We start from the raw sequence: 72,089 nt of genomic DNA on the forward strand, positions 1-72,089 counted from the left end.
TATTCATCGATCACCTGTAGGACATCCCCTCTTGGACTCCATCAAGTCACGCACTCTCATTGGATCAAATCCTACGGCCGGTTCTCTCAGCTTCTCTCTCTGAAAAAGACCTCGACCCACCTCTGTGTCCATCACAAAACATCTCCGCCCAGCATTCTCTAGAACCTTCTCCCAATTCCACTAACTGATCCAACATTCCTAAGCTGAACATCACAACCCCTCATCTTTAACGGTAGCCCAAACACTACCAGCAGAACACACTGCTTCTCCAGAAGGCCATTAAATGAAATTTCCCACCACATTAGCAGTAAAATCTTAACCAAGGCGTTACACTAGTTTCCACTGTGTGTGACACAGGACCAGACTGTGCCTCCACCGTCGCAGCTATGCTGTTTGTTCCAGATATGCAGTTCCAGCCAAGTACTCTCTCTTCTGCTGTGAAACTTCTGTGCTTCAGTTTCGGCACATCTCTCTGCTTGGGTTGACTGTTCATTTTGCACAATCTGTTTTGTGTTTTGGGGTCCAAGCAGGTAAATCCAGGCATGAAGCAGTCTAGTACAGTACTGTGGCTGAATCCATTTTGATGGTGGTATACAGCAGATTGTGATAAGTCAGCAACAAAAGTGCTATGATGCTGGTTGAGGGATCCGCTTCCCACTGAAGTCCTGAGGGCCTGTTTCATTGTCTGTACGAATCGTTCAGCCAGGCCACTAGTGACTGGATGATACGTTGCTGAATCTCCCAGCGGCCACACATTTTAATTCCACATCCCATTCCCATTCTGACATGTCTATCCACGGCCTCCTCTACTGTAAAGATGAAGCCACACTCAGGTTGGAGGAACAACACCTTATATTCCGTCTGGGTAGCCTCCAACCTGATGGCATGAACAGTGACTTCTCTAACTTCCGCTAATGCCCCACCTCCCCCTCGTACCCCATCCGTTATTTATTTTTATACACACATGCTTTCTCTCTCTCTCTCCTTTTTCTCCCTCTGTCCCTCTCACTATACCCCTTGCCCATCCTCTGTTCCCCCCCCCCTTGTCTTTCTCCCCGGACCTCCTGTCCCATGATCCTCTCATATCCCCTTTGCCAATCAACTGTCCAGCTCTTGGCTCCATCCCTCCCCCTCCTGTCCTCTCCTATCATTTTGGATCTCCCCCTCCTCCTCCCACTTTCAAATCTCTTACTAGCTCTTCCTTCAGTTAGTCCTGACGAAGGGTCTCGGCCTGAAACGTCGACTGTACCTCATCCTAGAGATGCTGCCTGGCCTGCTGTGTTCACCAGCAACTTTGATGTGTGTTGCTTGAATTTCCAGCATCTGCAGAATTCCTGTTGTTTGTTGCTGAATACTGTTAGTTTCCATAAATGCCTTGAACTCCTCAGACAAGGTTTGTGGGCCATTGTCACTGACAAGCTGTTGCAGAAGCCCAAAATGGCTAAAGGTTAAATGAAGCTCCTTAATGCACTTTTTCAGATGTAGTGCTCTTCATGATGGCAACCTCAGGCCATTAGTTGTGTGCATCCACTACGACCAGGAACACCTGTCTTTCTACAGGTCCTGCAAAATCTATGTGAGTCCTCTGCTGTGGTTCCTTAGGCCATTCCCATGGATGCAAAAGAGAAAGTTAGGGAACATTTCTCACTCGCTGACAATGTTGTCATGCTTTGGCCTTCTCATCCAGCCCTGGCCAAGAGAAGTAGCTGTGTGCAATTTCTTTCTTGCACGCTACGCCATGGTGACCTGCATGAAGCTCATCAAGCAGTTGTTTTCTTTATGGTGAACGAATGACAATATAGTAGCCCGATAGTAAACATCCTGTTTGGTCTGTGACTTCTTTCCACTGAGTTTCAATTCTATGGTTGGCTCTCCTTTTCGTTCATGAGTTACCATGTCAACCACTTTAGATAGAATAGGGTCAGTGCATGTGCGCTTCCAAACTTGAGCTGCAGTCTTCAGAGCTGTAGGTACTTCCTTAAAGTAAAGGATCTCCCTGGAGGATGGCTCTGGAGCTGTAACGGCTAAGGGAAGTGTGGATAGTCTGTGGATAGATAGTCATCCTTTAAGACGTCAACCATGTCCTCTTCAGGTTTATTGCCAGGCTTAGCAGACTGCACTAGGCTCTGTAAAAAATTAAATGTTTTTCACCCATCACAGTCAGAAAAATTAAAACACAAATATCATCTGAAATTTGATTTTTCAGTGCAAAAATTTAAATCTTTCCCTATATGAACTCCATTGTCTTTTCATCATACTTCTAAACATTGTTGCCATTTTCAAACACAATCACGTTTCAGAAAAGTTAACTCGTCTTATCCATCTCTCTCTCTCTCTCCCTCTCTTATTTGTTTTATTTAACCGTCCCATTCTTGTTCTCTCCCCTCGGATTCTTCACTCACTATGCTTGCTGCGGCCATTTTCTTGTGGCATGTGACGTCTTCTCTTCGCTCACTCACAATACACAACAGTGCACTGCCAGTGTTCCACATGGACTTTGCTTGCCAGAGGGTACAAAACAATAAATATCAAGTGAAGACTTGTCACCGCATCGCCATTTGTTATGTTTATAGTACTGGGGAAGCCGGGTGGCCGTGAATAACACACACGAGAGACGTTGGGCGAGGAACAAACGCTGCAGCTGTTAATTTTGCTTGTAGGTCATCTACCCAGAATGCCCTCTCACATTACGCTCAGTACATAACGTGCAGGGAAGCTTGACAAGCTGTGAGGTTTCTACCCCGGAATGTATTATCTCATTAGATGCTGAGAAAGCCTTTGACAGAGTTGAATGGCCTTATTTATTTAATGTTCTTGAGAAATTTAATTTTAATTTGACATTTATATCTTGGATTAAATTGTTATATTACTCCCCGGTAGCCTCGGTTTGTACAAATAGTATTCCTTAAAGTATAGTATTTATGTACATTTTATTCCATATCCATACTTTAATCTCTTATTTTTATGTAATTATTTATTTTTTATAATTGTTGAATGTTGTTTTTGTTGCATGTCGTGCCAACATACTTCAGCAACTTCCTAATATATGTAAATGTATATGGCAAATCAAGCTGATTTTTCAACCTTGATCTGGAACTTCTTGCCTAACTCCCCAAACTCATTCTGCAAAACCTCATCCTTCGTTCTGATTATGACATTTATATAAGCAAATACAATGTCTTCTGTTTATTCTCCCTTCCCCTTGAGAATATTCTGCAGTCTCTCAGAGACCTTCTCAGTCCTGGCACCCGGGAGGCAACACACTGTCCTGGTGACTCTTCTGTGGTCACGGTATCTTCTGTCCATCCCTCTCACTATCGAGTCTCATATGACTATCATCATAAACAACAGGAATTCTGCAGATGCTGGAAATTCAAGCAACATACATCAAAGTTGCTGGTGAACGCAGCAGGCCAAGCAGCATCTATAGGAAGAGGCGCAGTCGACGTTTCAGGCCGAGACCCTTCGTCAGGACTAACTGAAGGAAGAGTGAGTAAGGGATTTGAAAGCTGGAGGGGGAGGGGGAGATGCAAAATGATAGGAGAAGACAGGAGGGGGAGGGATAGAGCCGAGAGCTGGACAGGTGATAGGCAAAAGGGGATATGAGAGGATCATGGGACAGGAGACCTAGGGAGAAAGACGGGGGGGGGGGTGACCCAGAGGATGGGCAAGAGGTATATTCAGAGGGACAGAGGGAGAAAAAGGAGAGTGAGAGAAAGAATGTGTGCATAAAAAGGAGTAACAGCTGGGGTACGAGGGGGAGGTGGGGCCTAGCGGAAGTTAGAGAAGTCAATGTTCATGCCATCAGGTTGGAGGCTACCCAGACGGAATATAAGGTGTTGTTCCTCCAACCTGAGTGTGGCTTCATCTTTACAGTAGAGGAGGCCGTGGATAGACATGTCAGAATGGGAATGGGATGTGGAATTAAAATGTGTGGCCACTGGGAGATCCTGCTTTCTCTGGCGGACAGAGCGTAGATGTTCAGCAAAGCGGTCTCCCAGTCTGCGTCGGGTCTCACCAATATATAAAAGGCCACATCGGGAGCACCGGACGCAGTATATCACCCCAGTCGACTCACAGGTGAAGTGATGCCTCACCTGGAAGGACTGTTTGGGGCCCTGAATGGTGGTAAGGGAGGAAGTGTAAGGGCATGTGTAACACTTGTTCCGCTTACACGGATAAGTGCCAGGAGGGAGATCAGTGGGGAGGGATGGGGGGGACGAATGGACTGAACCTTTCCTTTGAGCCTCAGGAACAGTCACAGTGCCAGAGACATGACTGCTGCTGCTAGCCCCTGAACGATCATCCTTCCCAATAGTATACAAAGAGTTTGCCTCTTGGTGAGGGGAATGGCCACAGGGGGACCTTGCATTAACTGCCTACTCCTCTTACCTTTCCTGATGCTCACCCATCTACCTGAGGCCTGTACTTTGGGTGTAACCACCTCAATAAAAGTCTCATCTATGATGTTCTCAGCATCTCAGATGACCTTAGGTGCATCCAACTCCAGTTTCAGTTCATTGATCTGTTTTGCTAGGATCTGCACCCGGGTGCACATATAGTCATCAAGGAGTCTGTAAGTTTACCTGACTTACCACATCTTGCAGAAAGAGCATTTCACTGCCCTAATTACCATCACACAAGCACACACAAGATGCTTGAGGGCCTAAGCAAGTCAGACAGCATCCATGGAGTAGAATAAACTAGTCCTTATAAGGGTCTCGTCCTGAAATGTCAACTGTTCTTTCTCCTTCATGGATGCTGCCTGGTTTGCAGAGTTCCACCAATATATTGCATGCATTGCTGGGAGAAAGAAGCGTGGTTTTTAAAAAATTTTATTGGTAAGACTGTGAGTGTGCTTAGCATGTCACTGTGCACTGAAGAAGGAAGGATGTGGTCATGGCTGAGATACATCGTGTCACCATACTGTAAGTGGCTGAAACAGTTGTGGCCAAACAAGCGAGGACTACAACTGTGAAAAAAATTTCACTCTTCATTGAAACTTATTACTTGTGCTGCAGCAAGCCACCTGAACTATTAATTTCAACAGGATTTACAATATAATAAAAGTTAATAAAAACTAACAATATCAATCAGCTCATTGAAAAGAATTTTCAACCAAGTAAATGATCTTTACATCTCTCAGTCCAGTGACTGAATTCTTCACCCAATTTGCCAGTTCACTTTAAGTAACACTGCATTCATGTCTTCAGATAAGCGATCATGTAAAGGACTAAACCTTCCCTGACAGAGACTTGCAGGCTGAGGTAAAGAGGCTTTATTTAAGGGTGCACTAATATTTCTCATGAGGGTCTAAACATTAGTAAATCTCCAGCAACAATTAGATCATTGAATTGTATAGTTTGGGAAGCCTAACACCCACGCATATGCAGTATAAAGGTGCATTACATATGAAAAAAAACTGTAGAACTAGTTAAGGTAGATTTTGCTCTGTGCTACATCAAGAGGTAAAATTCTAACGAATAAAGAAACTGAAATTCCGCAACTGGTACTTGATTTTGCATATGTAACAATAAAATGCAGGTCTTGGTCAGGAAAGAACCCTTGACATGAATCTGTTCTTTCAATGGAATCTGATTGCCTGATATCAACTGCTAGAATTTCTTATCTATGTGATTTTGGATTGCTGGTTTACGGAAATTGTAATTAAGAATCTTTTCCCATCACATAATATGTGAAGGTTATCACTTCAGGAAACAAATGGATGAGTTCTCACCAACAGAAACCACTTCCTGTGTTATTTTGTAGTTCAAGTGTTCTGTAAGATAAATGTCTTAAGTGTTTACCATCGATGCAAGTTCATGTTTATCTTCCTCAAGGTTGCCACTGTGCTTTCTAGAAAACTATATAGGGCACCTTAAAGTTTCACAGATAATAGTTATTGTTTTAATATATGAATCACAAATTGAAAATTCTCACACAGTAAACATCCATTAACAGTATTTTAATAATAACCAGATATCTTACCTTGTGATGCTATGTGAGGCATCATTAACCAGGGAACTGGGAATAACTTCTCTAAAATTGTGCCATGGGCTTTTATATCCAGATTGAGAACTAGACTAAAAGATCAGATAAAATTTTATGTTGTGGTTATATTACTGGATTAGCATGCAGGTTTTTGTGCCTTTGATTGAGAGGCATAAGTTCAATTCCTTCCATAGCAGGCAGGTGTTCAATTTCAAGTAATTAAATAAATTGAAAATATTTTAAAAATGTAGTCTCAATAAAATTAACCAAGAAACGACTGAATTGTCATTAAATCTTCTCAGGTTAACTAATCCCCTTCAGGAAGCGAGATCTGTCGTTGGCAGCACACAGAATGCCAGAAGAACTCAGCAGGCCAGGCAGCATTTATGGAGGGGAATAAACAGTTAACATTTCAGACTGAGACCCTTCATTAAGAGGCTCTCCTCTCAGCATTAGATCATCTGGACAATCAGGCAGCATCTATGGAAAAGTATAAACGGTCAACATTTTGGGCCAAGACCCTTCAGAATCAGAATGAAGAGTCTCGGCCCAAAACGGTGACTGTTTACCCTTTTCCATAGATGGTGCCTAGCCTGCTGAGTACCTCTAGCATTTTGTGTGTGTCTCCCTGAAGATCTACCCTGGGCCCAACATATCGATGCGATTACAAAGAAGGCAGTGGCTGTATTTCATTAAGAGTTTGAGGAGATTTGCTATGTCACTAAAGACACTCAAAAATTTCTACAGATGTAACATGGAGAGCACTCTAACTGGTTGCATCACTGTCTGGTTTCGGGGAGCCACTACACAGGATCTGAAAAAGCTGCAGAAAGTTGTTAACTCCACCAGCTCCATCATGGACACCAGCTTCCCCAGCACCGACACATTTGAAAGGTGATACCTCAAAAAGGCAGCATCCATCGTTAAGGACTGCCATTACCGAGGACATGCCCTTTTCTCATTGGTACCATCAAGGAGGAGGTACGGGAGCCTGAAGGAATGTTCTCAAAATGTTAGGAGCAGCTTCTTCCCCTCTGCCATCAGATCTGAATGGGCATTAAACCCATGTACGCTACCTCACTCTTTCTTGTGCTCTCTTTCTGCACCACCTGTGTAATTTTTTTATATATATACTCTATTTTCTTATTGTAATTTATAGTTTATTATTATTATGTATTGCACTGCACTGCTGCCACAAAACAACAAATTTCATGACATATGCCACTGATATTAAACTTGATTGTGATTCTGATTCTGAAGGTCTTGGCCCAAACTATCAACTGTTTATTTCCCTCCATTGATGCTACCTGTCCTTCTAAACTCCTCCAGTATTTTGTGTTTTGCTCTGGATTTCCATCATCTGCAGAGTCTCGTGTGTTTAAAATCTGCCATCTGTTTCCAAATCCATCAACGCATTTGAGATTTAACTGCCTCTTCAGCTCAGGGAAAATTTGGAACGGATGATAGATGCTGGAATTTCCAGCAATGACAATGACTTGTTAATAGTTATAACTCCATAAAGTGTAATAACATTTAGATTAGATTAGATAGTGAGGACACGCAGTCCTCTTTTATTGTCATTTAGGAATGCATGCATTAAGAAATGATACAATTTGTTCCTCCAGAATGATATCACAGAAACACAAGACAAACCAAGACTAAAAAAAACTGACAAAAACCACATAATTATAACATACAGTTACAACAGTGCAAAGCAATACCGTAATTTGATGAAGAACAGATGATGGGCACGGTAAAAAAAAGTCTCAAAGTCTCCCGAAAGTTCCATCATCTCACGCAGACGGTTGATGGGAGAAACTCTCCCTGCCATGAGCTTCCAGCGACGCAAACTTGCCAAAGCAGCATCCTGGAAGCACCTGACCACAGTCCGACTCTGAGTCCGCCCGAAAACTTCGAGCCTCTGACCAGCCCTCCGACACCGAGCACCGAGCACCATCTCTGCCGAGCGCTTCGACCCCGGCCCCGGCAACAGGCAATAGGCAAAGCTGAGGATTTGGGGCCTTCCCCTCCGGAGATTCTCGATCGCACAGTAGCAGTGGCAGCAAAGCAGGCATTTCAGAAGTTCCTCCAGATGTTCCTCCGTGCTTCTCACATCCATCTCCATCAAATCAGGATTGTGCACGGCCCCATTTAACAAATATGGTATCAATTTGGAGCAGCCGCGTGCGCTGCGTCGTGCCGCCATCTTCTCCTCCCCTTTACAACATAATAAGTTAGCCAATATTCATATAATATGGCTTTGGAAACATAAGAAAATGAAGCAGAATTAAGCTATTCAGCCCTTCTTGAATGCATGCACTACCATTGAATAAGAATTAGCCGATCTTTTACACTAGTTGTCTACAAAACCCCATACCACTCAATTCTCCAAATCCCTAAAAGTCTCTGTCTTGAATATACTCAGAGATGGATCCTCTGCAGCCTGCTGGGTGCAAAATTCACTTTGCATCATGTCTTTGGAATGTGGGGGGAAGCTAGAGCACCCTGACAAAACCCACACATTCCACAGGGAGAATGTACAGATTTCTTACAGATGATGCTGGATTTGAACTCTGAACTCTGAGCTATAATAGTGTCATACTAAACTCTATGTGCCTCCCTCAAGCTTATTGATATCTATCCTGTAAGTAGATGACCAGAATTGCATTGAATTTGGCCTCACGATCGATTTATAAAACTTCAACATAACTTCCAACTCCTGTACTCAGTACTCTGACTTATGATAGCCAATGTACCTAAAACTTTCTTTATGACCCTACCTAACTGTAACATCACTTTCAAGGAATTATGGATCGGTATCCCTTGATCTCTTTGTTCTACCACTCTCCCCAGTTCCCTACTGTTCACTGTATAAATCCTACCCAAAGTTTGACCTCCCGAAGTGCAATGTCTCACGCCTGTCTGCATTAAGTTTCATCTGCTATTTACAGCCCTTTTTCCCCAGCTGGTGCAGATCCTGCTGCAAGTTTTGATAGCCTTCCTATGTCAGATAAACAATTTCAAACCCTTCCAATCTCACAATACTGATGACCTCTTCTTACTGCATTATATTTTATTGACCAGTTGTTGCCCATTCATTTATCCTGTTTATCACTTCCTGTTTCCGTTGTCAACCCAGTTTTGTATGATCAGCAAACCTGGATATGTTACACATGATTCTCTCGGTTAGACCATTCAGAGTGTGAACATCTAGTGACCCAGGAATAATCCCATCCTCTCAGCTGGATAATGACCTATTTATTTCTGTCTCTGTTTTTTTTTGCTGAATAGTCAATCCCCAATCCACGCCACTATGAAGCTTTGAGTATTGTGCACCATGATTTTAGAACATAAGATGTAGGAGCAGAATTAGCCCATTGAGCCTGCTCAGTCATTCTATCATGGTTGAATTATTACCCCCTTCAACCTCATTTTCTTACCTGCTCCTGATAACCTTTAACACCCTTACTAATCAAGAACCTAGCAACATCCACTTTAAATATATCTAAATGACTTGGCCTCTACAGCCTTCCATGGCAATGAATTCTACAGATTCACCACCCTCTGGTTAACGAATATCCTCTATAGGGTCATCTTTGTACTCTGAGGCTGTCCTAGACTCTCCCACTATAGGAAACATCCTCTCCGTGTCCACTCTATCAAGGCCTTTCAATATCCAATAGCACAGGTCCAGAGCCTTCAAGTACTCCTTATACATTATTCATTTCATTCTGGGGATCATTCTCCTGAGTCTTCTCTGCACCCTCTCCAACGTCAGAACATCCTTTCTTAGATAAGAAGCCCAAAACTGCTCACAATATTCTGTGCCGTCTGACCAATGCCTTATAAAGTCTCAGCATTACATTCTTGTTTTCACATTCTAGTCCTCTAGAAATGAATGGTAACATTGCAGTTGTCATTCTTACTACTGACTGATCCTGTAAGTTAACCTTCCGGGGGTCCTTCACTGGGGCTCCCAACTTCCTTTTTACCTCTGATTTCTGATTTGCTCCGCACTTACAAAATAGTCTGTGCCTTTATTTCTTCTACCAAAGTGCATGACCATATACTTCCCTACAACGTGTTTCACCTGACACTTCTTTGTCCATTCTCCTAATCTGTCCAACTCTTTCTGCAAACTCCCTGCTTTCTCAACACTAAATGACCCTCCACCTGTCTTTGTATTGTCCACAAACATGGCCATAAAGCCGTCAATGCTATCATACAGATTATTGACATATAACATGAAAAGGTGCAATCCCAACACCAACCCCTGCGGAACACCGCTAGTCACCGGCAGCCAAACAGATAAAGCCCCTTATTCCCATTCTTCGCCTCCTGCCAGTCAAACCATGCTAATATCATTCATGTAAAGCCAACCACAAACAAGAGAATGTCTACAGATGCTGGAAATCCCAGCAACACACACAAAAGCCTCAGTCGAAGCAAGTAGCTGAAGAAGTGAGCGGAAGAATTCGGGTCGAAAAAGTCGTTTTTTTTTAAACTGCTCGGGGAGAAGGGTCTGCACTGCACAGGCGCGTGACGTAGCGTGCCAAGGTTTAAAAAGCAGACCACCATATACAGTGGCCATCGTTGTAGCGGCCATTGTTGGAGTGGACTGAGTCAGAGTGGGGCGGCTTTGGCTCAACAGGCAGAGGCCAGGGTAGGTTCCGGTAAGTTTTTTGTTCAGATTGTCTAGCGCAGAGAGAATGCCAGGCAGGATGTTGGAATGCTCCTCTTGCAGGATGTGGGAAGTCAGGGAGCCCTCCGGTGTCCCTGACAACGACACCTGCAAGAAGTGCATCCAGCTGCAGCTCCTGACAAACCGCATTAGGGAACTGGAGCAGGAGCTGGATGACCTGCGGATCATTCGGGAGAATGAGGAGATTATAGATAGTAGCTACAGGGAGGTAGTTACGCCAAAGGAGCAGAGGACAGGAAATTGGGTCACTGTCAGGCGAGGGAAGAGGAAAGGGCAGGTAGAGCAGGGTTCCCCTGTGGCCATTCCCCTCAACAACAAGTATACCGCATTGGATACTGTTGGAGGGGATGACTTACCTGGGACTAGCTGCAGTAGCCGGATCTCTGGCACTGAGTCTGGCTGTGCAGTGCAGAAGGGAGGGAGGAAAAGAGGAGAGCGGTAGTGATAGGGGACTCGATAGTTAGAGGTGCAGATAGGAGGTTCTGTGGTCGTGACAGAGAATCCAGGATGGTTTGTTGCCTCCCAGGTGCCGGGGTCAAGGATGTCTCTGATCGATTGCATGACATTCTGAAGTGGGAGGGTGACCAGCCAGATGTCGTGGTGCACATTGGTACCAATGACATAGCAAGGAAGAGTGAAGAGGTCCTGGACAGTGAGTATAGAGAGCTTGGTAGGAAGTTGAAAAGCAGGACCTCAAGGGTGGTAATCTCAGGATTGCTACCTGTGCTAGGTGCCAGTGAGGGTAGGAATAGGATGCTCTGGAGGAGGAACAAGTGGCTAAGGAACTGGTGTAGGGGACAGGGTTTCAGATTTCAGGATCATTGGGACCTCTTCTGGGGCCGGTGGGACCTGTACAAGAGAGACGGGTTACACTTGAACCACAGGGGGACCAATATCCTCTCAGGGAGGTTTGTTAGTGCTATTGGGGAGGCTTTAAACTATATTTGCAGGGGGATGGGAACCAGAGTGCCAGAGCTGACAGTGTGACTGGGGTGAAAATAAATGATATTGAAAGTTTAAGCAAATCCGCTGATAGAAAGGTTGTGAGTGGTGGTAAAAATCTTCTGAGGTGTATATATTTCAATGCTAGGAGTATTGTGGGGAAGGCGGATGAGTTGAGGGCGTGGATTGACACGTGAAATTATGATGTTGTAGCAATTAGTGAAACTTGGCTACAGGAGGGGCAGGACTGGCAGCTTAATATTCCAGGGTTCTGATGTTTCAGATGTGATCGAGGCAGAGGAATGAAAGGTGGGGGAGTAGCGTTGCTTGTTAGGGAAAATATTACAGCAGTGCTCAGGCAGGACAGATTAGAGGGCTTGTCTACTGAGTCCTTATGGTTGGAGCTGAGAAACAGGAAAGGTATGGCCACATTAGTGAGATTGTATTACAGACCACCCAATAGTCAACGAGACTTGGAAGAGCAAATCTGCAGAGAGATAGCAGGCAACTGCAGGAAACATAAAGTTGTGGTGGTAGGGGATTTTAATTTTCCATACATTGATTGGGACTCCCATACTGTTAGGGGTCTAGATGGTTTAGAGTTTGTAAAATGAGTTCAGGAAAGTTTTCTAAATCAGTATATAGAGGGACCAACTAGAGGGGATGCAATATTGGATCTCCTGTTAGGAAACGAATTAGGGCAAGTGACAGAAGTCTGTGCAGGGAAGCACTTTGGTTCCAGTGATCATAACACCATTAGTTTCAATTTGATCATGGACAAGGATAGATCTGGTCCTAGGGTTGAGGTTCTGAACTGGAAGAAGGCCAAATTTGAAGAAATGAGAAAGGATCTAAAAAGCGTGGATTGGGACAGGTTGTTCTCTGGCAAAGATGTGATTGGTAGGTGGGAAGCCTTCAAAGGGGAAATTTTGAGAGTGCAGAGTTTGTATGTTCCTGTCAGGATTAAAGGCAAATTGAATAGGAATAAGGAACCTTGGTTCTCAAGCGATATTGCAACTCTGATAAAGAAGAAGAGGGAGTTGTATGAAATGTATAGGAAACAGGGGGTAAATCAGGTGCTTGAAGAGTATAAGAAGTGCAAGAAAATACTTAAGAAAGAAATCAGGAGGGCAAAAAGAAGACATGAGGTTGCCTTGGCAGTCAAAGTGAAGGATAATCCAAAGAGCTTTTACAAGTATATTAAGAGCAAAAGGATTGTAAGGGATAAAATTGGTCCTCTTGAAGATCAGAGTGGTCGGCTTTGTGCGGAACCAAAGGAAATGGGGGAGATCTTAAATAGGCTTTTTGCGTCTGTATTTGCTAAGGAAGCTGGAATGAAATCTATGGAATTGAGGGAATCAAGTAGTGAGACCATGGAAACTGTACAGATTGAAAAGGAGGAGGTGCTTGCTGTCTTGAGGAAAATTAAAGTGGATAAATCCCCGGGACCTGACAGAGTGTTCCCTCGGACCTTGAAGGAGACTAGTGTTGAAATTGCGGGGGCCCTGGCAGAAATCTTTAAAATGTCGCTGTCTACGGGTGAAGTGCTGGAGGATTGGAGAGTGGCTCATGTTGTTCCGTTGTCTAAAAAAGGATCGAAAAGTAATCCGGGAAATTATAGGCCAGTGAGTTTAACGTCAGTAGTAGGTAAGTTATTGGAGGGAGTACTAAGAGACAGAATCTACAAGCATTTGGATAGACAGGGGCTTATTAGGGAGAGTCAACATGGCTTTGTGCGTGGTAGGTCATGTTTGACCAAACTGTTGGAGTTTTTCAAGGAGGTTACCAGGAAAGTGGATGAAGGGAAGGCAGTGGATATTGTCTACATTGACTTCAGTAAGGCCTTTGACAAGGTCCCGCATGGGAGGTTAGTTAGGAAAATTCGGTCGCTAGGTATACATGGAGAGGTGGTAAATTGGATTAGACATTGGCTCGATGGAAGAAGCCAGAGAGTGGTGGTAGAGAATTGCTTCTCTGAGTGGAGGCCTGTGACTAGTGGTGTGCCACAGGGATCAGTGCTGGGCCCATTGTTATTTGTCATCTATATCAATGATCTGGATGATAATGTGGTAAATTGGATCAGCAAGTTTGCTGATGATACAAAAATTGGAGGTGTAGTAGACAGTGAGGAAGGTTTTCAGAGCCTGCAGAGGGACTTGGACCAGCTGGAAAAATGGGCTGAAAAATGGCAGATGGAGTTTAATACTGACAAGTGTGAGGTATTGCACGTTGGAAGGACAAACCAAGGTAGAACATATAGGGTTAATGGTAAGGCACTGAGGAGTGCAGTGGAACAGAGGGATCTGGGAATACAGATACAAAATTCCCTAAAAGTGTCGTCACAGGTAGATAGGGTCGTAAAGAGAGCTTTTGGTACATTGGCCTTTATTAATCGAAGTATTGAGTATAAGAGCTGGAATGTTATGATGAGGTTGTATAAGGCATTGGTGAGGCCGAATCTGGAGTATTGTGTTCAGTTTTGGTCACCAAATTACAGGAAGGATATAAATAAGGTTGAAAGAGTGCAGAGAAGGTTTACAAGGATGTTGCCGGGACTTGAGAAACTCAGTTACAGAGAAAGGTTGAATAGGTTAGGACTTTATTCCCTGGTGCGTAGAAGAATGAGGGGAGATTTGATAGAGGTATATAAAATTATGATGGGTATAGATAGAGTGAATGCAAGCAGGCTTTTTCCACTGAGGCAAGGGGTAAAAAAAACCAGAGGACATGGGTTAAGGGTGAGGGGGGAAAAGTTTAAAGGGAACATTAGTGGGGGCTTCTTCACACAGAGAATGGTGGGAGTATGGAATGATCTGCCAGACGAGGTGGTAAATGTGGGTTCTTTTTTAACATTTAAGAATAAATTGGACAGATACATGGATGGGAGGTGTATGGGGGGATATGGTCCATGTGCAGGTCAGTGGGACTAGGCAGAAAATGGTTTGGCACAGCCAAGAAGGGCCAAAGGGCCTGTTTCTGTGCTGTAGTTTCTATGGTTCTATGGTTAAAATGCTGGAGGAACTCAGCAGGCCAGGCAGCATCTATGAAAAACAGTAAAGTTGGTGTTTCGGGCCGAAACACCTCAGCAGGACTGGAGAAAAAAAGCTGAGGAGTCGATTTGAAAGGTGGGGGGGGAGGAAAGAGATAAACGTTAGGCAGTAGGTGAAACTTGGAAGGGTAGGGATGAAGCAAAGAGCTCGGAAGTTGATTGGTGAAAGAGACAGAAGGCCACGGAAGAAAGACAAAAGTGGTGGTGGTGGGGGGGGGGTGGCAGAAGCACCAGAGGGAGGCGATGGGCAGGCAAGGAGATAACATAAGAGAGGGTCAAAGGGATGGGAAATGGTGAAGCCTGGGGTGGGGGGGGGTGGTGATGGAGGCATTACTGGAAGGTTGAGAAATCGATGTTTGTGCCATCAGGTTGGAGCCTACCCTAATGGAATATAAGGTGTTGTTCCTCCAAACTAAGTGTGGCCTCCTCTCAACAGTGGAGGAGGCCATGGATGGACATATCGGAATGGGAATGGGAATGGGAATAGGAAGGGGAATTAAAATAGGTGGCCACTGGGAGATCCTGCTCATTCTGGCAAATGCCCTGTGAGGCAGTCTCCCAATCTACATCGGGTCTCACCGATGTACAAGAGGCCACACCAGGAGCACCAAACATAGTACATGAGCCCAACAGACTCATAGGTGAAGTATCGGCTCACCTGGAAGGACTATTTGGGACCCTGAAGTAGTAGTGAAGAAGGAGGTGTAGAGGCAGGTGAAGTACTTGTTCTGCTTGCACTCCTCAGTGGGGAGGGATGAATGAACAAGGAAGTAACATAGGGAGCAATCCCTGCAGAAAGCAGGAAGTGGGGGTTGAGAAAGATGTGATTGGTGGTGAGATCCAGTTGGAGGTGGAGGAAGTTTCTGAGAATTATGTGCTGGGCGCAGAGGCTAGTGGGGTGTAGGTGAGAACAAGAGGAACCCTACCCATGGTAGGGTGGCGGGAGGATGGGGTAAGAGCAGATGTGTGTGAAATGGAAGAGATGTGGTTGAGGGCAGCATTGATGGTGGAGGAAGGGAAGCCTCTTTCTTTGAAAAAGGAGGACATCTCCTTCGTTCTAGAATGAAAAGCCTCATCCTGCGAGCAGATGCGGCAGAGACAGAGGAATTGAGAGAAGGGGGTGGTGTTTTCACAAGTAGCAGGGTGGGACAAGGTAGTTGTGAGAGTCCGTGGGTCTATAATAGACATCGGTGGATAGGCTGTCTCCAGAGATAGAGACAGTGAAATCGAGAAAGAGAAGTGAGGTTTCCCATGCTACGTCAATGACCACATTGATGCTGCTTCCTGCACCCACGATGAATTCATCAATTTCATCCACCTTGCTCCAACTTCCACCCAACCCTAAATTCACCTGGTCCATTTCCGACACTTCCCTTCCCTTTCTCAACTGCATCTTTTCCATTTCACGCATATCTGCTTTTACGCCATCCTCTCGCCACGCTACTAGGGATAAGGTTCCTCGTCCTCATTTACCACCCCACCAGCATCCGCGTCCAGCACATTAATTCTCCAAAACTTCCGCCACCTCCAACTGGATCCCACCACCAGACACATCTTTCCCAGTGTGGCCTCCTGTAAGACTCAACATAGTTTGGGAGACTGCTTCACTGAGCATCTACGCTCCATCCGCCAGAACGAGCAGGATCTCCCTTGGTCACCAATCTTAATTCCACTTCCCATTCCCATTCCAGTATGTCCATCTATGGCCTCCTCCACTGCTGAGAGGAGGCAACACTTAGGCTGGAGGAACAACACCTTTTATTCCATTAGGGTAACCTCCAACCTGATGGCATGAACATCGATTTCTCAAACTTCCAGTAATACCTCCACCAACCACCCTTCACCATCTCCCATCCCCTTGTCCCTCTCTCATGTTATCTCCTTGCCCATCTATTGCCTCCCTCTGGTTCTCCTGCCCCCCGCACCCCACTTTTTTCTATCTTCCATGACCTTCTGTCTCTTTCACCAATCAACTTCCAAGCTCTTTGCTTCATCCCTCCCCCTCCAAGTTTTATCTATCGCCTGGCGCTTCTCTCTCCCCTCCCCCACCTTTCAAATCTACTCCTCAGCTTTTCTTCTCCAGTCCTACCAAAGGGTTTCGGCCCAAAACATCGACTGTACTTTTTTTTCATAGATGCTGCCTGGCCTGTTGAGTTCCTCCAGCATTTTGTATGTGTTCCTGTACTGCCTGTTTACTAATCTTATGCATAATACCCTTGCGATGGCTTTCAGAAATTCCGGGTATACCACATCAATTGGCTCACTAATGCCAATTCTACTGGTTAACTATTCTGCTAAGCCAGACCACAGACCAGGCACAAAACTTATATCTGCTTTTGAGAGCTGCAGCAGGCACCTCAGTAGCACGAACACTGTCTCTGCAAAATGCAAAGTGCCTGGTCATTTTCCTCTGACCTCAGAATCAGAATCAGGTTTACTGGCATGTGAAGTGAAATTTGTTAACTTAGTAGCAGCAGTTCAATGCAATACATAACCTAGCGGAGAAAAAAATAAATACTGTAAATAAAATTAAAAATAGTAATAATAAATAAACAAGTAAATCAACTACATATATTGAATAGATTTTTTAAAAACTCGCAAAAACAGAAATATTGCATATTTTTTTAAAAAGTGAGGTAGTGTCCAATGATTCAATGTCCATTTAGGAATCGGATGGCAGAGGGGAAGAAGCTGTTCCTGAATCACTGAGTGTGTGCCGTCAGGCTTCTGTATCTCCTACCTGATGATAACAGTGAGAAAAGGGCATGCCCTGGGTGCTGACGGTCCTTAATAATGAACGCTGCCTTTCTGAGTCACCACTCCTTAATGATGAACTGGGTACTTTGTAGGCTAGTACCCAAGATGGTGCTAACTAGATTTATAACATTCTGCAGCTTCTTTCGGTCCTGTATAGTAGCCCCTCCATACCAGACAGTGATGCAGCCTCCGCAGTACAACTATAGAAGTTTTTGAGTGCACTTGTTGACATGCTTCAAACTCCTAATAAAGTATAGTGGCTGTCTTACCTTCTTTATAACTACATCGATATGTTGGGACCAGGTTACATCCTCAGAGATCGCAACACCCAGGAGCTTGAAACTGCTCACTCTCTCCACTTCTGATCCCTCTATGAGGTTTGGTATGTGTTCCTTTGTCTTACCCTTCCTGAAGTCCACAATCAGCTCTTTCGTCTCACTGACATTGAGTGCCAGGTTGTTGCTGTGGCACCATTCCACTAGTTGTCATATCTCACTCCTGTACGCCCCCTCGTCACCACCTGAGATTCTACCAACAATGGTTGTATCATCAGCAAATTTATAGAGGTATATGAGCTATGCCTAGCCACACAGTCATATGTATATAGAGAGTAGAGAAGTGGGCTAAGCACACACCCCTGAGGTGTGCCAGTGTTGATCATCAGCGAGGAGGATATGTTATCATCAATCCACACAGATTGTGGTCTTCCAGTTAGGAAGTCAAGGATCTCTCTCATGAACAAGATGTTTTCACCCATAGAACTGATGCTCATTGGATACTTTTTATTTTTTGCACCACTCTCTGTAAACTCTAAAGACCACTGTACATGAAAATCCCAGGAGATCGGCAGTTCCTGAGATGCTCAAACCACCCCATCTGGCACCTACAAACATTCTATGGTCAAAGTTGCTTAGATCACATTTCTTCCCCATTCTGATGTTTGTTCTGAACAACAATTGAACCTCTTGACCACGTCTGCATGTTTTTGTGCATTGAGTTGCTGCTGCATGATTGGATGATTAGATATTTGTATTAATGAGCAGGTGTACACGTATACCTAATAAAACGGTCACTGAGTGTCTGCTGTGAAGTCTGTTGTTTTACGGCAGCAGTACAGTGCAACGCATAAAACAATGCTACAAGTTACAATAAGAAACAGATAAAGAAAAGAATAGCAGTGCAAAAAGAGAACAAAACCATGACGTAGTGTTCATGGGTTCATGGACTGTTCAGAAACCCATTGGTGGAGGGGAAGAAGCTGATCCTAAAACATTCAGTGTGGGTTGTCAGGCTCCTGTCCCTCCTCCCCAGTGACAGTAATGAGAAGAGGTTGGGTCTCAAATGGTGAGGATCCTTAATGTCCCACAGTATAAGTGAATTGTACACTGTGGAATCTAGTCATTCTGCCCTACTCATCCATGTTGACTAGTGAGCAAGTTTCTCTATTAATCCCATCCCTCAGCGTTTGGTCTAACACCCTATACGCATAGTTGTTTCAACTACTCACCTGGCCCCTCTTAAATGTAGTCAGCAACCCAGTTTCACCCACTCTCTCAGAACTCTCTACTGCTCTCTCAAGCATTCTTTCATATCATAATAAGGGATAATAGATTCTACACTGGTAATTGGTTTATTATGAACCCAAATACAGTGATAAGTTTTTGCTTGTCTGCCATCCAGGCAGTGTAAGTGCATTGAGGTAGTGCAAAAAGGAAAAACAGGATGCAGAATATAATGTTACAGTTACAGAGAAGGTGCAGCGCAGATAGGCAAGAAGACTGCAAGGCCATGACAAGATAGATTCAGAGACCTTAGGCGTAAAAGAGGTCATTGACAGTGAGGTAGAAGCTGATCTTGCGTTTGGTGGTGAATGATCTCGAGCTTTTTCACCTTCTGCCCAATGGGAGGAAGGAGAAGGAAGGGTAACTCAGATGAAGGCCCTTGAAAATGTCGGCTGTGTTCCAGAAATATAAACAGGCGCTTAGCACCGTATTAAAAAGCCAAGGAAAGGGGAGTCTGGTTTGCTTGAAGGACTGGGCTGTACTTACAACTCTTTGCAATTTCTCACAGTCTTGGGCTGAGCAGTTGTACTACACCGTGATGCATCTGGAAAATATGTTTTCCATGGTGCATCTGTAAAAACTAGCAAGAGTTGTCAGGGACATGCCGAATTTCTTAAAAAGTAGAGGTGTCGGTATGCTTTCTTGGCCATTGCATTTTTTAAGTTTTTGATGTCAGACTAACCAGCATATACTTCCCTGACTTCATTGTCCTTCCTTTCTTATTTCTTGATTTCTTAAACAACGATGACATGATCGAATAATCTATATTTTTAAAAAAACAATGGTGGTTGAAATATTAACGTTGCCAAGAAAACAAGATAGAATGGTTGAATCTTTTATTTCCATTCGATATAATAGAATGGATTTTCATTAAATGTTTAATCTGAAAAATGGTACTTTAACAATCTCTTCCTCAGATGTAGTGAAGTTTGAGTCTTGGCACTAAGCAAGCAGCCTCTGGTGTGAGGCAGAGTTCACTGTATTCCATCTCAGTGGCAATCGTGACATCGTGTAAGATTGACAGCAATACCGAACGCTATTATGGTAACTAGTGTTTTGACATCCTCTGACAGTCACAAAACAAACACTTCACAGTAGTAATCGGGCAGTTCCAGGCTCAGGGCACTTATCATAGGAGTGGCAGTTCCAATGAAGCAGTACTTTCCAAGTGGTTTACAAAACAAATTACAGTTCAGGCTACCACAACTTCCTCTTATTGAGGTGTCGAGCCAGATGCCTCTTCCGTTTATACTGACTGATTTGTGAGAAATTAACATGCTCGTAAGTTTTGTTTCAGCAGTAATGCACTAAGTATTCTGAAACTAAGAAAGAAGCATTTTACAATAATGTGAAATGTTACCAAAAGTTTAAATCATGAACTCTTTCAGAGGTCAGTAGAGCTGAAGTACTTAATGCATGAATTGTACTAACAATTCTATTAATTGTCCACGTAATGTAATAAAAGTACCAAAATATTCATAAAATCCATTTTAAAACTATCTGCTCCAAAAATGATATCCCTAACATCCTGCGCACAGTTCTATAGCTGATACCATTGTTTGGGCACTGTCCCTTTTTAGTTCCGGCTGTTTAGCTTCATTTTATCCATCATAGTTTCTGCAGGAGACCCTAGAGGTTGCAGATGCTGGAATCGGGAGCAGTAAGCAATCTGCTGGAGGAACTCGGGAGGTCAGGCTGCATCTGTAAGAGGAAAGGAGCTCTCGACACTTCAGGTCGAAACCAGTCTGTGGCCTTCAGCATTGTGAAACAGCATCTGCTGTCTATACAAGTAACAGCTTTCCAGACTCATTACTGAGTCTGTCAACTTTATATTTTGTTGCACCAACTCTCTTTTCTTTACATTGGTACTTGCTATTTCTGTCAGCCATCCTTGAGTGATTTTGAGTCAGTTTTGTGTTTACTGTTAGTACAGTCTGATTTGCTGGACATATCCCACAGCCTCATTATTAGCAACACAAAACACAGACAAAGAAACCACACTAACCTATTTGGCCTCACCTGCTTCTTCTCCTCAGCATTCCCCACACTCTCTGCAATTTAAAACTGATTTATTTTATCTCTCTCCCACTTCTGAACAAAGATGTCAGACGCGAAATATTAACTCTGCTTCTTTTCCCACAGATGCTGCTTGACTGACTGTTTCCAGCATCTTAAACAGAAACTATCCCTGCGTATTGTTCTTTCCTCCCTCAGCAGCCTTCCTCTTGGTGATGTGAAGAAGCTGTTACTGATGCATGGTGACAAAGCTGACTCAACAATTTTCACAATACCAAGGGGCCAAAACTCCTCCAAGGAGCATTATCAGACAAATCTGACACCAAGCTACATCAGAGAAGTTAAGAAAGCTAATGATAAGTTTGATAAATGATGTAGATTTTAAAGACCATATTGAGAAAGAAAAGAGAGCTGCAGGGATGGTTCATTCTAAGGAAGGAATTTCAAAGCCTAGGGCCTTGGAAATGCAAGGAAGTCTTGCCAGATCAGTTTCTGTGATGACTGGTTTATTTATGAGGAAAATTTAGTGAGACTGAGAGAGCAATGAGGTATCTAGTGACCATTCCCCTTAGCTTCCTGCATTGAACTATTAGCATTCAGAACAATTTTCAGCTTGGTATGCAGTCCACCATGGGCGCAGATGTATGGGTCCAACACCATCTCTTTTATCTTGACCACAACCTGAAATGAATTGTTATGAGCTTGAATGTTGAGTTTTTATTTAGAGGCCATATAACCATCAGCAGCACCGGGGCTCCACAGGGGACCGTCTTGTCTCCCTTTCTCTTCACCATTTACACCTCGGACTTCAACTACTGCACAGAGTCTTGTCATCTTCAGAAATTTTCTGATGACTCTGCCATAGTTGGATGCATCAGCAAGGGAGATGAGACTGAGTACAGGGCTACGGTAGGAAACTTTGTCACATGGTGTGACCAGAATTATCTGCAGCTCAATGTGAAAAAGACTAAGGAGCTGCTGGTAGACCTGAGGAGAGCTAAGGTACCGGTGACTCCTGTTTCCATCTGGGTGTCAGTGTAGACATGGTGGAGGATTACAAATACCTGAGGATACGAATTGACAATACACTGGACTGGTCAAAGAACACTGAAGCTGTTTACAAGAAGGATCAGAGCCGACTCTATTTCCTGAGGAGACTGAGGTCCTTTAACATCTGCTGGACGATGCTGAGGATGTTTTGCGAGTCTGTGGTGGCCAGTGCTATCATGTTTGCTGTTGTGTGCTGGGGCAGCAGGCTGAGGGTAGCAGACACCAACAGAATCAACAAACTCATTCGTAAGGCCAGTGATGTTGTGGGGATGGAACTGGACTCTCTCACGGTGGTGTCTGAAAAGAGGATGCTGTCCAAGTTGCATGCCATCTTGGACAATGTCTCCCATCCATTAGATAATGTACTTGTTGGGCACAGGAGTACATTCAGCCAGAGACTCATTCCGCTGAGATGCAACACAGAGCGATATAGGAAGTCATTCCTGCCTGTGGCCATCAAACTTTACAACGCCTTCCTTGGAGGGTCAGACACCCTGAGCCAATAGGCTGGTCCTGGATTTATTTCCTGGCATAATTTACATATACTATTTAATTATTTATGGATTTATTACTATTGAATTATTTATGGTGCAACTGTAACGAAAACCAATTTCCCCCGGGATCAATAAAGTATGACTATGACTATATTTATTGAAAGGAAGCATTCCCCTTTGGCAATTGCAAATGTGAGATGCAGTTTCAAGTACTCAGGCAGCCGAAGCTTTGAAGGTTTATTTAGTAATTTGTTAGCAAGATGACACATCAAACAAATTGGTAAATTGGTTTGCTGTTGTCACGTGTACAGAGGTACAGTGAAAACTTGTCTTGCATCCCATCTGTACAACCTCAATCACCTCAGAACCCTCAACACTGGAAAGGAAGCAAGTCAACCCTGATTCCCCAAAGATAGCCCAGCAGAAGTAGAAGATAATAACGCTACACTTCTGTGTGTGGCTATATCAAGCTGCACAGAAATCATTGGAGCACAAATACCTAGTCTTACTATATACCAGGATCTGTCTGTCCCTGGTATTTCAAAGGACAGGGGCTGGCATTCATTTGGACCATGCCATGCTACCTATGCTTGTAGAAATGTTTGTGCAGCAGAATATCTTCTTCTCTCTCTCTCTCGCTGTTGCCGTCAGGAAGAAGGTACAGGAGCCTTAGGACTCACACCACCAGGTACTGGAACAGTTATTACCCCTCAACCATCAGGCTCTTGAACCAGAAGGGATAACATCACTTGCCCCATCACTGAACTGTTCTCACAACCTATCGGCTCACTTTCAAGGATTCTTCATCTCATATTCTCGATATTTATTCCTTTTTTATTTATTTTTCTTTTTTGTTTTTGTACAGTTTGGTGTCTTTTGCACACTGGCTGTTCACCCTGCTGAAGCAGTCTCTCACAGATTCTATAATGGTTATTGGACTTATTGAGTATTCCCACAAGAAAATGAGTCTCAGCATTGTATATGTTGATACACGTATATGTACTTTGATAATAAATTTACTTTGAACTTTGAACATCTTTCACCAGCAGTCAAGTCAGGCATGGAAGGTCCCTGAGGCACTCCAGGGAAAAGAGTTGGTGATCAACTTAGGTGCTTTCCTGAACTGACTGACAAAGTCTGTTTGGTATATTGCCTGCTCTTTCAAGCAGGAATGAAGACTTTGCTTGGATGGTTGCTAAATGGGCCCTCCCCATTAGATCCTTAACACGCATTCACAGTCACAGAACCATTTGTGTTGCTTCTGGGGACTGAGACGGGAATGAGTTTATCATCCACCTCATTCAGGAATGTCCATTTGCTAAGAAGATCTGGAAAACAATGCCTTGGCAACAATTAAGCTCGCCTCCAATTAGCTGTGTGATACAGGACTCTGCTCTCTGCGAACTATTCTTGGGAAGCTGCCCTGCAATAAATATCTGCTGCTGTCAAATGACTATCAACTTGGTGAGGGTTTCACTTTGGCCTGGCTGAAATTTGTTAGTAAAATTGCCGCTGGCATTTTACAGATCCCGGGTTTATGCTCTGAGGAATGCACTGAAGTTTTTATGGGGAAGGACGTCTGTTTAAGGTCTTCCCACCATTGAACACTGGGGGACTGCTATATTTAAAGATCTCTCACACTGTCCTGCTCATGGACGTATGAGAAAAATTGATATGATGTTATAGTATAAATCTTACAAACAAGTTGGGATGGTATGTCTGGTACTGTGAATGGCAACAAATCAATGTACTCTATTATTTATTTGCAAATTTTATTTATAAAGTATATTTTTGGGAAAAGAGGAATTTAAGAGTTTGATGCCAGCTTATGAGGCCACCTCCTTCCTTCCACCCATTAAAGTCTTCCTTAATTATTCTAGGTCAGAGTGCAGAGACAGAGGGTGGAAGGTCTCATGCTATCCATTCAAAGTAGGCTGCCGTGGGTTTATTGCGTTCACTCTCCAGAAGTGGCTGCGTGACCTTGGCTTCACTAGAAGAGAGATCAAGTCAACTAGCAGGGCTGTAGCTGAGGCAGCAGAATGTCCAGAGGGGCAGACAGTCAGACAGTGTATACATCTTTGGCAAACCCTTGCATAGTTGCATAGACACCTGAAGAGTAGACTATCTGTTGGATGGAAGTGACCGACAACTCTGTTAGAGGCAGATGCCAAGTTTTTAAGCTCACCAGTGGGAAGTGGTGCTTTAGCACTGCTGGCCCACCACCTCGAGGGAGTCCTGATTGTAAGCAGGCCGAAACTCCTGAAGACAGGTGGCAGATCAACTGATGATCCCACTGGTGAAAGCACAGGACAGTTAACATCTTAGTCCACGTGTATTTTGTAACTCCAACTACATCTAAAATAGACATTTCTTATTCTTTTTCATTTGAAACCTGAGGTCCATCATGGAACAAATCTATAATCTCTTCTAGCTGACACTGTGGCTGCTGAACACTATTTAAATTTAATATGAGCTGTCGTAAGCGGTCTGGAATCCCCAGAGCAAAACTATGTTGAACTGAACTGAACAATAAGGGTCAGTAATTCCTCCTCAGATAGTTCTGGATGGAAGTCTCACTCCAGATGTTTGAATACAAAGAGTTAGGCTGCACATCTATTGCAATGGAACATAGAACAGGCCATTCAGCCCACCATGTCTGTGCTGACCATACTGAATATTCCCAGCTTGTGAACGCCCTATTTATGTACAGGCCCTACATATGAATGGGCATTTGGGAGACCCGCAGTACGGATTTATCACGTCTTCTGCCAGGTGGGGATTTAGGACGAATCTGTATTCCCTTCTGCCTGAGTGTGGTCTTTGTTCCCCCATTCCCTGCCTGTTCATATACCTTTTAAATGTTTTTATACACAACAAGTGCTGCCTTTTCAATGAGCTTTTAAATAAGTGTCTGAATGCAACGGAACATATTATCAAAGAGGAGCAGAGAATTAGTTCCTCACACGTCATCACTAAATCACACGCACTTGTGAATCACCACATCTGGGAGCTTGGCTGTGTCCATTTTGACCTCTGTACAGCCTACAGAGCAGCAACACCTCAGAGATACCTTGTCAGTTGTAAGCTCTGGTGAAAGGCACTTTAATGAATGCAAGTCTCCTCTTTCTGCTGAATTTTGATGCTGAGAGACATCCTAGGACTATCAGTGGAAGAATTATTCAAAACTCTACTGGTTGCTTCAAAATAAAGAGTCAATTTAAATAATTGTTCATTCAAGTTATTTTCTGCACATTGTTACAAGGTTGATCCGATGGCCTTGGAACCAGCCAAAATCTTTAGAAGGGTCAGCAGTCAGGAAGGGAAAGTACATGAAGTTCAAGTAAGATCTTAAATTGTTTCTACAATCTAATCTCAGAGGGTTTAAAAACTGGAAGTAGCCATCACTAAGCACTTCCAAGCACTGAATGAACTATGTTGACATTGATTGGAAATATGCCAATGTTTTCCACTAATGTTTAAGATACATGACAGAAGGGTTGCAAACAGATGATCAATTCTGAGAAGTGAATACGAACTATTAGTTCATATTTGACAGCTGTGAATGTCACCATACACATGCAGTTATTGATCTGGCTTCATTGAAGTGACCCGAGGATCGATGGACGTTATCAGTAATGGTGATGTATAGTGGCTGCTGTTGAGAACCAGCTGGTTTCCCTCCTCAGCTGTCCGGCCTCATCCTTCAGGAAGCAAGGGGAGTGAGTGGGATAATACTTGGCCCTGATTGCCAGGAATGAGGGGAGAGAAAGTGACGAGACTCATTCACTTCCTCTCGTGTCTGAGCTGCAGAGGATGTGGCGGCAAGACTCACTGCCTTTCAATCACAGGGAAAGGTTCCAGAGCCTGCTCTCTTGCTCCTGTGAGATGGGCTGTCTTCCCCAAGGCATCCATAAACACATTCATCAGATTTCCCCTGCTCCGATGATCACTGACCCCTGACCAGGGTCCACACTCGTTGATCTCTCTGCATGCTGCACAATGCCAATACACTCCCTTTCTGTTTCTGTTTCCTGGACCAGGAAGCTAAGAGAGCATTGGGGTGTAAGACAGTCTGGGTGTGAGAGCGTCACTGCGTGAGAGTGAGAATGGGAGAGGGAGTCAGAGTGTGAGAGTGGGGGAGGGTCATTGTCTGAGAGTGGGCAAGGTCATTGCCTCTGCCATTTGTGGGAACTTGCTGTGTGCAAATTGGTTGCTGTGGTTTTCCTACATTACAATTGACTACTTTCAAGACTACTGTAATGGCCACAAAACACTATGGGCCGTACTATGTTGTGATGAGAGTGGGAGAGGGTCAGTGCGTAAGGGTGAGCGTGGGAGAAGGTCAGTTTGTGAGGGTGAGTGTGCGGGAGGGTCAGTTTGTGAGAGTGAGAGTGGAGGAGGGTCAGTTTGTGAGGGTGAGAGTGGGGGAGGGTCACTAGAACACTAGACACCAGACACTAGAATACTACAGCACAGTACAGGCCCTTCGGCCCTTGATGTTGTGCCGACCCGTATATCCTTAAAAAAAACATACTAAACCCACACTACCCCATAACCCTCTATTTTTCTTTCATCTATGTGCCTGTCCAAGAGGCTTTTAAATACCCCTAATGTCTTAGCCACCACCACCATCCCTGGCAAGTCATTCCAGGCACCCACAACTCTCTGTGTAAAAAACTTACCCCTGATGTCTCCCTAAACTTCCTTCCCTTAACTTTGTACATATGCCCTCAGGTGTTTGCTATTCGTGCCCTTGAGGGATGTATGGATTTGAACCCCAAGGTCCCTCTGTTCATCCATACTCTTAAGTAACCGACTATTAACCCTGTACTCAGCCTTCTGGTTTGTCCTTCCAAAATGTATTACCTCACACTTATCCGGATTGAACTTCATCTGCCACTTTTCTGCCCAACTCTGCATCCTGTCGAAATCCTCTTGTAACCTTCAACAACCTATGGCTCCACCCACAACTCCTCCAATCTTCGTGTCATCCACAAACTTACTCACCCATCCTTCCGCCTCTTCATCCAGGTCATTTATAAAAATCACAAAGAGCAGGGATTCCAGGACAGATTCTTGCGGCACTCCACTAGTCACTGACCCCCAGGCAGAATACTTTCCTTCCACTACTACCCTCTGCTTTCTTCCTTTAAGCCAATTTTTTATCCAAACAGCCAAGGTTCCATTGATCTCATGCCTCATGACTTTCTGAATGAGTCTCTGTGTAAGAGGTCAGTGTGTGCGAGGGAGAGTCTGCAGATTTCAGCATGTCATCAAAAACCTTGGCAAACTTCTATAGAAGTGTAGTGGATAGTGTGTTGACTGGCTGCATTACGGCCTGGGATGGGAACAACAATACCTTTGCATGGGAACAAAAATTGTACAGGAGTTAGTGGATTCAGTCCAGTACATCACAGGTGAAACCATCCCAACCATTGAGCACAACTACATGAAAATATTGCCATAAAAAGGCAGCAGCTATTGTCAAAGATCCTCACCACCCAGGCCATGCTCTTTTCTCGCTGCTGGGACTCGCACCACCAGGCTGAAGAACAGTTACTACCCCTCAACCATCAGACTCTTGAACCAAAGGGGTAACTACACTCATTCCATTTCTGGTGTTTCCAAAACCAATGATCTCACTTTTAAGGACTCTATCTTGCTATTTCATGCTCTCATTATTTATCGCTATTTATTTATATTTTTGCACTTGCATAGTTTATTGTTCATTGATCCTGTTTACAGTTACTATACTATAGATTTGTTAGGTATGCCCGCAGGAAAATGAATCTCAGAGTTGTATGTGGTGATGTGTATGTACTCTGATATACACGATTCATAAATTCTGATGCTAGATTCTGATTTTATCGATCTTCCTTTTGGCACAAGGGTGATTGCCGTCCACTCTTGTTCAGTGAGTTCCAAAGTGGATAGTGAGCCCAATGTGCGACCTAGACTCTGGCAATAGATAGGGCAGAAGCTGCCCGACAGGGCAGCAAGAGCACAGCTTGAAAGTGGTTTACTCCTGCTGATGGTTACCTCCATCTTGCAGGTGATGCCACTGCACAGACACGGGGTTCTCACTGCCTGCCTGAATGCTCCTTCTCACCTTGAGCAGTCACAGCAAAGGATTTCCAAAAAAAAAATTGGTTATGCTTCTCCAGGGAGGTTTAGATAACTTTATTGATTTAATGAGAATCAGAGGTGCGGATCGGAGCCCACAGGTTGTTCAGCAGTCCAGGTGTGGAAGGGTGATGTCTGGAGCCTGGGTCTGCAAGTCCACTGGGGAAGGTGGTGTGTTGGATTTACAGTGTCTGTAAATCCACGAGTCTGCTGGGGGCTGAAGAAGACAGCCTGTCCTGTGGCGAGAGGACTGTGTACGTGTATGGGCGGGAGGGCGGTAGGGAGGGAGGAATGGGGCTTGTTCCGCTGTCGTTGCTTTGCATGTTCTGCTTCATTGCATCCTGTGTCGTTCTGCTAAGCAGAGGGGATATGCTATGTTGGCACTGGAATGTGTGGCGACGTTTGCGGGCTGTCCCCCAGCGCAATCTTTGGTGTGTTGCTTGCTAACACAACTGAAACATTTCAATGTACATGTGATGAATAAATCTGAATGTGAATCGGGATACAGTTGATAATCTTCCTGTTGCTAAGTGGCTCTGATAAAATCTTCTGATTCTCTTCCCCAGGAATCAGATTTCACGCCTGCACAGTTGTCATCTTTAACACGAGATAAGCAAGAGCAGGTGGTGTGGATCTCCTATAACCTACCTTCCCTCTTCAGGCCAGGCGTACTTGTTTCACTTCACTTGTTATGGATATTGGTCAATCTGGGGAAGACCATATATGGCAGAGAGAAGCACACACCATGCTGTGCACCCTATGGCATTACACAAGAAAATACTCAGAGCTGATTTCCGAACAACAGCACAGTTACTGGACATTGCATCAGTATTATAAAAATACAAATCACACATAAACTCCATTTCAAATATTAATGAAGATCATGGTTTTACAAATATTGCCAACTTTAAAAACAGACGTCCAATATCAAATGAAATTCTGGTCTGGAATCTTAACACTTTTTATTAGACTGTAAAACAGTGATACAAGATGTAAAACAAAAACTTAGACTCAAACTGGAGCAACCTATGCATTATGGGTGAATACAAGATTCAAATCTACATTTTCAGGAAGACACAATCAGAACTAGGCCAACAATTGTCATGCAAAAGGACTTGAAGGAAATTTATAAAAGATGTACACTTTCAGCTGCTGAATTTTTCCTAAGCATGATGAAATTTCTACATTAACTGCCAGAGAATGTGCAGAGGGTACATTTTTGAACAATTTTAGTAGAGTGACTTGCTTGACATAGTCACTGCTTCAATGTGTCTAGAATCATGTATGGACACAGTACACAGTATATTATCAACTGGGTCTTGATAAAAGGCCTGGAAATTTGAGCTATTGTTACACATTTTTATGTACAGAAACAATTTTATTCATGATGCCATTATAGTGCATGAATCTGTGTGCAAGTGCTGGAGACCTGCAATAAAGGATTTTTATCCAATTTTGCTACTCTTTGGACATTCAAAGTGGGGACAGATCTGTTCATTCAGTGCACAATAATAGAGTGAAACTTGACTTCTAGGCATTCTTTTCAGACTTGTCTTTGCAACAGCTCAATAATTTCCAAGTCAGTTCACTAACCCCAGCTCATTATCTCCTTTTTAATGGAATTGGATCTCAAATAATCTCTGGGTTAATCCAAGTTCACTAGATAGCAGAGCAAATATTGTAAAAGAGAGTACTTATCGGAGAGACATATTGATTCGAATATTGCAGGCATCAGTACAGTACATAATGTTGGCTTAGTTCAGCTGTACACATTCTCAGAGCTTTCGTTTTGCTCTAAATTAACGTATTATACAACACACATCATTAAAGTTAACAACCAATAACAGCATACTCGAAATGACAACATATTGAAATGTTACATGTAGAATATGGAGAACTATCTTGCCGTTTCACTGATTTTCATTTTAGCAGCTAATAAAGTAATGTGACTAAAATACAGAGCATAATGTTAACACATGAAGTACTTGCACTATTCCTTAATTAGATGCACAAAAAAGCAAAGGTTAATCCCTCCCATAGGGTATACTAGAACTATCAGCTCAAAACATTTACAGAGCTACTGGGTTACTGGGAACCCACAGCACACCTTGTGTGCAATTCATTTGGCTGCATGGCATTCATTATGTACATGCTTTTGTTTCCATAGGAACACGTGTATTTTGACAAGTCTTTCATCATCTTGAGTAATTTTTCATTAGAGAAATACATTAAACAGCGATCATCACTGAAAACAAAGAGAGTAAGCAGGAGCAACGATGCGTCATTCAAACCACCAGCTGCAACAGAGGATAATAAAGTTGCCGCAGAAAACTGAGCAAAATTTGTCTTCCTCGCACTGCCCTCCATTCACACCACGAACACAGTACCACAGATGTTTTGCTAAGCAAAATACATTTGTGATAAAATATGTTTCTACAATATTTCTTCCCTTAATGCTGCTGTCAGAATGATGAAAAAGAATCTGTGAGCCCGCACGCTGTCACAACCACCCTTGTCCACCCTCCTGCTTACTCCTCGCTATCCACACAACTACAGCTAGTTGCTGACTCCTCTAGCGTTTTACAATATTTTTCAAGCCTGACGAGGCCGGGGGGGGTGGGCAACTTGGAGCTTTTGAAGAAAAGTCAGCCATATTCTGATCCTGGAGGACCTCTGATTATGTTGAAATAGCCAGCCAAGGCACCAAAGTCTATATAAAGAGAGCGGTTCCGTTTTCCCACAGTTGATTCTTCTGTGCTGCACATGGAATTATCTGGAATTAAAGTAAAAGCAAGTTAGGAGAGCCAATCTTTATAAAGCACTCTCAAGCTTCAAGACCGACAATATCTGATGTTATGGACTCGAAAGGAAACAAAAATAAACTTGTTGTTTCATTGTCAGGGTCTCAACTCTCAGGCTTCAGCCTGGCAGATTCTACAGTTCCTCTGGCCAGCAAGTAAAGGTTGCAACAAGCAATCCGCTGGGGGAAACCCAGTGGGTCGAGCAGCATCCGTAGGATTAAAGGAATTGTCGATGCTTCAGATCAAAACACTGCATCAGCCTCCTTCTGGAGAAATTCTGATGCAGAGTTTCGACCTGAAACGCCGACAATTCCTTCCCTCCCACAGACGCTGCTCGACCTGCTGAGTTCCTCTGGCAGATTGTCTGCTGCTTCACATTTCCAGCATCTACTTTCTCTTGTGTCTCTGAGTAATTGCTGCAGTTTTTGGCTAACAAAGGGAGTTCCAAGAACTAATTTGTACCAAGTGACACTGAAGTTCCAAGGTCATTGTATCTACAGCTGGGTCCCACTCCTTGCTGAGGAAGCTGACTGGCCAATTGCACTGATGAATTCCAAAGGGATGGCAGAGCAACATGTCCAAAATGGCGGTCATGGCAGTTCAACTGGCATAACTAATGTAGATGTAATGAGCAGAATGTGCTGCATCGCCTGGGAAACCCTCAAGAACTCACCCCAAAGCAATCCTAGACAATGCAAGTAGGAACCCACTCCTGACACTCCAGCAAAGCTTGTCTTTGATGCAGGACGGACACCAGAGTTGCCCCAAGTACAGCTTTCCAGTTACCAGAAATCTGTTTGCTTCCTCCTGCTTTGGCCCAAGAATCTTGGCTCAACAAACACATCACAGTTTGATGACCTTCAGTTTGGCTTTGGGCACAGTGCTATGCAGACTGCTGGTGCAAAACAGGTTTGGTAACATTACATCAAGGACTGCGTTGAGATTATACTTACAGTATAACAGTAAACAGAATTGTTTACCTAATCTCCTTTCCCAGAAGATACTATGCAGCGGAAGTTTCCATCTGCTACATTTAAATTCTGTTCTTAGTTTATGTATGCCTTATATTTGTCAAAGGACTAATTTATTCTGTTTTATTAAAGGCATAGACACTGTTTTGTCAGCATACAGCAAAAGAGCCTAATCAAGTGTAAAGCATTACACAATCAGTTGCAAACAATGCAATGTCAGATTTATGCTCCCACTTTCTTACGAGAGATGATTCATATCACCACCACCACCTGTGAAGGATATTCCTTCCTTTTGCTGTGTATGAGATCTAAATATCTGCACACCGAAGCAAAGCCAACTTCTATCTGTATATTCAAAAATATTTTTGAGAAGTTAATGGCTCATGTAAAGTTTCCTGGATGTGGAAGGAAACATACGAATTCATGAAAAGAATCAGTGATTTATAGGCAGCTCTGCATGTTTGTTATACAGTGTCTGTGTTAATAGTTATCATCGACATAAACAGGAATCTTAATCCCAAGTCACAGCTTCTGTGGCCCGGCTTCAATTCTGACCTCCGGTGCTACCTGTGTGGAGTTTTCAGTGTCCCTGTGACCGCAGAGGTTTCCTTTGTCTGCCCTGCCTTCCTTCCCTATCTGTGCTTTAGCTTTCGATTTAGAGATACACCACAGTAACAGGGCCTTCCTGCCCACTGAGCCTTTGCCACCCATGTGACTAATTCATCTACTCATGGTGCACCTTTGCAACGTGGCAGGAGACTAGGGCACCTGGAGGAAACCTACACGGTCGCGGGGAGAACATTCAAATTCCTTACAGACAGCAGCACTACTGAACGCAGACTGCTGGCTCTGTAGTTACGTTTCCCTAACTGTGTGCTGTACCATGCAGTGGCTGTTGGCTACTGGAAGCTGCTCCTAGGTAGGTGGCCTGTGGGAGAATTGAAGTGGGTATTAAAAAGCATGTATTAAGAGTATATAATTCAGGGAAATAAGTTGGGGAGTAAGACTGATGGGAATGGGTTTTGAACATCAGAGAAAATCAGCTGAATGCCTCTTTACGTATCATATGGAAACTACCTCGAACGTGTTTTGTTCTCCCTGCCGACTGACTGTTAAACTTGGTTGACTTTACTTTGGATAGGAGGGGTGCAAAGATGAAAGATGAAATATTTTTGGAGTCACAAAAGAATTCAGATGCTGGAATCGGGAACAACAGACAATTCAATGGATCTCAATGGATCGAGCAGCTTCTGTGAAGCAGAAGGGAATTGTCAACGTTCCGATTCAAAATGCAAGATCTCGACCCAAAATGTCAACACCTCCCTTCCTCACACGAATGCTGCTTGTCCCAGTGAATACTGCCAGCAGATTTTATTGCAACAACAAACAATAATTTAGTTCTAGGCACATGGCACAAATAAATCCCCATGGAGCCTTACTACCAATAGTCTCATCTATCACTCTTGAAGTACAGTATTGACTGAACAATGGGCAGAGGAAAGCAGAAATCCAATGGCGGGGATGGGACTGGTGGTAAATGCAAAATTGAGCGTGAAGTTTTTGAGCAGCGAGTTCAGAATAGGTGAAGCAACAAAAACGACCCTGTCAGTGTAAGGTAACAAGTGTTGGCTGAAAATTACACTTAGCCAGCTCTTGCATTGGGACAATCGACTCTGTCACTCAGGTCACAGTGCTCCACAGTCTGAGTAGAAATTCCTTTTTTGTTATTTTGAACAAACCACTTAATGTCTTCAGATGACATGCATTTGTTTGCTATTTAAACAAGGTCTATTTTACAATCTATTTTAACCCAAGCATGTTATTTATTATGGATCATAAACAGTGGAAACACTGTGCCTAATGTTGAAGCTAACCATTGTCGTCAAGACATTCTTCCTGTCAATGTGCTTTTTATTTCTGTTTATATGTCTAATACTCTAGCCAACGCAAAAAAAAATCTGAATTTTATCCTGAATTTGAACTGAGATACCCAAATCTGTGTGATTGGCTACAGTATTTGTTTTCAATTATATTTTTCTTATTATTATCCCATCTGATATGCCTTAAGGTCCTGGTATCCATTACTCAAATAGATCCACCCTCTGTAAGTCACGTCAGCAGCATTCCTTATGAGCACGTGACCTAGTGGAGGCCTTTCAGTGAGTTACTGAGGAATGTTGTATTGTTAGAGGAGGTGCCAATTTTCAGATCGCACATCAAATCAAAGCCTTCTTGAACAAGTCTGTTCTCTCCAGAAGACATTAAAATCCTGTGATCACTTGAAGGTCATTTCACTGGAAATTTAGTTTTGCTCCTGCCTCACAATCAAGATCAGGATCAGACTGATGTGTAATATCATCAGCACATGTCACGAAATTAGTTAACCTTGTGGCAGCAGTACAATGTAATACATTATAATAGAAAAAAAACATGAATTGCAGGAAGTATATATAAATAATGGTTAAATTAAATAAGTAGTTGAAAAATGGAAATAAAAAAGTAGTGAGGTAGTGTTCATGGGTTCAATGTCCATTCAGAAATCAGGTGGCAGATGGGAAGAAGCTGTTACCAAATCGCAGAGTGCGTGCCTTGCCTTAGTAATTGTTATGTTGTGATTCTGATCAGATTTCTGTGCCCTGTCTCTTACTTTACCACAAAGGAGTTCCCCTTCTATAAACCACTAGAGAGACCTCAATGATTTTGAGAAATTCTACTCGAATTGATTTTCGTACTTGTTGGTTCACACAAGATCACACAGAGAAGGGACGGCGTTCGTCCTACTGTTTTAAAGTGCAGGGTTCGGAGGAAATCAGAGGTAATAGCACTTCGTTCTCAGTCAATGATCAATTAGCAGGATCAGAAGTAGAAGCTCTGGAACACTTTCCGCCCTCCCCAAGACAAAGACGGTGAGACTAATTACTGCAGTCAAACCCTGTAGAAAAGAGTCAACAGATTTTCCTTTTGTAGATAGAGCACCACTGAAGCTAACAGTGAGGTGTTGTAGTATTATAACCTAACTTGCCCATCATCAGACTGAGTGGGTGCAATGCCATTTTCACTTCCCAGCATAATAATGAACAACGTGATACTGAACAGAAAGTAACATGACCGTGCACCCAGTCCTCCAGGTTCCACAACTTGAGTGGGGCTAAAATGACCCACTCAAGTTGCTTCCAAAAAACCTTTAATTCCCTCATCCCTAAGAAAATGAAAGGGCGTACCACAAATTTGCTCAGGCAGCTCCAGCTCTTTTCTCCTGAAGGTACGATTTAGCTCAAAGAGCGCTGAGTCGAGGCTCTGGCAGCGTGGCTGATCTTCAGCTGGTTGGTTCAGTACTTCGTGCTTCATCAGCTCTGCTGCAGACCAGCGTTCCTTTGGGTTTCTCTCCAACGCAGCCTCAATGAGTCGCCTCATGGCCGAGCTGCAATCCTCCGCAATATCTTCTAACGGTGGAGCCTGTTTGTGGATCTTCAGAAGAACAGAATTGATCAAAAATAAATGTAGATTTTACAAACTAGAAATGAAATAAGAAATACCTTTTTACATTTGATATTTTTACATTTTTACACTTTCTTATTAATTTTCACTCAAGTCCTTACAGCGTTTTGGTTTTTCATACCCATTGTGTGCAATTCTGGTCACTGTGCATTACAGGAAGAGATGTATGCCCCGGCTAAGGACTACAGAACTCAAGGTCACAGATTCAAGATAAGGGGTATGCTATTTAAGTCTGAACTGAGGAGAAATCTCTTCACTTTAGAAAGGGTGCAGAAGAGGTTTACCAGGATGCTGCCTGGATTAGAGGGTGAGCTAAAAGGAGAGGTTGGACAAATTTAGGTTGTTTTCTTTAAAGGGTTGGAAACTGAGGGGACATCTAGTGGAAATTTATAAAAGTATAGAAAGGGTTAACAGTCAGAATCTTTTCCCAGGGTAGAATGAAATACTTGAAAAACATTAAGGTGAGAGAATGAAAACTTAAAGGAGACGTACAAGACAGATTTCTTACGCAGAGAGAGGTGGGTACCTGTGTGTTGATGGAAACAGATACAATAGTGGCATTAAAGAGGATTTTAATAAATAGGCATGTGATTATGCAAGGAATGGAAGGATATGAATCATATACATGCAGAACAGATATAACTTAATTTGGCAGTACCCTAGTTGTGATCTCACTAAGATCCTAGATACAGTAATTCCAATAAGATATTCCTACATTTACACTCAAGTATTCTTTCAATAAACACCACTGTGCCATTTCAAGTCAAAGTCTGTCACGAGCCTTTGTGGCCCATCAGGCCGGTGCTTATGCCAGTGTCTGTGGCGTGAAGCGACTGAGAGTATGAGACTCCTCCCCCCCCCCCGATAGGACGCCAGTCTATCACGAGGTTAACCCCCAGTATTTGCCGGTATCCATTTTCAGCTGGGTGGACTGGAGCAGTGTGTGGTTAAGTGCCTTGCTCAAAGACACAACACGCTGCCTTGGTCGAGACAGGAACCCACGACCTTCAGATCATGAGCCCAACCCCCTAACCACTTGGCCATGCACCACACTGTGCCATTTGCCTTCTAAAGTACCCACTGCATGTTAGTTTTCAGTAGCTTATGTATAATGATGCTCAGATTCCTTGAGTGTTAATGTTTTCCAGTCCCACCATCCCTTTGACTTCTTTCACTTATTCCGGTTTCCCGTAATCCGTGCCTTGGTCACACACCCAGTTATTTTTCAATTTTAAGATAGGAATCCACAGTTTTACATCAATTACAGGGACCAATTTCAATGCAAATCAAATAGATTATCTCCTTATCCCATGTAGATGATCATAACAAACACTGCATTTGTTTGATTTTTAAAATATATTTAAATTTGAAACAATCCCTGCTTTTTATTCAGATCTTTTGTGGTGGAAACTTACAATGTACAGATATGATGGGTAGGCTGATCTCGGGTATCTCTTCACCCAGGGCGGATTTCCAGTCTGCATGTGGATAATCGTAGAACCGAGACTGTAGATGTCTGATTTTGTTGAATGTCCTCTGCAGGTAATAACTTCTGGACTCATATAAAACTAAAATTGAAATATGTATACTGTAAATCTAAGGTTAATTTACTCTCATGGATTATAATTACTCTCACAATATCTTTCCATTTGGCAATTACAGAACCACTGAGATATAAACACGAGGAAATCTGCAGATGCTGGAATTTCAAGCAACACACACAAAAAGTGCTGGTGAACGCAGCAGGCCAGGCAGCATCTATAGGAAGAGGTACAGTCGATGATTTGGGCCGAGACACGTCGACTGTACCTCTTCCTATAGATGCTGCCTGGCCTGCTGCGTTCACCAGCATTTTTTGTGTGTGACCACTGAGATATAAATGTTTTTACCCTCTATCCATACAATACACACCTGCGCTAAGAATATTTAGTGACCACAGAATTAGTCATTTTAAATATGAAATCATTACTACTCAGTCCAAAAAAGAAAGCTGGTCAAAAGGATTTCATATTGAATTCAGATAATATTACTTCTGTATTGTCTGGAGAATGTAAAATTTCTACACAGATCAGATCATGCAATCTGTGTCCAGTGTACAGCCCTCAATTCAAGAGTTACACTCCATGTTTAGACATACAAGGATCCACTCTTCAGTATCTTTAAAAATGTGTGGAAAGTATTTCACATTCAACGCAAGTCAAAATCAAACTAAAAGTTATTATCAAATTAACATATGATATCATATACTACCTTTAGATTCATATTCTTGCAGGCATCTACAGGAGTGTTAAGAAATACATTCAGAACCCCCATAATGATTTCCCCCTTTAACTAATAAATTAAACTTCAGAATAGTCTTTAGTTGATCTTTGGCATCTAGACCATCCCCTGTCCACCGCAGCACAAAGCAGAGAAATTGAGCGGTTTCTATATACACTGAATAGATATAATGTCATATTAATCAGTTGAAAAGGAACAGAAAGTACAAGACATCAGCAGAAAACTATTTATAGTCACAGTTTGCCCAATGTACCAAGTTGTACATTGTACATTGTACCAAATATATTAACAATCTATGTTAAGCACTTTTACTATTCATCAATGTGCTACACAAGTACATGAAGAATGTTTATAAAGTAGAATACACAAAAAATGCTGGAGGAACTCAGTGAGCCAGGCAGTGTCTATAGAAAAGGATACAGTCGATGTTTTGGGTCAAGACCCTTCAGCAAGATTCTTTTCCATAGATGCTGCCTGGCCTGTTGAGTTCCTCCAGCGTTTTGTGTATGCTATTTGGATTTCCAACACCTGCAGATTTTCTCTTGTTTGTGTTTATAAAGTATACTCCATGTAGAATACAAGGTCAAATTATATGGTTAGCACTCTTTTTAATAAACCAATAAATGGAAGATAAATATGATCATAGTGTTATGGTTTAGGAATCAAAAAATCTCAAAATTCCACCAGGTCAGTGTGAGAATTTGAATTTAAAAGGGGAAAAGTTGTTGTTAGAATGGTATAAAGATGGATTATAAACACTAATGTTCAATTTTGTAACCAAATAGAGTATTTGCTCCTTATATAATATAGCTCATTTCATGTTTTATTCTGATTAAGACACTCATAATCTTTTGTAATCCCACCTGGAGTTTTTAGCCTGGTAAATGTTCTCTGGAGACAACAGACAGATTTGCCTTGGATTGAAATTTGGACAAACTTTGGACCATAACTAAGTCACATCTAAAGTAATTAGAGATATATATAGTATATAGCATGGAAATATGCCTTTGGCCTAATTTATTCATGTTGACCAAGATGCTTATCTATGCTAATCCCATTTGTCTGTATTTGACCCATCTAGGCCTTTACCATCCATGTATATATATAAATACCTTTTAAACATTGCAATTGTGTCTGTCTCTACCACTTCCTCTGGTAGATCATTCAATATACCAACTATCCTCTCTGTATGAAAAGATTGCCCTTAGAGCCTCTTTCAACCTATTGTATCTTAGACTCCCTTACCCTGACTATCTACGCCCTTTAGAATTTTATAAAACTCTAAAAGTTCTAGAATTAAAACTTCTATAATTAAAAGTTCTAGAATTAAAAGTTCTATAATTGTTGTAAGGGTTTTCCAAAATCAGCATCCTTCACTCTGTGAAAAAATTCCTGCCTATGCAATCGGTACCCCAGTCCAAGTGACAGTCCTATTAACCTTCTCTTCATTCTCTGTAGTTTAATCATATCCTTCCTATAGTATGGTGACCAGAATTGCACACAATACTCCAAGTGTGGCCTAACTAACCACTTGTGCAACTGTAACACAACATCACAACACCTATACTCAATGCCTCAGGTGACATATACAGCATATACCTCCCTCACCACTCTGTCTGCCTGTGTTGCTACTTTCAGGAAACTATATACTTGTACCCCAAGGTCTTGCTGTCTAATAACTCCCCCGCCAGGGCCCTGCCATTGATGCGTATGTACCCCAAGGTCTTGCTGTCTAATAACTCCCCCCCCCCAGGGCCCTGCCATTGATGCGTATATAGCAACACACAAAATGTTGGAGGAAGTCAGTTGACCATAGTTGAAAATAGACAGAACTTCTTGGGTCTAGACTCATGGATTGGAAAGAAACAGGGAGGTAACCAGAATAAAAAGATGGGGGGATAGATAGAGAAGGAGCTGGTGGGTGGGTGATAGGGGGTTTCCAGATGAGAGGGGGACAACAGGCAGTTGAGGGGGGTGAGGAGTGGGAATGGTACAAGAAGTTGGGAGGTGATAGGTGGAAGTGACAAAGGGACAAAGAAGATGGAATGTGATAGGAGAGGACAATGGGTCATGTAATAAAGGGACACCAAAGGGAGAAATGGGTTGTGGTTAGATTGGGAGGATGGCAAGAGAAAGAGAAGGGGGGCTAGGGTGGGAGGGATAAGAGAAATCAAAAGAAGTGGGTGGGGGGGGAGAGACAGAGGGGTGCAGAAGTTAAGAGAAGTCAATGTTCATGCCTTCAGGTTGGAACTACCAAAGTGAAATATGAGGTGTTGTTCCTCTAATCTGCATCTACCCTCAACCTGGGAGTAGAGGGGGCTGTGGGCAGACATGTTGGTATAGGAGTGAGAAGTGGAATTAAAATGGCTGGGCACTGGGAAATCCCAGCTGTTAAGGCAGTTGGAGCAAAGGTACTCAATGAAGCAACTCCTCCCCCCACCCACCAGCTTGTGTTGGGTCCCACTCCAGGAGCAGCAGCTGCAATAAATGATCCTCACAGATTCACATTTGAAGGAATGGCTCACCTGAAAGGGCTCTTTAAAGTCCTTAATGGTGTTGAGGGTGGTGTAGGGGCAGGTATTAACACTCAGGGATAAGTGCATGGGGGTGGAGGGTGGAGGGTGGAGGGTGGAGGGTGGGGGGGGGGTGTATTGTTTAACTTCCCAAAATGCATCTCTTTGCACTTTCCTCAGGCAATCCCTTCCTTAGCTTCTCACCTGATCTGAGCTTAAACAACTTTCTTCACTGTTCACTACACCACCAAGTTTGGTGTCATTTGCAAATGTTCTAATCCTCCCACCTACATTCTCTTCCAAATCATAGTCGACCCAAAACCGATCCCTATGGTACACCACCAATCTGAAAAGCAATCCTCTACTACCAGTCTGTCTCCCCATGCCAAATCATAGTGCATATTGCCATTGATTTTGCTTGTTTTGGATAATCATGGATAATTAAAAAACTATTTAAACTTAAGTAACTATTTCCACTAAAATCATTAAAAGCACACACAAATTATTTTTTTAAATGATTAAAAAATAACAACCTTATTGCTTCCTGTCTACAAGTACATAATCCCCAGTGAAATCAGTGGCCATTCAGATGACTCACCATGTCTGATTGATGCATTATCTTTAAGGTAATTCTCCAGGGTAACACTGGAAAATCCTATCAAAGCCTTGCCACTGGACTTCATGAAAAATCTGGTGAAAGCCTGCATCCTCTACAACAGTTAACAATCTTTAGGATCCACATTTGTTGGTAGAACCTATTTTTCTGGACTTCTGTTTATCCCATTTTAAAGACACACAATGAGGTAGCATTCATAAATGCTACTAAAGGCAGCAATCTGTCCTTTGAAATTTTTACAGTAATTTACAAGAATAAGATAAAAGCTGTTTGGGTAATTCCATCCAATATCTTTTATCTGGAATGAATTCTTTACTGATGAAAAATACATCATTAATTTCTCAATTTTCAAAAGAAAAAAAATGAATTGGAAGGAGTTCATCTGGTATCTATTAATGAGTTCCTTGCCTTTTATGCTTAGAAATAAACTTCATTAAGTGGAAGGAGAAACAGAATTAACAGTTCGGGTCAATGACCTTTTTCTAAGACCGCGAAGAAGAGGAAATGAGTTAGTTTGCATCCCTTCCCCCATCCTCTCTGCAAATTAAACTATTTGTACACCAAGTTCTTACAAGGATATTTGACCTGAAGTTTTAACTTTGTCACTCAGTTCATACGTTTCCTAATACTGATTTTAGTATTTTCTATTCACGTTCAGATTTGCAGGTTTCTGCTTGTCACCTTTGACTGAAATTGATTGAACTTTACCTCTCTTCAAATAAGCCATGGGGTGGGGGGGGGAGCATCCCATGGCTTAATGCAGCTTTAAATAATTGATAAACTATTACTAACACCGCTAGACTCATTCCCATTCATGTTATCTTCTATCAATATTTTCACCTTTAACGTCACTAGCAACGTTTCCTTGGCACTTTGACCAACTCTTGAGCAATATCCACACTTCTCTCTAGCTGTGACTGGATAATGTCTGTGATCAAAGAACCTAGGGATGCTTAGACCCCCACCCCCCCCCCACCCCAGGAGCCCTGACACTCATCATTTAAACTGCTTCCTCCCATGAGGTCAGTTCAACAGACCTTGCACAGAGTCTGGGCCAATTTGACACTCTGGCTCATCCATAATGAGTGGGGCCTTAGAATCAGAGTCAGAATCAGGTTTAATATCACTGGCATAGGACACAAAATTGGCTGCTCAGAGATAGTATCTATAACATTCCCAGTTTGTATTCAGTAATCAGTTGAAATAGTTTGTACACGTCTCTGTACCTTCGCAATAACTACCCTTGTAATTCCCCTGCTGCTATGCTCTTCCCATGTCATTGTGTAACTTTCTGTTGAGAAACCACTGAAGCATTTCTAGACTCCCTCGCTGCTCCCTGCATTTGGCTCTGTATGGTTGACCAGCCTTATCTCCAATATCAGATCATAAAGCAGGTAAGCACAATGTAGTAAATCATAAGAATGTAAGAACTCAACTTGCTCCACAATATAACATGATCACCACTGTTCTGATCTGGGCCTCAACTCCCTCATTAATCCTGGAATCCCTAATAGTCCAAAAATATGTCTATCTGGTCCTTAACTATACCTAATGATCAAACTTCCACAATTTTCTGAGATAGAGAATTCAAAACATTCACAACCATATCTCTCTGGAATGCACCGTCACAAATGCAAATCTTGCGTTATATGCTTTCACGTCTTTATCAAGATTCTTTTTCTTTAGTTTTCTATAGACCTTCATGCTGGCTCTAATTTTGCATTGCGACACCCGGCTTGAAATCTTGCGCATAAAAATGTTGCAATAAAGGATCTAGGGCTTTCCCAGCATATGTGACAAATAAACTCTTGTCCTGCTTCCAGCTGGGTACAGGTATTAATTATAATTGACGTTTTGATGACAACATGATAAGATTATTTGGAGCAAATGTTTGCTGAACACAAGAGTGCTTGGGTTCAAAATTCCCTTGTTCTAACCTTCATTTGACCACTTTCTATATTTCCCTACACTAGGCCCCCTCTGAACGGTTCTCAGCTATTGCCACTATAAGCCATAAAATGGGTATGTTCCCAAAGATGCCATAAGATCATTCACATAAGAAGCAAACACCAAAAGTGGAGAGGGTCTGCCAGCAGAACTTTGTGAAATATCCCACTATTATAAAAATACATCATCAGAGATATAGGCACTCCAAATTGTTAAAGCAGTTAAAAACAGAAATCCCTAAAAGGAATTGAAACCTCAGTTCTGAGGTCATGCAAAATAACAGGTCTGCTGATTCCGCTACAGTTTCTGTACAGTTTCCAAAATGTATCAGAAACACTATTGCCATTTTGTAGTTGCAGAGGACTAGAGAATGCAAAGAGCTAGAAAAACACAACATATATTAAATTACCTTCATGCTTTTAAAAATTGGGGAAGCGTTAATATTTCAGAGATACACAGAAAGAGAATCAAAGCTAAATCCACCCAGTTTGTAAGAACTCAAGGGATGAAACATGATAGATAAAAAAAAATACTGGCTTATATAACTGAAGTGTTAGTTTCAGACTAATCATTCTTACCTCTGTCCCTCGAATATCTCTGGGAATGTAGATTTCTTCAGTCATCTGTACAGTGAGTCCAAAATCTACCAGCACAGCTTTGGTTGACATGAGAACTATGTTGCTGGCTGTGAGGAAGAGACCAAATCAGTTATTATTCCACCGCTTCTTTTATGCACCAATATCTTTTAGCAGAGTTGTTGCTATCCACACATCTCAAAAAAAAGACTTACGTTTAATGTCATGATGGATGACTCTTTTGGAATGTAGGAAGTCAAGGGCTTTGAGGACATGTTTAGTCAACCATATGATTTCATATTCCTTCATTGGCCCACAGCTTTCCAGTTTTTCCAAGACGGAGCCTCCCTCTCCTGCCTCCATGAAGAGGTGTATGGTCTCATTCCAGAGTAAGGCCCCATACAATTCTGCAATGTTCTCATGCTGGAACCGTGCTTGGATCTTAATGTCAGCAGGTTTGAAGTATTCCATCGGTATCTTAGAATTAAAAAGAAAATGCACTGTGTAATTAAAGAAATTGGATTTGCAATACATATATATACGATATCAAATACAAAGAAACACATTTATTTCTGCTCTTTTCCTGTCTATGTTATACAAATAGCTTATATTGATGTGAGAATATAGACTGCCAACATTTCAACAGTATTTCAACATTTAGGGAGTGCCACACATTCCACATCAGCTGACCTGCAGACTTTTGAGCAAACGTTTATATGATGCTGAACAGCAAACTCTAAGCCACTCTATTACATCCAAAGGATAATGAGGTCAAGTAAATAAATCCCTGTCAATGGCAACAACACCAAGTTATGTTTTGTTTTCCAGCCCAGCCAGCTCAGTAAAGTAGCTCACAGTCTATCTCACCACAACAGCCTCCTGGGGAATTCCTTCCACTAATACGTATTGCAGGAATTAAGGGTACTGTTATCAAAGATAGGATTTTCATGAAAAAACATGTTGTAAATTAAAAACTTTCCTCTTACTTTGATTTTTTTTGTAATTTCCTTTCAGCTTTCCCTTTGCTACAACTGTCCTATTCCAACTGAATGAGAACTTTTATTTACTTAGAGATTCACCACTGTCACAGGCCCTTCTGGCCCAATGAACCCGAGCCACCCAACTACACCCATGTGACCAATTAACTGACTAATATTTGGAATGTGGGAGGAAACGAAAGCACCAAGAGGGAACCCGCGCAGTCACGGGGAGAACGTACAGACGGCAGCAGAGCTGAACCCAAATCACTGCCACTGTAAAAGTATTATGTTAACATCTACACTACTGTGTCACCTATTGTCAATTGTAACATGCAGATATTTGAGGAATTTATTGCAGATATTTGTAAATGAGTTTAAATGTTTAGATAATAACTGCCTTGATAGAAATAGCAGTATCCTGGTGCTTCAGTTGATGTTCCACATACTCATTTATCTGCAAAATACACCCTTGTATTAATTAATGATACTGCTGAATATGTGAAAGCAAACTGTTTTGCAGCTTGACTGCAGTTGTTTCATGTTCTGCATTCCATTCAGAAAGTTCAGCAATATGCACTGTGATCTAATTTTAAAATAAGCCTCATAAAAATATAAATACTGAAGAATCAGGACATCTGGCCCTTGGAGTCTTCTCCAAATTCATTAAACTGATGGCTGAACGTTTACTAGTATGCTGTTTTCTTGCATTATTCCCATATCTCCTCCCTCCCAAAAATCTCTGCTTTGTATGAACTCAATACAGAGTTCCAAAGATACACCATCAACTGCATGAAAATATGACTTAAAAGCTTGTTATTGCGACAAGTACTGTGAAGAAGTTCTGTTTTGTGTGCTCTTCATGCTGATCATGCCGTGCATAAATTCATTAAGGTAGGAGAAAGAAAACCAAATGCAAAATATAGTGTAGCAGCTACAGAAAAAGAAGTGCAGAGAAGCCAGAAAGAAAATGGATGTCAATGAATGGCTTGCACCTTATTCTGAGATTGCAACCCCTAGTTCTAGATTTCTCACTAACAGGACTTACATGGTCTGCAGTGAGCCAGCTGACCCCTCAAGAGATTTTTTTAAGCTCCAAGGAGACCCCTCATTCTTTTAAGCTACAAAATAAGTCCACTTCTTAAAGAACACATTTGCATTCCTTCACCAAAGTTAAACAGAAACACAAGGAGAGCTTCCTCAGCTTATGCAACTATAGGAATGCATGGATGCCCAAATGTCTGAAAACTGAGGACAAAGCACAGACTGGTAAAGGTATCTGCCCCATTTAAGGTACCTTCTCTTGTGTCAAATACTTGGAGAAACCAATGAAATTTTAAAGATCAGGAATAGAATTAGCAAAAATCTGATCCAGGCTAACTATTATTGTGGCAAATTTAAAAGCAGACTGCAAACTAAGGGAAGTCACATGGAAATTATTTCTACATAAAGAACAATGGTGCAAGTTCCAGTAACATAACTCTAAAATGAGAATACATGATTTAAGGGTCAACTAATTGTTTTACTGAGAAGAGAGCTTACAGGATGTGATGATGTACATATTGCACATGATTTTGAAGACTAACCAAAGAATTGAATTACCGTGCCATCATTACCACTATTACCAAACCGACTGCATTGTGTAAATACATTCTCTGAAGTTGAATATGTATTTCTGTAAGGGAGGAAGTTTGACTTAGACATTTCTTTTGCAGCTTACCAATTTACACGCCATGCGCTTTTTTGTCTTCTCATCTTGTGCAAGGTGGCACTTTCCAAAAGTACCTCGAGGAATGTAGCCAGGCCCGATATTTCTATGGGCAAATTTCCATGGAAACAAGGAGACATCAGTGTTGACCAGATAATGCCCATTGTTGATAGTTATTGCCGTCTGTTAAATAAATGAATGGATTGATAATTTAACATTGCGGAAGTAAATTCTCAGGCCATTATCGTTTTGCTCTTTAGTGGGAATGTACTGTGTGCAAATTAGCCGCTGTCTTTCTCACTGCGCTACACTGATAGCACTATAATTGTGGAACACCAAGGACTGCATTGTAAAAAGGGCGAATTTGTTTCTTTTGAGAACAATTTAGAATCAACAATCAAGAATTACAGTAAGAAAAAGAATTTATGTCAACAACCCATTTCGCTACATGGATTAAAAATGCATTCATCAACCTACATCAAATGTGTTGAGAAATAAATTTAAGTTAGCTTAAGATGCATAATATTTTCTACTGCCACTGAACGTGACACTTCAGTGCACCACGGAGAAAAACTGGTAAAATGCCATCTTCTGTATGAGATAAAGCATCTCGCAATATTTAATAAATATCTAGACCAGCACTTGAATTTCCGAGAAAGTTACAGATCAAGCGCTGCTAAGTAGATTGGTATTGAAGAGTACTTGACGGTCGGCAAGGAAAGTATATATAGCTTTGCAGGTCAGGCTCTTTTCCATAGATGCTGCCTGGCCCGCTGAGTTCATCCAGCATTTTGTGTGTGTTGCTTAGATTTCCAGCATCTGCAGATTTTTCTCTTGTTTGCTATATGACTCTACCTCTTTGACAGGTGGAGGTGCAGGCTCCCGTCGTGTCAGGAACTTTCCCCCGACCGCAGGAAAACATGTATGCATTCCCTAACGTAATTTTGAAAACAAACTTTTCGAAAACAGACCACCTGGGTCATTTACGGCACTGCCATCTGTGAGGTCTTGCCGCGACATTACAATAGCGACCACCCTAAGTGGCATAAACGCAGTTTTTCTCTTACACCGTTTTGAACACATTTAAAATGGTCTACATCCGCTTCAGTAAAACTTCCTATGTTATCGGTCCCGAAGCAACACGCAGTAAATAATTGCTTATCGTAAGTAAATTTATAATGTTTGACAAGTGTTGTTGGATTTGCAAATTCCTCACCTTATTCAACATGACTCCTGCCTGGTAGTTTCTGTCCCGTTTAAGACTATGGGAAGTGCTTGACACCTGATTAGCGAAGTTGAGTAAGTCCTCCACCGTTCCATATCTGACAGTGGCGAGCAAGTTCGATTGCAGACTGTCCCCAGCTTCCTCCTCTTGAACACCCCGCTCTAGTTCATCGGAGCCCTGGGTCAGCCCCAGGAGATTCTGCTGGTATAGCGCCGTGCACTCCTCCAGCGGGAAGAGCACTTCCAGCGCATCCATCATGTCGTCCATCCGTTCTAGAAGCAGTTCCAAACTTGCGTTCTCGATGCTCTCGGTAAACATGGAATCCATCGCCTTTTGTCGCTCCGGGCCGTCCGTGCTGAGCATAAGGGGTCGGCAGGTACCATCAGCACAGCGGGCTGCTCGGTAGCACAAAGCTCACCCCTGCCGCTGCTCCCGGCGTCTGAGACATACTCTGCTGATCGTTGGCCAGCCAGACTGAGTGACGCGCTGGGATCCCCGGGCACATAGACGTATGGGGCGTTGCTGCCTCGCAGTTTTCAGTACGTGGAAATCAGCGGGGGCGGAGGGTAAAGCGCCTGGGGTTGCCCCAGATCTGAAAGTCACAAAAATATCGCAACACTATCAATGTCAGCAAAGCCTCCAGTGATTAAACACATGAACGGTTTATGCTACCATTTCAGTTCAAGCAATCGTTTATTAACATATATTAATTCAAGTTAAACAGCCATGGGGTAAGGGGGCTGATGTGGAATAGAAACTTAATCAGACTTTGCCCTTCCATATTGTAGTAAAGGACACGAGAGACTGAGGATGCTGGAATCCGGAGTGACACAGGATGCGGATAAAGAGTCTCGACCCGAAAGGTCGACTGCCCATTTCTCTTAACTGACCCTCTGAGTGCCTCCAGCGTCTTGTTTGTTGTCAGAGCTCCCAGAACAAGAACGAAACGTTGTCTATTAAATGTTTTAAATAGATTCTGCTCACATTAACTGCAATCAGTATCCGAGATCTGGTACACAGTCCAAAAAGAAAGAGGAAATGATCAAACTAAACGCAGCAAAGTGATCGCTAATGAAGACCACCCCCCGCGCCTCCTTCACCTGCCGCTCGCCTTGCCTAAAACCACTCGAAGCGGGCACCTACAAGAAAATGAAAATACAAATTAGCTGATGTCTCACTGGCCAGTGAGGAAATAAGTATGCAGTCCACCCCCCAGATGCAGGAAGATCGCTTGATCATATTAGCGCCACAACTGCTGCGGTTCTCGCTGATATGGGCCGACTAAAGATCAGTCAAAACAACTGCCAATGGGACTTCGTTGCTGCAATTATTTAATAACATCCAGTTTTCAATAAACATCAATCTATTAAAACAATTACTAATATAATTGTTGGAGATACATTTTAGGAACTTTAAGGCGAATATCAAGTCGCCTCTAACAGCCCTTACTGGCTTTTAGTTCTTTTAGTTCTTTGGCTGCAGTGTGTTCATGTAATGATGCAGAATATAAAATACTCAGGGGAGTGGGAGCGCCTGCAAAGCCCGTAACGCTGGAACGTTCATTGCTAAATACACAAAGATGATCTTGTGACTTTATCTCCCCTAGAGGACGAACAGTTTAAAACTTTCTTTCCCATTGCAGGTCCAAATCACTTCCTGTTTTCTTACGCGCACAATCACCGAAACCTTTACGTGTAAAAAGTCGCAGCCCACCACACGTCAACATTACGCAGAGCTTTTATCTTCCCTCCCCTAGCAAGTGTAGATCCGTTTAAAACCTCAGATAACTGGATCTATGTAATGGCGCGTTTGCACAGAAGCAATGGAATCGCTGCGCGGAAATATGAAAAATATAGATACAACTGGGTTTTAATAATTCAATGTGTTTACATCTGATGTGGTCACGCTTACTCTTTGTAATCGAGGATTGTTTTTATTTGGCTGTTCGCTACTTTGTATCATCACTCACGTTTGATTCCTGTTTGTAACGCGGACGTGTGGGAAGGAGAGAGGACCAGAAGAATCACTTGTCTCTGTAGAATACCTTCTTTTCTCATCTATGATTGAAACACGTCACGGAATTAATTAATAGCGCCATAGAATAACCAAAGAAACAATTGGGGAGACCCACAAATAGTAAAGAGACATAGATCTATCGTTTTTTTTTGCTGTGCTCGGGAGCTTGCCAACCCGTACCGCCACCACGACCAGCACCCTCTCCTCCACCTTTGTAAATTAAAAAATAGTTAGGATTTTCTTAAATATTTCATATTAAAGAGCAACATCTTCGGCAGCTGACCAGTATACAGACTAAATAATGAAAAAAAGGCGACAGGAAGTCTGCGTTTGGTCATACCCAAATGCTCATTGTGATTTTTGGCAAGGTATACATCTCTAGAGTTAGAAAATATGTGATAGCATTGCACCAGTGGTAGGTTTATGTGTGCTAGCATACATTTTATAACACAACCCGAAAATAAGCATTTCTGAAAAGTGGCCAATGTAAAGTACAGCAACCTGGCAAACACCAGGAATTCTGCAGATGCTGGAAATCCAAGCAACACATATCAAAGTTGCTGGTGAACGCAGCAGGCCAGGTAGCATCTCTAGGAAGAGGTACAGTCGACGTTTCAGACCGAGACCCTTCGTCAGGACTAACCGAAGGAAGAGCTAGTAAACCTAGTGGTATTTTGTCATCAGTGATCCCTCAACATTGAAAGTTGTCACAATGATAGCTGAGTTCAAGCACTTTTCATCAAATGTTGTTGTAAAATTCTACATTATAAACTATGTCATTGGTGGCGCTCGCAGTACAGTGCCCAATTTCAGTAGAGTGAATCATTTCATTTTTAGAAAAATATTTGTGTGTTGTTTATTTTGGAAAAGTCAATAAAAACCCTAGGACACATATAAGCACATGGATTTGTAGAGAATTTATTCAGGAATTCAAATAAGTAATCACATTTTGTATATACAGTACTGTATTCCATACTAACATCAGTACAGCAGAAAATGTTACCCCCCCCCCAAAAAGGTAAAAAAAACCTCATTTGGCGAGATTTCTGGAGTTTTATCAATGTCATGATATTTTCCATATTGTAGTATCAAATCAAACAATCCTAAGCTATTGTCATAGCATATAGAATTAGAGTACAATAATTTAAATGTGGGGTTCCACACAGCCATAACCTAGGCCCCATTTGGTTGTAAAATGAATATATTTAATCAAAGACTGCTTTCAATAGACAATAGACAATAGACAATACTTTGTTTTCCATCCTTTCATAACCTAGTAATAATCATAATAATTTTCCAAGTCTTCCATGCCTTCCACATCTTCATTTGAACTTTCCACACTCTCTGAGGTGGATGCCTGGTTCTCACAGTCTGCCAGTCTACACATGTCAGTACACCTGAGGCCATTTGCAACACACATACATCTTGGAAGTGAACATTTTTTTGGACAGTTACAGGCCAGTAGATCCAGGACGGCATGGGGTGCTGGCTGGCCTTCCATCCAGTGCACCACCAACTGTTCAGCTTCCTCTTCTCTCTCCATCTTCCATCCTCTGCCAACAGGGCTTGCCACTTGTGGGTCCTTCTCTAAACATCTTCTCCATGTACCAGACTGGTAGTTGGCTTGCTGTGCATGTTTTGTTAAGCAGTCCTTGCATGGTGGGAGTTGATGACTTTCAATTTCACCTTTTTTGGCACAGAAAAGGTGATACCTGAGCTCATTGACTTCGGTGATGGATGCTTTTGGGGCATACAGGAGACGTGTAAATGCCTCCAGTTTGTCCATCATTTATGGGGACAGGTCCCATTCCTGACCCAACTCTAAGAATGTGTCCGGAGTTTCCCTGTTGCTGGTCAGAAGCTTTAGGGAACTTGTCTTCCCTTTGCCTGCAAAAGCACTTACAGTGTCACATCCTGTATATGCGTGCAACCCGATGAGAGCCCTACAAACCTCTATACCAACAGTGGCAGCAACTTTCCTGATGTCTACAAGCCTTGTATGGGTTCCAGTGCCACACTTCTGGAACAATGGGGCCTCAATCTTGTCACGAAATGCTAAAGATATGATAAAGACATCTGTGTCTTCTGAGCAGATCACTACTGATTGGTATCCCTCTCTTGTGGCATGGGCAGCATGGAGAAGCAGGCGACCATCTGCTTCTTCTTGTTGACACTGAAGAGCTGACACCTCCTCACTGTCTTGAGATGTGATTCTGTAACATTTGTCATTCACAGTTGCATACAGAATCTTCTCCTGTAGCTTTGCTCTGTACTCCGCCTTCCTCCATTCATGGACTCTGAAGCTAATGAGACTTTGTTACTGAAGCTCCTCCACTGCCTTACCATCTGTGTGCCTGTGATACCTTGCAACTCATGATCAGTCTCTTCACGCCGTAGAGATCTTTCACTATTCTTGATAGAGTTCTCTTTGTATGTGTCGAACACAACATTTATTCTGCTACTCTGACTGCCTTCCCTCAGAGCCATACCCAGAATTGTTGTGGCAACATCTCTGAAAGTAACTTGATCACCTTTCACTTTTTGGACCAAGTTCATTCCGTCAACCACTGTAGCACAGTTTCCTGGGAGTTGCTCTTCTACTGCTACATTTTTCTGCAAGGTTGTGGCTAAAGTAGCTTTATTTGTTTTTCTCAGCAATCCTTCTGGTGTGGACAGGGCGCAGGGCAATGGTCCAAGGGGATGAGAAAGGATATCCTCCATACGTAGACTGTGCCCTTGTTCCATCACTATGATGCATCCAAACAAAGACCTGTCTGCTTTCAAGATGATGGCCCTCCCATTTGATTTCACTTCTCTCTACTTACGCATATCACTGAATGTTTTCAGCTTGTTGGTTTTCATTGGGTCTTGGAATTTCTTTGCTGGCGGGTCTTCCTCTAGTCTCTCATCCTTGAAGGTTGCATAGCATTGCTCACCAATCTCATATGCCTTCATCAGGTCGGAGGCAAAGTCCTTGTGGGCTGCCTTTGCCGTAGAGATGCTAATGAGGTCCCGCTTCTCTGCAAATGGGTTGACCCATTCATGTGTGAGGCTAACCACTGCTGAAACTGCTTCCTCATCTTTCTGGATGCTTGGCTTGCTGTAGCTCCATATGACAAAGCTCTGATTTGTTGCCTTGCACCATCTCCCTTAACTGTCCCAGGAATGCACTGCGGTGCTCAGCTGTTATGTAGTAACGCTTGATAGCTCCAGTGTTCAGGCTGAACCGTGATGTGCCTCCAGGAGTCTGTGTGTCTTTGTTCACTGTGGCTTCAATAGCCTGGTCCACAGGGATCTGCCCAAAGGGGTTGTTACTTGACAGCTGCACTGAGAATTGGCCTGTCTTGAAGGCCTCATACACAGAAGGATTCTTCTCTGGGAGGTTCATCATCTGAGCAAAGTAAGGGGACAGGTACCTGGCATAATTCATCTTATCATAGGCAAAGCACCATGGGATCATGGTTCTTACAGCATGGAGGTGCAGCTCCCAGTCCCTTCATGAAAGGCGCGTAGAAGCCCAAGTATTATGTTCTCTACCATGTCAACGTATGATATCCAGAATTCAGATAGCTCTCCATTGTCGTGATGGAGGTGTTCCAGAAAGTCTGTCCACAGGGTTATCAGCTCAGCTAAGAGTGGACTTTGCAGCAGATTGTTCAAGTCACTGGCCATGTCGTTCACATGGTCTAAGAATGATTTGATCATCCCACACAGAACACAGAAAGCTACCACCGCTGCAATGCTATCATATATTTTCTAGTACTAGGGGTGTATACCTTGCCAAAAATCACTATAAGAATTATTCTCCCCAGATGGTGCTGGTGGCCCAAATTTGGGGTCCTGGCTCACCGACTAAATGGTGCACACTGAACCAGAGGAAACACCGGTTGGCCCAAAACGTCGACTGTTTACTCCCACCCATAGATGCAGTGCCAAAGAGGAGATAATCCGCTGCATTCGGGCCTGATTCAGTGGGGAAGGTTAAAGGTCTGTTTCTTCCTTTATGGTGCTCACATGCAACGTGCCATGAAGGGGAAGTAGGGTGAGGGAGAATGGAGTAGAGGGTGATGGAGGGGATTATGCCTTCTGGATGAATACACTAGGACCTAAATGCTTTTGGCTTTCGGGACTCCGTCTGCACTTCTGGCTGCCTCAGTAAAGCAGCCAGCATAATCAAGGACCCCACAGATCCTAGATACTTCCCTCGTTATAGCCTTGCACCTTATTGCCCTTTCTCTGTAACTACACTATTTTATCCTTCGTTCTGTTACTGTTCTGTCTTATAATGCAATGGCATGGGAAACAAAGCTTTTCACCATGACTGGGTACATGTGACAAGAATAAAGTACCAATAGAGCTGCAGGAAACCATATGCATTTAGTCACTGAGTGCACTAAATTAGTTTACAGAAGTGAGCAAGAGGAGAGAAAGATGGAGAAACACAAAAAAAAACTGGAGGGACTATGCGGGTCAGGCAGCATCTATGGAAGGAAATTGGCAGTCAATTTTGTAGGTCAAGACCCTTCATCAGAACTGGAAAGAAAGAGAGGAGATAGATGGTACAGAAAGTTGGAGGGAAAGCTTGGAGCAAGATCTGGCAGTTGATAGGTGGACCCAGATGAGGAAGGGTGATGTGCAAATGGGGGAGCAGAGAGTGGAAACAATGTCAGAAGCTGAGAGGTGACAGCGGAAGTGACAAAGTGCTGAAGAAGATGGAATCCGGTAGGAGAGGGAGGTGGGGAAGATTACAAATGGGACAACTGTGTGAGTGATGGGCGTATTATCACCTTCCAGTTCTGCCACCATTCCGACTTCTCCTCCCTCATCTGCTTATCACCACCTCATCTGGTTTTACCTATCACCTCTCAACTCTTGCTCCACCCCTTCCTCTACCTTTTTTTAAAAGCTGTCTGTCTCCTCTCTTTCTCCGGTCCTGCTGAAGGTTCTCAACCAGAAACGTTTACTGTCTATTTTCCTCTGTAGATGCTGCCTGATCCAACTTCTTGTGTGCTGATGTAGATTTCAGCATCTACAGTCCTTTTGTGTCACCAGAGAAAGTACATGATATGGAGATAAGAAACTCCAGCTTGTGAATCTTGAGAGACAGAAGTGGGTAGTATCTTAATGTCCAGGACTAGCTGAGAAGAAATTTCCTGCAAATAAAAATTGTAGTCATCGAGCATGAAACAGGTCCATCAGCCCACCATCACTAAGCGTTGTTATATGCAAATTCCATTTACCACAACCTTTCATGCCTTAGTTATTCAACTGCCCCCGCTGATGCGCTGAGAGTATCTGCCCCCACAACCAACTCAGGCTATATTTTCCAAATTGCAGTAAGCCTCTGAATGAAGATGATCTTCCTCAGATCACCTTATTCTAAGGTCTATGTTCTCTAATTATAGACACCTCTGTTACAGGGAAGGGGTTCCTGCCGTCCATTCTTTTTATGCTGCTCATAATTTTGTATTCCTCTATTTACTTCCCCCTCAGCCTCATCTGTCACAACCACAGATTCAGCAGCGCAGTAGATACGGCAATTGCACTTGTGAATTTGCACGTGTCAGCCAATTATTATTTAATCGTGATAATCGTTAACTCCATACTTCTTGTCGAAGTGCTTGTCAAGACTTCCCTGCGTGTTTGCTTTCGGCCTTTCCTGAGAAATTTGACTTTCGAGTCAACTGACTCTGAAGACGAGCGGTATTCGTTTAATGTTTAGATTTTCTTTCCAGTCGCAGTGTAGGCTTCATTTTCCATTTGAGAGTTTCAGTTAACAGCCCTGTGGGCCTAGTGTTTATTGTTTTATTTTCCCTTTAACACTGTTCGCATTAAAGTTTGTGAACCATCAACCTGCTTCAATGTCTCTCACTCCGCACTTGGGCCATATCCAGGATCAGAAGCGCAATTGCGGTATCTCCTGCGCTGCCAAATCCGTGGTTGTGACATCCTCTGTTCCAAGGAAATCAAGCCCAGCAGTGCATCACTGAAATGCTCACTCTCAGGCAAAATCTGCAAATCACATCCTCCCTGTAGAGGGGTGACCAGAACTTCACACAGTACTTCATCTGTAGCTGACTATTTTTTAATATAGTTGTACCATAACTATAATCTATACCCTGGCTAATGAAGGCTAGTATCCAGTATGCCTCCTTCACCACTGCAATACCCCCTCTATTCATAGTGCAAAAATGCATCATGTCACGCTTATCAAGATTAAATTCTGTCTACCCTTGCTCTATCCAACTGATCAATATTGTTGGGTAGCTTAATCTATACTTACTATCAATTTTCATGTCATTTGCAAACATATTAATTATCCTCCAAGTCTTTAATGTATATAAGAAACAGTAAAGGCCTCATCATTCATCCCTGGTCATAGATTTTCAATTGCAAAAGCAATCTTCAAATGCCCTTTATTACCAAGTCAGCTTTGGATCCATATTAGAAAGAAATCTTAAAGAAGACTAAGCCCATCAGTTTAGATCCCTGTCACAAACAGATGCTATTCCTCTCTCTTTCATCTTTTTGAAACTAAATCACAATGCCATATTAAACCTCGAGTTGAACATAGAACATAGAATAGTACAGCACATTACAGGCCCTTCGGCCCACAATGTTGTGCCGACCCTCAAACCCTGCCTCCCATGTAACCCCCCACCTTAAATTCCTCCATGTACCTGTCTAGTAATCTCTTAAACTTCACTAGTGTATCTGCCTCCACCACTGACTCAGGCAGTGCATTCCACGCACCAACCACTCTCTGAGTAAAAAACTTTCCTCTAATATTCCCCTTGAAATTCCCACCCCTTACCTTAAAGCCATGTCCTCTTGTATTGAGCAGTGGTGCCCTGGGGAAGAAGCACTGGCTTTCCAGTCTATCTATTCCTCTTATTATCTTGTACACCTCAATCATGTCTCCTCCCATCCTCCTTCTCTCCAAAGAGTAAAGCCCTAGCTCCCTTAATCTCTGATCATAATGCATACTTTCTAAACCAGGCAGCATCCTGGTCAATCTCCTCTGTACCCTTTCCAATGCTTCCTATAGTGAGGCGACGAGAACTGAACACAGTACTCCAAGTGTGGCCTAAACAGAGTTTTATAGAGCTGCATCATTACATCGCAACTCTTAAACTCTATCCCTCGACTTATGAAAGCTAACACCCCATAAGCTTTCTTAACTACCCTATCTACCTGTGAGGCAACTTTCAGGGATCTGTGGACATGTACCCCCAGATCCCTCTGCTCTTCCACACTACCAAGTATCCTGCCATTTACTTTGTACTCTGCCTTGGAGTTTGTCCTTCCAAAGTGTACCACCTCACACTTCTCCGGGTTGAACTCCATCTGCCACTTCTCAGCCCACTTCTGCATCCTATCAATGTCTCTCTGCAACCTTTGACAATCCCCTACACTATCTACAACACCACCAACATTTGTGTCGTCTGCAAACTTGCCAACCCACCCTTCTACCCCCACATCCAGGTTGTTAATAAAAATCACAAAAAGTAGAGGTCCCAGAACAGATCCTTGTGGGACACCACTAGTCACAATCCTCCAATCTGAATGTACTCCCTCCACTGGACTACCCTCATCTATATGCCTGATCACCTCCTCAAAGAACTCTATCAATCTTGTTAGACATGATCTGCCCTTCACAAAGCCATGCTGACTGTCCCTGATCAGACCATGATTCTCTAAATGCCCATAGATCCTATCTCTAAGAATCTTTTCCAACAGCTTTCCCACCTAGACGTAAGGCTCACTGGTCTATAGTTACCCGGACTATCCCTACTACCTTTCTTTGAACAAATGGACAACATTCACCTCCCTCCAATCCCCCGGTTCCATTCCCGTGGACAACAAGGACATCAAGATCCTAGCCAGAGGCTCAGCAATCTCTTCCCTCACCTCGTGGAGCAGCCTGGGGAATATTCCATCAGGCCCCGGGGTCTAATCCGTCCTAATGTATTTTAACAACTCCAACACCTCTTTTCCCTTAATATCAACATGCTCCAGAACATCAACCTCACTCATATTGTCCTCACCATCATCAAATTCCCTCTCATTGGTGAATACCGAAGAGAAGTATTCATTGAGGACCTCACTGACTTCCACAGCCTCCAGGCACATCTTCCCACCTTTATCTCTAATTGGTCCTACCTTCACTCCTGTCATCCTTTTTTTCTTCACATCATTGAAGAATGCCTTGGAGTTTTCCTTTACCTTACTCGCCAAGGCCTTCTCATGCCCCCTTCTTGCTCTTCTCAGCCCCTACTTAAGCTCCTTTCTTGCTTCCCGATATTCCTCAATAGACCCGTCTGATCCTTGCTTCAAAAACCTCATGTATGCTGCCTTCTTCCACCTGACTAGATATTCCACCTCACTTGTCACCCATGGTTCCTTCACCCTACCATTCTTTATCTTCCTCACTGGGACAAATTTATCCCTAACATCCTGCAAGAGATCTCTAAACATCGACCACACGTCCATAGTACATTTCCCTGCAAAAACATCATCCCAATTCACACCCGTAAGTTCTAGCCTTATAGCCTCATAATTTGCCCTTCCCCAATTAAAAATTTTCCTGTCCTCTCTGATTCTATCCTTTTCCATGATAATGCTAAATGCCAGGGAGCGGTGGTCACTGTCCCCTGTGATACTCACCGACTGAGAGATCTGTGACCTGACCCGGTTCATTACCTAGTACTAGATCTAGTATGGCATTCCCCCTAGTTGACCTGTCCACATACTGTGACAAGAATCCGTCCTGGACACACTTAACAAACTCTGACCCATCTAAACACTTGGAACTAATCAGGTGCCAATCAATATTAGGGAAGTTAAAGTCACCCATGATAACAACCCTGTTATTTTTGCACCTTTCCAAAATCTGCCTCCCAATCTGCTCCTCTGTATCTCTGCTGCTACCAGGGGGCCTATAGAATACCCCCAATAGAGTAACTGCTCCCTTCCTGTTCCTGACTTCCACCCATACTGACTCAAAAGAGGACCCTGCTACATTATCCACCCTTTCTGTAGCTGTAATAGTACCCCTGACCAGTAATGCCAACCCTCCTCCCCTTTTCCCCCCTCTCTGTCCCTTTTAAAGCACTGAAATCCAGGAATATTGAGAATCCATTCCTGCCCTGGTGCCAGCCAAGTCTCTGTAATGGCCACTACATCATAATTCCACGTATGTATCCAAGCTCTCAGTTCATCACCTTTGTTCCTGATGCTTCTTGCATTGAGATGTACACACACTTCAGCCCTCTACCTTACTGTCTTTACACCGTTTATTCTGCTTCTCTTTCCTCAAAGCCTCTCTATATGTTAGATCTGGCTTTACTCCATGCACTTCTTTCACTGCTCTATCGCTCTGGGTCCCATCCCCCTTGCAAATTAGTTTAAACCCTCCCGAACCATGCTAGCAAACCTACCTGCAAGGATATTGCTCCCCCTCGAGTTCAGGTGCAACCCATCCAATCTGTACAGGTCCCACCTTCCCCAGAAGAGATCCCAATGATCAAAAATCTAAAACCCTGCTCCCTGCACCAACTCCTCAGCCACGCATTCAACTGCCATCTCCTCCAATTCTTACCATCACTGTCACGTAGCACTGGCAGCAATCCCGAGAACGCCACCCTTGAGGTCCTGTTCTTCAGCCTTCTGCCTAGTTCCCGAAACTCACACTTCAGGACCTCATCCCCCTTCCTGCCTATGTCGTTGGTACCAACATGTATCACGAATTCTGGTTGCTTTCCCTCTCGTACCAAGATGTCGTGCACCTGGTCAGAGACATCCCGGACCCTGGCACCTGGGAGGCAACAAACCATGTGGGTGTCCTTCTCACGTCCACAAAATCTCCTGTCTGCTCCCCTGAGTATAGAGTCTCCAATGACGACAGCCCTCCTCTTTTCCGTCCCACCCTTCTGCACCACCGGGTCAGACTCAGTGCCGGAGGCCCTGCCGCCGTGGCTCACACCTGGTCAGTCATCCCCACCAACAGAATCCAGGATGGTAAACTTATTATTCAGGGGAATTCCTACAGGGATGCTCTGCGCTACCTGTCTGCTCACCTTCGCTTTCTGGACTTAGATTCAAATCAACTTTTTGAATATGGATTTCCACCTGTACAACACAGTTAGATTCTGGCCTTGATTCGTCTGCTCCTGAAATTCTCATTATTTCATCTTTACTGCAAGACTTAATTAATATAGTGCTCCTCTGGCCAGCCTCCTCCAATCTACCCTCCATTCTTCTGATGCTTCCCGAGTCCTAACTTACATCATCTCCTTCTACCATGTTTGCTGTCCAAATTTCTGCATTGTTTCACTTCTCTCTATCACCGTATAACCCTCCAAGTCATCTGAGATTCTCCAATTGTCCAATATTGGTATTCATGTCTTCAGGTGAGACATTAAGCACAGGAAATCCACCTAAAACTTCCTACCCATCTATTTCCATTTCCCCCATTAAAAGGAAAAGTACGTCGCATCCAGAGTTTCTCCAGTTAGCGGACAATTTCCCTCCACTGAGGTAGCGGGGAACCACGTACGAGGCAAGTTACAGCAGTGGTTTGCCATTGCCTTCTGCCGGGTGAGTTTCCAAAGAGATCACCAGCTCGTAACCCAGCACAGATGGAAAGCGTGCAGGGGAGCCAGCTGGATTTGAACTCGGGACCTTTCATCCCGAAGCCCGACGCTGATGCCACTACGCCACCAGCCGGGTCCCCCCCCATTAAAACACTCCTTAAAACCTATCTGTTGAATCATGTTTTTAGTCATATATTCCAATATCTTTTTCAATGTCAATTTACTTTGATTATACTCCTGTGAAGCACTTTGGGGCATTGTTGTTACGCTAAAGGTACTACATAATTGAAAGTTGTCGCTGTTTGTCAATGTCCAAACAACAATGAGAACATGATAGAAATGGAAGTAGGAATAGGCCATTCACCTCTTCGTGACTGTCATATGATACAATGAAATCATGGGTTATCTCGTCTGCAGCTTGATATCAGCTTCCATGTGCATAACACCACCCTCCAAAAATAACAGTTCATGGTGAAATCTTGGAAACTGTCTAGACTACTTTCCATATCTTGGGAAGCCATCTCTCAGAAAAAAAAAACAGGCATTGATGATGAAAGTCACTATTCTTTTCAGTACTTCAGCACAGATTCTGAAAGATTAAGAAAATGAGGGTTTGAAGGTCAAGACATCAAATTCAGAACAACACTTGACGTCCATGGAGCAGTAGTGATCTGTGCCCCCTTGAATGTTTGACTACCTACACCCTGTACCTCAATGCATCGTTGATGTTTTACCAATACAGTCTCAACAAAATGAATTGGAAGGTTAAACAAACCTATGTCTGCTTTCTGTTCCAGACCAACATACCCAGTAGTGAGGCCTTAATTATACTCTTCTCCAATGAGCAGACATTGTCAGTCACATGCCTGATACCATACCCCAAAACTCTATACCAAACTCGTTCGCATGGAGTGATCATCTCGTTGGGTGGGCAGAGGAAAAGATTCAAGGATGTGCTCAAAGTTTTCTCAAAAAATTGCATCGTTCTTACAGAGTCTCTGGCCTATTACCACTTGAAGTTAGAGGGCAAAAGATTAAATTGCAAGTAAGGCCTATTTCAGTCCTGAATGCTTCAATCACCGTAAGACCATAAGATATAAGAGCAGAAGTAGGCCATTCGGCCCATTGTGTCTGCTTTGGCATTCAATCATGGACTGATTCAATTCTTCCAGTCATTCCCACTCCCCTGCCTACTCCCCATACCCTTTGATGCCCTGGCTAATCAAAAACCTATCTATTTCTGCCTTAAATATGCCCAATAACTTAGCCTCCAATGCCACTCGTGGCAACAAATTCCACAGATTTACCACCCTTAAACACCCTTAAACAATCCTTAAACATCCATAGCTGTAAGGGGGCCAGAATACCAAAGTTCAAAGTCAATGTATGATTGACAATGTATGATTGACTCTTCATTTTGTATATAAACGATATATGTATGGTCTCTCAAACATTAAAATGTATATTATTTGCTGAGGATACAATTATATTTTGTAGTGGGGAACATCTGAAACAACTTTTGGATACAGTGGAGAAAGAACTAAAAATTATAAAGAAATGGTTTGATACTAACAAATTATCACTGAATTTAAGTAAAACTAAACTCATAATATTTGGAAACCGTGTACCAAACTTATATAGTAATTGGAATAAATGATGTTGAAATTGATTAGGTATCTGAAACAAAATTTTTAGGGGTGGTAATAGATAATAAATTAAGCTGGAAACCACATATAAATTATGTCAAAGCAAACATGTCAAAATCTATTGCAATAATGTACAAAGTGCAAGATTTCTTAAATCAGGAATCTTTGTATACATTATTTTATGAGCATCCGTTAGTCTCATGAGACCATGGATTTGCGCCTTGGAAGGTTTCCAGGGCGCAGGCCTGGGCAAGGATATAAGGAAGATCAGCAGTTGCCCATGCTGCAAGTCTCCCCTCTCCACGCCACCAATGTTGTCCAAGGGAAGGGCATTAGGACCCATACAGCTTAGCACCGGTGTCATCGCAGAGCAATGTGTGGTTAAGTGCCTTGCTCAAGGACACACACGCTGCCTCAGCCAAGGCTCGAACTAGCGACCTTCAAATCACTAGATGAACGCCTTAACCACTTGGCTACATGCCAACACGATACATTATACATTATACACGATACAGACGAATGCCTTAACCACTTGGCCACGTGCCAACATGATACAGTATACATTATACTGTTCACTTATAGTCCCACATGACTTACTGTGTAGAGGTATAGGGAAATATATACAAAACAAATACAAACTCAATTTTTCTACTCCAAAAGAAAGTCATATGAATTGTAAATAAAACAAGTTATTATGAGCCAACCAATCCACTATTTATTCAACTAAACACTTTAAAATTCAGAGACTTCGTACATTTTAAAATAATACAAATTATGTATAAAGTAAAAAATGGGCAGCTACCACAAAGTATCCAAAGGTTGTTTAAAATGAGGGAAAGTCAACATGATTTGAGAGGAATATGTATATTTCAAAAACAAAGGATAAGAACAAATGTAAAAAATCATTGTATTTCAGTCAGAGGGGTGAATCTATGGAACAGTTGTAGTGAGAATTTAAAAACATGCACCACACTTAACAAGTTTAAAAAATTATTTAAAAATAATTTAATGAAAAAACATAAAATACATGATTTAAAATGAATGGGAGTAATGTAAATAAATGATACTCGGAATTCGGATTTGGTGTTAAAAGATTATGAAATTTTTTGTTTTGATGTGATGATTGACGCTAAATATGTTGTTGTATAAGTAAGAGGGGTAGACGTATAATAAGCTGTAGCTTCATCCTACACCCTTTCAGTCTGTTTTTAAAGAGTATCTATGTTTTTTTTATTGTAATTTTGTCCTATGAAATCATCGTTGAAAATTATGCTTTTTGTTATGTTTGTACTGACCGAAATAAATTTCATTCATTCATTCATTCATAATAATAAATTGAAATATGTATACGTTACCATAAACTACCTTCAGGTTCCAGACATAACCAGTTCCCCTCTACTACCACTCTGCTCTGTCTAGTGGAACTAGTCCTTACTCTTAATAATTTCTCCTTTGGCGCCTCCCACTTCCTCCAAACTAAAGGTGTAGCCATAGGCACACATATGGGTCCCAGCTATGCCTGCCTTTTTGTTGGCTTTGTGGAACAATCCATGTTCCAAGCCTATACTGGTACCTGTCCCCCACTTTTCCTTCGTTACATCGACGACTGCATTGGCACTGCTTCCTGCACGCATGCTGAACTCGTTGACTTCATTAACTTTGCCTCCAACTTTCACTCTGCCCTCAAGTTTACCTGGTCCATTTCTGACACCTCCCTCCCCTTTCTTGATCTTTCTGTCTCTATCTCTGGAGACAGCTTATCTACCGATGTCTACTATAAACCTACTGACTCTCACAGCTACCTGGACTATTCCTCTTCTCACCCTGTCTCTTGCAAAAATGGCATCCCCTTCTCGCAATTCCTCCGTCTCTGCTACATCTGCTCTCAGGATGAGGTTTTTCATTCCAGGAAAAAGGGAATGTCCTCCTTTTTTAAAGAAAGGGACTTCCCTTCCTCCACCATCAACTCTGCTCTCAAACGCATCTCTCCCATTTCACGCACATCTGCTCTCACCCCATCCTCCCACCACCCCACTAGGAATAGGGTTCCCCTTGTCCTCACCTACCACCCCACCAGCCTCTGGGTCCAACATATAATTCTCCATAACTTCTGCCCCCTCCAGTGGGATCCCACCACCAAGCACATCTTTCCCTCCCCTACCTCTTTCTGCTTTCTGCAGGGATCACTTCCTACGTGACTCCCTTGTCCATTCGTCCCCCCCATCCCTTCCCACAGATCTCCCTCCCAGCACTTATCCTTGTAAGCGGAACAAGTGCTACACATGCCCTTACACTTCCTCCCTCACCACCATTCAGGGCCCCAGACAGTCCTTCCAGCTGAGGCGACACTTCACCTGTGAGTGGGCTGGGGTGATATACTGCGTCCAGTGCTCCCGATGTGGCCTTCTATATATTGGCGAGACCCAACGCAGGCTGGAAGACTGTTTCGCTGAACACCTATGCTCTGTCTGCCAGAGAAAGCAGGATCTCCCAGTGGCCACACATTTTAATTCCACATCCCATTCCCATTCTGACATGTCTATCCACGGCCTCCTCTACTGTAAAGATGAAGCCACACTCAGGTTGGAGGAACAACACCTTATATTCTGTCTGGGTAGCTTACTATACCCCTTGCCCATCCTCTGGGCTTCCCCCCTCCCCCTTTCTTTCTCCCTAGGCCTCCTGTCCCATGATCCTCTCATATCCCTTTTGCCAATCTACTTTCCAGCTCTTAGCTTCATCCCTCCCCCTCCTGTCTTCTCCTATCATTTTGGATCTCCCCCTCCCCCTCCCACTTTCAAATCTCTTACTCTCTCTTCTTTCAGTTAGTTCTGGCGAAGTTTCTCGGCCTGAAACGTCGACTGTACCTCTTCCTAGAGATGCTGCCTGGCCTGCTGTGTTCACCAGCAACTTTTATGTGTGTTGCTTGAAATTCCAGCATCTGCAGATTTCCTCACGTTTGCGTACCTTCAGGTTCTTTTCTTTTACAGAGATCAGATTTCTGCTTTAAAACGGAAAATGTTTTAAACAGGCCTGGCAGCATCTGTGGAAACAGAAACAGAACTAATGCTTTGGGTCAGTGACTTTTAATAAGAATAATTAAAAATAAAAGTTAGTTTTAAGTTGTAGAGAAGATAGGGAAATGATGGAAAGGATGACTGGAATATTTCTGATAGGGAGGGGGTAAGGTTGCAGCAGGTTTATGTGAGGTCAGCTGTGGGTCTGATTAGTGAGAAAAATTAAATCAAGCTACCAGAATGAGAAGAGTTGGGGAGTGAGAGTATAGATAGGTAAACTTGAATCACTTGTGATTAACAAGGCTGCCCAGCAAGCTGTGCTAACATTTTCAGTTTTTATTTCAGATTTTTATGCAGTTTTTTATTTTTGAAGTTCAGTTCCCTTTTATGTGAAAATTACTTCTGATTTATCTCCTAGACGGTCCAATTCTGAGTCCAACATTACACTCCTTATTCTTATTTTTGTCCTTTGTGAAATTATTGCCTTTGCGCCTACACGATATAACGTTACAAACATTTTGATCAGATCGTCCCCTGACTCTTATATATATTGCTATGCTTACGAGGAAAAGAGCTCTCCAAATACAAAGCTTGATGTTATTGGGGAATGTGGTCTTGCACCAATATTGACCCGTTTATAATCACACCCCCCTCCCCCACAGCCAGTCGGATCCCAGAAAGTTTAGACACTGTAACTGGGACAGTACATTTTCATATACCTCAAAAACAGATGGTGTGATTCATGATTTTTGCTTAGTTGTTAATGAATCAACCTTTCCTGTTATTTTATCCATTAAATTAAGTAATGCTTTAGATGGAATCTCAGTTTAAGTGGAGTTACAATAACTCCAAGCCCGCAGTATTGTGGACAGCCGCATACTCCACATCTGGTTGACATAGTTTTTGCATTACAATATAAATCATGCACCAATGTGATCAAATTTGCATTACGCCAATAACTGCTGACATTCCAAGGAAGAGGGAATGGCTGGATTCCTCACTGGATCATGAGGCTCGTTTCTAAAGGTCACGTTAATACGGACACACGCATGAGCTCATATATTTAAACGATACTCTCTTTCTCGCTGAAGCCGGCGTAAATGCTGAAGTTCGGCCTGACTGCGGAAAAGCGCAAAGTCTGATAGGTAGGCGCTTTCCAACCCAGTGCCCGAACAACTGAATTGAAACTCACGCAAAAAAAACGCCTTTTTGCTTTCGCCGCTAGTTTCGCCGCTTGAGCGGGTTAGCAAGGACTGTGCCCATGTTGACTTTAGTTTATCAACCCGAACGAATACACACAGCGAATATTAGTGGATTTCGGGATTAATTGACAAAGCCGCATAGTTGTTTTGCGGCTGATTCCTGGTTTCAAAGTACAGGGAATATATTAGATCAGTTATTCCACCTAAATTAAGGGATTCATACATGAGATTGAAAGGGTCTGAGTTTTCCCGTGTACTTCCCCGTATCGCATAAAAACGGGAAGCCCCGGTTTCACTTCTGCTGAGCCCTTTGACCTAATTTTTGGTTTTCAATAAAACTTTCAAAAATGAATCATTTCTTTTGTTTTTGAGCCCTTCCGAAGAATCAAGAAAGAAAACCTTTGTGGTGAGACTTGCCGTAGAGAATTCCGAAGATTCACTGCCCTCCCTCCCAGCGTCCTTCTTGCTCATTTCTGTTCAAAATGACCACCAGGTGTAGATAAGATGCGACAGGGAAGGGTATCAGAAGAGGGTAGTGAGGGAGGGGCGTGAAAGAGTACGTGGGCATGGATAAGATGCTGTGTCTATGTCCCTCTATGTTTATACTATCTGCGTATGTGTGCCTGGCCCTTCACACCCAGAAGACCAAGGAGATTATTGCGGACTTCAGGCATGCTAGGAGCCACACTCACGTCCCCATCTACATCAACAAAGCTGTAGTGGAACGTGTATCAAGCTTCAGATTCCTTGGTTTCCACATTTCCAATGATCTCACCTGCTCTCCGAACTCCTCCATTCTGATCAAAAAGGTGCAACAGCGCCTTTATTTCCTGCAGAGCATCAAGAAAGCTCACCTCTGTCCAGGATACTGACGGATTTTTACCGCTGTACCAGAGAGCATACTCACCAACTGCATCTCAGTGTGGTATGGCAATTGTCCCGTATCGGACCGCATAGCATTCCAGCTTGTGGTGCATAGTTCCCTGAAGGTGGAATCTCATGTGGATGGGGTGGTGAAGAAAGCTTTTGGTATGCTGGCCTTTATTAATCAGAGCATTGAGTATAGGAGTTGGGATGTAATGTTAAAATTGTACAAGGCGTCGGTAAGGCCAAATTTGGAGTATTGCGTACAGTTCTGGTCGCCGAATTATAGGAAAGATGTCAACAAAATAGAGAGAGTACAGAGAAGATTTACTAGAATGTTACCTGGGTTTCAGCACCTAAGTTACAGAGAAAGGTTGAACAAGTTGGGTCTTTATTCTTTGAGCGTAGAAGGTTGAGGGGGGACTTGACAGGTATTTAAAATTATGAGGGGCATAGATAGAGTTGACATTGATGGGCATTTTCCACTGAGAGTAGGGGAGATTCAAACAAGAGGACATGAGTTGAGAGTTAGGCTTAACACGAGGGGGAACTTCTTTACTCAGAGAGTGGTAGCTGTGTGGAACGAGCTTCCAGCAGAAGTGGTAGAGGCAGGCTCGATATTGTCACTTAAAGTAAAATTGGATAGCTATATGGACAGGAAAGGAATGGAGGGTTATGGGCTGAGTGCAGGTCGGTGGGACTAGGTGAGAGTAAGCACTCGGCACAGACTAGAAGGGCCAAGATGGCCTGTTTCCGTGCTGTAATTGTTATATGGTTATATGGTATGGCAATTGTCCTGTATCAGACTGCAAATCACTCCAGCGGGTGGTGAAAATTGCCCAGCAGATTATCAACACCCAATTGCCCACCTTTGAGACATCTACCATAACACTGCCTGGGCAGGGCGAAAAGCATTATCAAGGATGCATCTCACCCTAACCATGGACTTTTTACTCTCCTCCCATCCGGTAGGCGCTACAGGAGCCTCCGCTCCCGCACCAGCAGACACAGGAAGAGCTTCTTCCCTGAGGCTGTGACCCTGCTGAACCTCACATCACAGCGCTAAGCAGTATTGCACCCATATTGTACTGTCTCAGTACTTTTATATTTGTATGCTGTAGCACTTAATTTTTATTTGCATTTATTTTGTAAATAATACCATTCTTTTGCACTTCTGGTCAGATGCTAATTGCATTTCATTGGCTTTGTATCTGTACTTGGCACAATGACAATAAAATTGAATCTAATATACGGAATAAGGTAGATGATCGTCTTGTAGTGCAGTTCAAGATTGGCAGGTATGATGATATGGCATCACTGAGTCATGGCTGAAAGAAGATCATATTTGGTGCCTAAAATCCAAGGATATACCTTGTATCAAAAGGATAGGCAGGAAGGTAGAGGGGTTAATCTATTGATTAAAAATTGAAATCAGATCCTTAAAAAGAGGTGACAAAGGATCGGAAGATGTAGAACCCTTGTGGGTAGGGCTACAAAATTACAAGAGTAAAGAGAGCTGTGGGTAGTGAGTAGTGGCTCCATATGTCACTACTACAGGGCGTGACGACCCTGCCCTACACGAGTCCTGGGCTCAGCTGGCTCCGGCTGACAGTACCTGGTATGGGCCCCTATCCAGGGTTACAGATCCCACTGCCTTGTGGGTATCTTCAGGAGAAGAGAAGGCTAAGGAGTAAACCCTACACAAATCCGGAGTGGAGCCCCTAAGGCGGTTGGATGACGTATCACGTCACCTCCCGGCAGCTCCTGCAGCCAAGCTGATGCCAAATGTACTGCTTTGCATTCCTTTGGACCACATCCATGAGGCCAAGAGGGGGATCTTGATGTCTGGGCAGCCCAGGATCTCCATATTCGTCGCCCAGGTCTGCGCCCCGGATACCGAGCACATCCATTGTCTACTTAGACAGACGGAGCCATTGAAAGAGAGCCAGATGGGAGCTATATATAGGTCTCCAAACAGTAGCCAGGATGTGGGTAGAAATTGCAATGAGAGATAGAAAAGAGATGAAAAAAGGGGAATGCTACAATGGGCATGGGGATTTCAGTATGCAGGTCGAATGGGAATATCAGGTTGGTGCTGGATCCCAAGAGATTGAATTTGTAGGATGCCTATGAGGTGGATTTTTAGAAAAGCTTGTGGTTGAGCCCACTAGGGAAAAGGCAATTCTGGATTGTGTAATGAACCAGATTTGATTAAGGAGCTTAAGGAAAAGGAATCCTTATAGGAGGCAGTGACCATAATCAGATAGAGTTCACCCTGCAGTTTGAGAGGGAGAAATTAAAGTCAGACGTGTCTGTATTACAGTAAAGGGAATTATGGAGGTATGAGAGCAGAGCTAGCTGAAGTTGGTAGGAAGGGGACATCAGCAAGGATGACAGCAGAACCAGCAATGGCTGGAGTTTTTGGGAGCAATTTGGAAGGTGAAGGATTGATACATCCCAAAGAAGAAGTATCCTAAAGAGAGGTTGAAGCAAATGTAATTAACAAGGGAAGTCAAAGACAGCATAAAAGCAAAAGAGAGAGCACATAATATAGCAAAAACTAGCAGGAAGTTAGGGGATTGGGAAGCTTTTGAAAACCAACAAAAGCCAACTAAAAACCCATAAGGGCAGAAAAGATGAAATATGAAGGTAAGCTAGCTAATAATATGCACGAGGATATTAGAAGTTTTTTTCAGATATATAAAGAGTAAAAGAGAGGAGAGAGTGCGTATTAGACTGCTGGAAAATGACACTGGAGAGGTAGCAATGGAAGACAAGGATACAGCAGATGAAATGAAGAAAGTATTTTGCATCATCTTCACTGTGGAAGACATAAGCAGTATGCCAGAAATTCGAGAGTGTCAGGGGGCAGAAGTGAGTGCAGTTACTATTACTAAGGAGAAGGTGCTTGGGAAGTTGGAAGTTCCGAAGGCAGACAGATCACCTGCACCAGATGGACTACTCCCCAATGTTCTGAAAGGGGTAGCTGTAAGAGATTGTGGAACCATTAGTTGTTAGGGAATATTCGGGATGTATGTGAATATAGCAGGTATTAATTCAAACAAGAGCTATTCTTCAGTTCTTAATGTAAAATATAAATTACAAGCAGTAAATGGAAGATAAAAGCTGACTAAGAGATATGCTTTGCAAAATAGTGACCATGAAATATCTGAATATGCATCAGCCAAACATTAAGTGTTGTGTTAGTTGGCCAGCATCAATCCTGGCAACTATTGCACCATTGTAACTTGAGTTAAAGGAAGCTTGCAGTCCAGACTGATATTACCATGTCAACAGGCTTCCCCAGCAAAGGTATTTGCAAATTCAAAGTTGTCTAGCACTAAAGATATGCAGTTCAATGGAAGCACTGTCAACTCAAAGTATTGAAGAAAACAAATGTCATTGCAAAGATTGAAATTGCATTGAATGACCTACTATGACCATTGATGTTCAGGTTATAAAAATGCGATGTACATTTGAGTTTGTGAGATGCTACAGAGAAGGTCTCCAGAAGAAAGTTTGCTTGTGATGAATAAAGACTTCTATATAGCCAGCATCAGTGTCTCTCCAGTGACTTTGATCACAGTCACAACATTAGTAATGATCTTTCAAGAATCACTAGATTCTGGATTAGTTCTGGAGGACTGGAAAATTGCAACTGTCACTCCACTCTTTAAGAAGGGAAGGAAGCAAAGAAAGGAATTTTTAAGCCAATTAGCCTGACTTCAGTGGTTGGGAAGATGTTGGTATTGATTATTAGGGACGAGGTCTCAGTGTACTTGGAGGCACACGGTACAAATAGGCCATAGGCAGCATGCTTTCCTCAGAGGAAAACCTTGCCTGACAAATCTGTTGGAATTCTTTGAAGAAATAACAAGCAGGATGGACAAAGAAGAATCAGTGGATGTTGTGTACTTGGATTTTCAGAAGGCCTTTGACAATGTGCCACACATGAAGCTGCTTAACATGTTTTGAGCCCATGAAATTACAGGGAAGATTCTAGCATGGATAAAGCAGTGGCTGATTGGCAAAGGGCAAAGAGTGGGAGAAGGAGAAGATGGCGGCGCGACGCAGTGCGCATGGCCACTCTGGTGATGAATATCTGTTATCTGTCAAGTAGGGTGCCATGCACAATCCTGATTTGATGGAGACGGACGTGAGAACACGGAGGAACATCTGGTGAAACTTCCGAAATGCCTGTTTTGCTGCCGCTGCTTCTGTGTGATCCGAAATCTCCGGAGGGGAAGGCCCCAAGTCCTCGGCTTTGCCTGTTGCTCGGCGGCCAGGGCTGGGTTGAAGCGCTCGGCAGAGATGGTGCTCGGTGTCGGAGGGCTGGTTCGGACGGACTCAGAGTCGGACTGTGGTCAGGTGCTTCCGGGATGCTGCATCGGCAAGTTTGCCGCGCTGGAGGCTTATGGCAGGGAGAGTTTCTCCCTTCTACCGTCTGCTTGAGATGTTGGGGCTATCAGGACTTTGAAACTTTTTTTTACCGTGCCCATGGTCTGCTCTTTATCAAATTACGGTATTGCTTTGCACTGTTGTAATTGCTTTGCATTGTTGTAATGTTATAATTATGTGGTTTTTGTCAGTTTTAGTCTTGGTCTGTCCTGTGTTTCTGTGATATCATACTGGAGGAACATTGTATCATTTCTTAATGCATGCATTACTAAATGACAATAAACGAGGACTGAGTGTCCTCATAATCTAATCTAAAGGGAGCCTTTTCTGATTGGCTGCCAATGACTAGCGGTGTTCTACAGGGGTCTGTGTTGGGACCAATTCTTTTTACGTTGTATGTCAATGACTTTGATGACAGAATTGATGGCATAGTTGCAAAGTTTGCAAATGATACAAAGATATGTGGAGGAGCAGGTAGTTTTCAGGAAGTAGAGAAGCAGCAGAAGGACTTAGACAGATTTGGAGAACGGTCAAAGAAATGGCAAATGGAATAC

The 72,089-nt window shown here is 42.9% G+C and overlaps 1 protein-coding gene across 1 annotated transcript; it reads right to left on the reverse strand.

Moving 5' to 3' along the window:
* Positions 1–29,551: 29,551 nt before the first annotated feature.
* map3k8 (mitogen-activated protein kinase kinase kinase 8) lies at positions 29,552–48,471 on the reverse strand. Its single transcript, XM_063042409.1, has 7 exons — positions 47,789–48,471; positions 46,585–46,755; positions 44,103–44,364; positions 43,891–43,997; positions 37,372–37,524; positions 35,680–35,926; positions 29,552–31,459 (listed from the first exon to the last, which is right to left on the reverse strand). Exons 1-7 carry the CDS (start codon positions 48,158–48,160, stop codon positions 31,332–31,334), a joined length of 1,440 nt encoding a protein of 479 aa, XP_062898479.1. The 5' UTR covers positions 48,161–48,471; the 3' UTR covers positions 29,552–31,331.
* Between the last annotated feature and the right edge of the window lie 23,618 nt (positions 48,472–72,089).

This window comes from Mobula hypostoma, chromosome 3 (genome assembly GCF_963921235.1).
Source record: "Mobula hypostoma chromosome 3, sMobHyp1.1, whole genome shotgun sequence".
Taxonomy (NCBI): domain Eukaryota; kingdom Metazoa; phylum Chordata; class Chondrichthyes; order Myliobatiformes; family Myliobatidae; genus Mobula; species Mobula hypostoma.

Bases quoted from the DNA above. Each gene is read 5' to 3' on its own strand.
- map3k8 (XM_063042409.1), bottom strand. From the start codon at position 48,160: ATGCTCAGCACGGACGGCCCGGAGCGACAAAAGGCGATGGATTCCATG. The intron at 44,365-46,584 runs GTAAGCTGCAAA...TTTAATTCTAAG, and splicing joins AGCGCATGGCGTGTAAATTG to ATACCGATGGAATACTTCAA. The intron at 35,927-37,371 runs GTAAGTTTCCAC...GTTCTTCTGAAG, and splicing joins ACCCATCATATCTGTACATT to ATCCACAAACAGGCTCCACC.